Source organism: Carassius auratus, chromosome 8, assembly GCF_003368295.1.
Source record: "Carassius auratus strain Wakin chromosome 8, ASM336829v1, whole genome shotgun sequence".
NCBI lineage: Eukaryota > Metazoa > Chordata > Actinopteri > Cypriniformes > Cyprinidae > Carassius > Carassius auratus.
Window position 1 is genome coordinate 15,100,046 of NC_039250.1, and position 70,461 is coordinate 15,170,506.

The 70,461-nt window shown below is 37.6% G+C and overlaps 3 protein-coding genes across 7 annotated transcripts; 1 reads left to right on the forward strand and 2 right to left on the reverse strand.

The window, feature by feature from the left end:
* Positions 1-6,437: 6,437 nt before the first annotated feature.
* On the reverse strand, positions 6,438-30,347 carry LOC113107396 (multiple epidermal growth factor-like domains protein 9). The gene is made up of 6 exons (XM_026269883.1): positions 29,903-30,347; positions 24,085-24,283; positions 16,579-16,718; positions 13,050-13,199; positions 10,352-10,621; positions 6,438-7,492 (listed from the first exon to the last, which is right to left on the reverse strand). The coding sequence occupies exons 1-6, from the start codon at positions 30,345-30,347 to the stop codon at positions 7,005-7,007; spliced, it is 1,692 nt and encodes a 563-aa protein (XP_026125668.1). The 3' UTR covers positions 6,438-7,004.
* A 2,220-nt stretch (positions 30,348-32,567) lies between these two features.
* LOC113107397 (golgin subfamily A member 1-like) lies at positions 32,568-50,952 on the forward strand. 4 transcript variants are annotated; one of them, XR_003292650.1, is made up of 24 exons: positions 32,568-32,749; positions 33,294-33,555; positions 35,251-35,341; positions 35,999-36,073; positions 37,430-37,560; positions 37,670-37,798; positions 38,047-38,216; positions 38,465-38,576; positions 39,588-39,683; positions 40,179-40,304; positions 40,432-40,527; positions 40,754-40,849; positions 40,928-41,023; positions 41,278-41,430; positions 41,515-41,610; positions 41,857-41,946; positions 42,062-42,164; positions 43,569-43,729; positions 43,825-43,977; positions 46,866-46,925; positions 47,014-47,292; positions 48,623-48,709; positions 50,020-50,157; positions 50,274-50,952. XR_003292650.1 is itself a non-coding variant. In XM_026269885.1 (23 exons), exons 2-23 carry the CDS (start codon positions 33,430-33,432, stop codon positions 50,095-50,097), a joined length of 2,604 nt encoding a protein of 867 aa, XP_026125670.1. In that variant the 5' UTR covers positions 32,568-32,749; positions 33,294-33,429; the 3' UTR covers positions 50,098-50,952. The 4 variants fall into 4 exon arrangements, 2 of the variants coding, with proteins under 2 accessions (XP_026125670.1, XP_026125671.1); XR_003292651.1 differs by having other exon boundaries at positions 50,437-50,952; XM_026269885.1 differs by having other exon boundaries at positions 50,020-50,952.
* On the reverse strand, positions 50,395-57,672 carry LOC113107398 (actin-related protein 2/3 complex subunit 5-like protein). Of its 2 annotated transcripts, XR_003292652.1 has the most exons (6): positions 57,282-57,672; positions 56,220-56,292; positions 55,568-55,744; positions 55,265-55,487; positions 53,258-53,317; positions 50,395-50,522 (listed from the first exon to the last, which is right to left on the reverse strand). XR_003292652.1 is itself a non-coding variant. In XM_026269887.1 (4 exons), the coding sequence occupies exons 1-4, from the start codon at positions 57,419-57,421 to the stop codon at positions 55,425-55,427; spliced, it is 453 nt and encodes a 150-aa protein (XP_026125672.1). In that variant the 5' UTR covers positions 57,422-57,672; the 3' UTR covers positions 54,632-55,424. The 2 variants fall into 2 exon arrangements, 1 of the variants encoding a protein (XP_026125672.1); XM_026269887.1 differs by lacking the exons at positions 50,395-50,522; positions 53,258-53,317 and having other exon boundaries at positions 54,632-55,487.
* Between the last annotated feature and the right edge of the window lie 12,789 nt (positions 57,673-70,461).

The window sequence follows — 70,461 nt, forward strand, 5'->3', positions numbered from 1 at the left end:
ACCTTGCGAGTTTTCTATACAAAAAGCAGTTTTAGGTAAAATTATCTTGGCATGTAGGTCCAAAGGTCTTTCAGTTGCATCTCAAATAGGGAAATCCCCTTTCGTGTAGCTATTAACTGAAGTTAAGCATCCTTAAACTTAGTTGCACACAGTTCAGAAGCTCATTTAAGATGCAATCCATTCACATTTTATAATTTTTATGTCTAACGAGTAACATGTTAATGGCTTGTCTTGTATTTCCATGAGTCCTCTCTGAATTGTTACAGGAAATATTGTATGTGAAAACACTTTGCATTAGGACATCACATGAGAAGCAATTGGGAGCTAAATACTGTGTAGAATCAAATAAAGTTTTGGCTCCCAGGCTACCTTCTTTCAATACTCATCAAACTTAACTGGATAGTTCACCAGAAAATTTTAATTTAGTTCTTTACTCACCCTTACAGGGTTAGCTCACACAAAAATTTAAATTATGTCATTAATTACGCAACCTTGTGTCATTCCAAACCCAAAAGACTTTTGTTCATCTCCAGAAAACAAATTAAGATATTTTTGATGAAATCCGAGAGCTTTCTGACAGCAACACAACTACCACGTTCAGTGCCCAGAAAGATAGTAAGGACATCTTTAAAACAGTCCATATGACATCAGTGATTTAAAATTAATTTTATTAAGCTACAAGAATATTTTGGTGCGCAAAGAAAACAAAAATACAGACCTTTTTCAACCATCTCTTATTGATGCATATTCATGAGAGCCGGCGTTCTTAACGTAGAACCCAGATACACTGTGCCTTGTTTACAAGCAGAGGAAGATGCATGCTGTACATGACACACTCTTCGTAAACGGGATGACTTGCAATTTTTTGCCTAGCCTCACTTATTCGAACCAGAATACACAGGCTTAATTGCTCTGAGAGATGATCAGAATGCTGTGAACTCGCCTCAAAGACTGACACGAAAGAGAAGAAATTGATGAAGAAAGTCATTATTTTAGTTCCCTTTCGAAGGGAACATCGACAATACGTCAATGACGCTATGGGGAACGCCTCAGGTGTGACAGGTGTCTGAAATCAAATATCAACTCACAGCAATCATGCTGACCGGCGACAGCCGTGAATCATCAGCTTGAATCTGCTTACAGCGAAGAAATGAAACGCACATCTAAGGCAAGTCCTAAAAGTTTTGTGAAATGTGCTGACACGTGCCCAAGATATTTGTCACCGGGTGACACTCACGAGATGTGTGTGTACTGTTTGGGTGAAGAGCACGCACAGGATGCTCTTGAGGGAGCGTCCTGTGCAAATTGTGAGCGTTTTCCTATGAGAATGCTCCGGTCTCGTCGGGCTCTCTTCTCGAGGGAAGAGAGTTCAGCATCTGGTCCTCGCGGATCGGGTCCCGCTCGTGCCGAGGCAGAGCGGCGACGCGCTTCATGGGGCTCCCAGATGGAGCTCGCTGACAGTCTCGAGAGGGGCGTTAACCTCTCCGACGCGTCATCGGCTGACGAGAGGGAGCTGCAGGTGGATGACGGAGACTTTTCTCCTACTAATACTGCAGCGAGTGCTCTTCAGGCCGGGCAAGAGATGGCTGAGGAGGATGATTTAGATCCTCAACCTCGTCAGCCATCCTGCCCCGTGTACGCAGAGCTGGTGGAAGTTATGGAGCGCGCCACTGACAAACTTCAGTTGCCATGGCGGCGCGCTCAGGGAGAGATCGTTCGCGGTCGCTTGGATGATTGGTTTCTCCCTGAACATAGACCATCAGCTCAGCAGAGCCTTCCATTCCTTCCTGATCTCCATTCAGAGATTGAGAGGGCATGGTAGAAACCGTACTCTGCCCGTATTCATCGACATCAGCGGGGCAACTTCGCTGATGTTGAGGGGGATCGGTGAGTATGGTTATGTGTCGATGCCGCCCGTTGAAGAGACGTTTGCGAACTATCTCGTTTCTGGGCGGGTGTCGACACTAAAAGCTCCGACTCTGCCATCCAAGCCCCTTAAAGCCACGGCTCGCTTAAATGGCAGAGCGTACACGGCAGCAGGTCAGGCTGGTGCTGCCCTTCATACCATGGCAGTGCTCCAAGCCTACCAAGCTGACCTGCTGCAGGATCTTGACCAGGGGGCAGGGCTGTCCCCTGAGGCAGTCGCTGAGTTGCGCGGACCACAGATTTGTCCCTCCGGGCCACTAAACAGACGGCTGCCGCGATCGGCCGATCGATGGCGGCAATGGTGGCCACAGAGAGGCATCTGTGGCTCAACTAGGCTGATATCGGGGAGAGAGAAAAATCCCTTCTCCTTGATTCACCAGTTTCGCCTGCTAAACTTTTTGGCACCTCCGTTGAGGCGGTGGTTGGAAAGTTTAGGGAGGCGAAGGAGCGCTCAGCTGCATTTAAGACCTGTATACCTCTGAGATCCGGGCCCCAGCCCAGGCAGGCGGGAGGACCTGGTCCGTCTTGGTCTGAGCACCGTAGGCAGGACCAGAGGTCTAGTGTCGCCTCTCGTGCCCCCCCTCCATGGAGGAGTAGGACACAGAGGAGGCGGGCCTCCCGCAAAAAGACGGACTTAAGGGAGGTCATTCAGCACAAGCGCTGCAACGCTCAGCGGAAATAGGGTTTGATCTCCCTGGAGGGCCTTTTTCTACCAGCCCTCTCCCCAGGCGTTTACGTTACACCAGCCCTGGGGATGGGCCTTATGATGAGAACTATGTTCTGATGGCCCACCGTAGCACCTGGTTGATGTGAGCGCCTCTTTTAGGGATGTAAAAGTGGTGGACCCCAGATTCATTGAGAACTCTCTGGCGAGTCTTCACTCCGCACGCCGCAGGTGAACTTTTGGTTTGTAAAATTCTGTGTGTATAACTAACACTGATTGTATTTCTCTACAGACCCTGTTCCCTGTATAGACCTAGGGGGTCATTCTTAGAGGAGCAATTAAAGTATGGACTTTAGGGCCCTGAAGCCTCCCCCAGTTGGTGGCTAGAACGAATTAGGAAGAAGCTCAAAGAAGATTTGGCTTCTGTGCTGAGTATGTGATGGCCTTCCTGTCATAACATTTTATATGCGTGGTGGGCCACCGCTCATTTCTGTTTAGCCTCAGGGCTATAAGCCACCCAGAGGGTAGAGTAGTTGGTCTTCCTAAAAAAAAAAAAAAAAACTTTTTGCTTTAGGTTTAGACTGACGCTGGCGCTTCAGATAGATCTTCAGATAGATGTCCTGCCTATCGGTTTGTGACATTGGTATCCTGAGTACTCGCTCCCCTGAGCTCTGTTGGGTTTCAGTAGGTTGAGTGTTTTCACGGCCTCTCAATCAAGTAATCCGGGCCGCCTCTGTAGCTGGCCTAGGCTATGCTAGGGATGTTGGAGGCGTGTTGCTAAGTATAGCTGCCACATTCATTATGTGTTAGGCTTCCTCCCCTTGATTTCAGCCTCCTCCCTTAAATGGGAGTTGTTAGCCAAGGCCCGCCCCTTTCTCTGCATTCAGGGGTGATAGAGTAATGCAGGGTGGTACCTGAGGTAGGATCAGTCTGGCAGGGTTAGGCCATCTTTCGCTCTGCGAAGTGAGAGTTTGTCAGACCCTGCCGAACAGAGATGTTTTTGGGCCTCTAGAGCTGGCTCCACTCAGCCCGTTGAGCTAATCGCTCGACCGATGGGTTGAAGTGGGTTGGCTTGCAATTTAGCCCCCCCGCTCCCCTAGGCTGGGCGCAGGACAAATCCCTGTCACCCTTTGGAGCCACTTGCAGGCCTGCTCCCTGTCTAACATTGCAGGGGCATATGGTTGTTACTCCCCCGCTAACTCAGGGTAGTTTTGAGTAGTCCATTCTCAGCTCTGTATGTATCTACCTCAAACCACGATGGCTCCGGTTGAGCAGGGAGTTCTAAACTACATTCCATTCCGGTTTTTGGACTCCGCTCCCTTTGAAGCCAGAGCATTGCCATGGGCTGACGCCTATGCATTTAGTAGGTAGGCCCCTAATGGGGCCTCCACTAGGCAGAGTGGCGTATGTTGTACTCCCCTGCTATAGGGGTATTGCTATTTGCTGAGTACACTGCCTCTGGCAATGTGATTAGGTACCAGGATGCTGTAGCAAACAGATTTCTGCCGCGAAGGCTGCACAGTTGGGTAGTAGGCCCCAGCAGGCCTCCTTGACGGAATAGCCCCCAATAGGGCTCCTAGGCCAGCTCACCTTCGGTGGTTGGCCCTGGTAGTTCAGGCAGAAGGCTCACTGCTGATTAGTAGGCCTTAACAGGCCTCCTCTGAGGTGGGTCGCAACATTGTGGAACATACACTTGGACAAAACTATAGGAAAAGTTTTTAATAGTATGGTTCCAGCAGTGTTCGTTAAAGTAGCAGAATAGACTCGCTATCAGCTAGCAGGCTCGACCAGGCCTCCCTGTTAGGCAAGTCCCCAGCAGCAGTTACATCCAGCTGATTAGACTGTTTCAGGTAGTAGGCCTCTTCAGGCCTCCCTGAAGGTGGGCTCCCACATTTTGTGGTGGTCAGGTAGTAGGCTTTACTAGGCCTCCCTGAGGGGTTAATCCCACATACTGTGGTTACTAGGTGGCAGGCCCCACAGGCCTCCCTGGAGTTGAATTCCCGCTTCTTTGAACTGTCAGGTAGTAGGCCTCATAAGGCCTCCCTGAAGGCAAAGCCCCAAAGACAGTCAACTGGACTGCCAGTCTGGCTCACTATCAGCTATGGTTTTCAGGTAGTAGGCCTCTCCAGGCCTCTCTGAAAGTAAGCTTTCCTGCACTGTGTTTATCAGGTAGTAGGCCTCACTAGGCCTCCCTGAAGTTGAGCTCTCACATACTGTGGTTGTCAGGTAGTAGGCCTCACCAGGCCTCCCTGGAGTTGAGTTCCAAATGACTTTCAGTTTCCACTTAAGGTGGTTATCTGGTAACAGGTAGTAGGCCTCTCTAGGCCTCTCTGTAGGTGAACTCCCACATATTGTGGTTATCAGATAGTAGGCTTCACCAGGCCTCTCTGAAGGTGAGCTCCCACATACTGTGGTTGTCAGGTAGTAGGCCTCACCAGGCCTCCCTGGAGTTGAGTTCCAAATTTCTTTCAGTTTCCACTTAAGGTGGTTATCTGGTAACATGTAGTAGGCCTCTCTAGGCCTCTCTGTAGGTGAACTCCCACATATTGTGGTTATCAGGTAGTAGGCTTCACCAGGCCTCTCCGAAGGTGAGCTCCCACATACTGTGGTGGTCAGGTAGTAGGCCTCTCCAGGTCTCCCTGGGAGTAGTTTCACGGTGATGCTGGGTTTTGTAAGCTAGTGGCCACTTACTTTCAGTTTAGCAGTCCTTATCAGGCAGCTACCGGAGGTGAGTTTGCGCCCTGGCTCGGCTCAAGTTTTTATTCTCTGCTACGGGTTCCCTCCTGGAACCTTTTTATCCTGCTACAGCCTGGTTGCCTACCAGGTAGATCTTATGCTCCCCTAACTGAGGGTCAATGTGAGTATGTGGTCTCCTGAGTCTGGTCAGTCAGTCGTAGGCCTCTCATGAGGCCTCCCAGTTAGATCAGTCCTTAGGCCCTCACAGGCCTCCTCAGTGTTTTTTGAAACACAAACACTGGGTAGATCCGTGGATCGAGTAGAGAAACTCCCCTCGCTGGCAAGGGTTGTAAAGCACTATGCTGAGTCATACTCTCCAGGATATCCCGTCTCTGAGATCCGGGCCGAGTGGTTCACTGCCTGCTCCGCAGTTCCTCGGGCTGGATGTCTTCCTAAAGGCAAGTGTCCAGAGGCTCTGTCTTCGGACAGACAGGAAGTGGCCAGTCTGTAGTGTCTTATGTAGTGACACCAGGTCAGGCCTGCCTGGTGGCATTTCAGGTGGTACATTCCCCTTAATAGTGACTGGCTGGGGTTCCCTCGGGTTCCCTAGCCACATTCCCTAGAAGGGACACCTTCTAAGAAGTTGAAGTTGTGGTCCTAGGCCCTTGAGCAGGCCCAGGTAGACCTTTCACTAAACTATGTTTATGGAGGTTTTCTGTGGTATCATATAGCTTGGGCTATGACCGTAGGGGGTGCTGTCACTGACAGCCCTGGGTGACCTGAGGGTGAGTGGTTCTAGCGTTCATTGAATTGCTGGTTCTGACAGTTGTCACTGCCATTGGGCATGCACTCCCTTTAGCATGGCGGCGTGGGTATTTCGTTCCCCATAGCGTCATTGACGTATTGTCGAAGTTCCCTTCTAAAGGGAACGTCTCAGGTTACAAATGTAACCTTGGTTCCCTGAGAACAGGGAACGAGACAATACGTCTCCAAGCCATGCCTCAGGGTCTGCCTGCCAAACAGTCCCTTCAGACGAAAGGATATTGTCATGGTTTCAAGGCGCCCTTTTTATATCCAGGATGCACGCTCATCATTCAAGCTGATGATTCACGGCTGTCGCCGGTCAGCATGATTGCTGTGAGTTGATATTTGATTTCAGACACCTGTCACACCTGAGGCGTTCCCCATAGCGTCGTTGACGTATTGTCTCGTTCCCTGTTCTCAGGGAACCAAGGTTACATTTGTAACCTGAGACGTTTTCTTTCTGCACAAACAGTACTCTCTTAGCTTTATAAAATTACGGTTGAACCACTGTTGTCAGATGGACTATTTTAACAATGTCCTTCCTAAATTTCTAGGCCTTGAACGTGGTAGTTACATTGCTGTCTATGCAGGGTCAGAAAACTCTTGAATTTCACTAAAAATATCTTCATTTGTATTCCAAAGGTAAACAAAGGTCTTGTAAGTTTGGAACGACACGAGCGTGAGAAGTTAATATAAGAATTTTCATTTTTAGGTAAACTATCCCTTTAATATCTTCCCAAACGTCTATGACTTTGTTTCTTCAGTGGAATGCTAAAAACGTCAAATTTAGTTTCGGATTCTCAAAATATTTTCTTTTACATTCCAATGAAAAAAAGTCAGGTTTGGAACTACATGAGAATGAGAAAATGATAACAGAATGTCCATTTTTGGCTGGACTATCCCTTTAAGAAAAGATACAATCATACTGACGACATCACGCTTTGTACATGTTGGCGGCAGTGGCGAGTGCTAACTGCCCATTGGCTGCGACCACACAAGGCTCCTCCTCCAATAGTCCATTGGGGTCAGCGTGTGGGATGCTGTCGTGGTAACTGCTGAAGCTGATGTTGTCTTCCTTCAGCTCAATGGTCCAAAACGGGGCATTCAGTTTCCGATTGCGGTACTCACGATACGTAAACACACCTCCCACGAAGCCCATGAGAAGAACGACAACCACGATGATGACGGCCAAGATGATGATGTTAAACTGCGTCCAGGACACTACTGTCAGGGCAGAGGCCGTGCTGTTGTGTCCTGAGGAGTCTCCCATTCCTGACTGAAGGGTCGGTAGGCTTGGGTGGGTGGTAGGGGAAGAGGAGGAAGTGAGGAGGCGGGAAGCAGGTGTAGAAGCAATAGAACTTGTGGATTTGGGGATTTCTGCAGTGGAGGTCTTGATGTCTTGAGTCGGGAGGATTCTCACAGCTGAGGGAGAAAGATTGAATTAGTTACTGTGCCTAAACAGATGATAAAGGTTAGAAATGAAAAATGATTACTGTACTTTTCGGACTATAAGTCGCACCTAAGTATAAGTCGCAACAGTCCAAAATTACATCATGACGAGGAAAAGAACATTTATAAGTCGCACCGGACTATAAGTCGAATTTATTTAGAACCAAGAGAAAACATTACCATCTACAGCCTCGAGAGGGCGCTCTATGTCTTCAGTGTAGACTACAGGAGCACTGAGCAGCATAGAGCGCCCTCTGGCGGCTGTAGACGGTAATGTTTTCTATTGGTTTATTTCTCTCTGTTCATGTCAAATTAGTTTTGATAAATAAGTCACACCTGACTATAAGTCGCAGGACCAGCCAAACTATGAAAAAAAGTGTAACTTATAGTCCAGAAAATACGGTAACTAAGAACATAAGTAAGTAAGTATTCAAGATGAACTGCAAATCAGCCAATAAACCAAAACAAATTAGGATTAGGACTTCATCAAAAACATTAATCAATTATGAAACAAGTTAAATTCAGTGATAAGCAGCTTTACAGAATAGAATAATAGTGCTGGTATTGTTGAATGCTCCCATTAAAATCAACGTAAATGGGAAATGTATTCTCCAGAACACTGTCATGGCAGCTTGCTATAGTTTGTACAAAATGTCAAAATTTTATGGCATATATAATCTATAAAAAATGTTAATAATTAATGGCTAAATTTATTAGAACACTAGTATTTTCACCAGCTTGACAATGTTTTAAGTCAGCTGTTTCTGTCTTTTGCTGTAGTGTCAGTAGGAAATCTCAGTTTATATTTTCATACATTCATTTTGCCATTAATTGTAATAATCCAGTGAGATGTATTTTTTCCACAACAGCCAGTAATCCACATAGAGATCTGATCTCATCGTCATCCCGTCTGTCTATATGGATGTGTGATGAAGATATGTGAATAAGACAATGTTGACATGACATTTTTTTAATATGTAGATCCATTTTTTTCTTGTACATTTTCATCCTTTATACAGCAAAGAATGCAGGTGTTGACCATAAACAAAAACTCTCAGTAAACTGATAAAAAAAAAAAAAAACCAAGGGGAAACTGCCTTGTGGTATGTTTGTATGATGACAATCTGAAAAAAGTTAAAAATAGGATCTATTTCAAGAGTACTACATATTTTCATAAAAAATAGATTTCCTATTTTGTAATCAATTATTGCATCGTGTGACTCACAGAATCCATTTCAAAATAAGACAAATTTAAAGGGATTTTCTTTTAAAAAGCACCCCAAACAGGAAGCAGATAAGACACACCAAGCTTGTTAAGTTTATTAATCACATTTGTAAAATTTTATGTGGAGCTACTTTGAACATGACGTTCATTCATATTTTCAGTACTGTGGTCTGATGACTCCACATGGCGGAAAACATGAATGCATTAACAAACATTAAAGATGTTAAAACGTAACTGATTTGTGTGGATTCAGCATATGGGTGTCTGACTGTTAAAATCTGTAGTAGAAAAGTGTAAATATGTATTTATCTTCTAACCTTATCATCTGTGTGTCCATCTCTGTGTGTCAGCTACCCTAAAGTTAATCTAATATAGTCTAACTAGTGTTATAATTAGGGCCGGGACTTTAACGCGTTAATTGAGATTAATTAATTACACAAAAAATAACGCGTTAACTAAGATTAATTAATTACAGAAAAAAAAATTCCCGCATTTTTAACAACATATTTTTGCACCGCGGAACGTTTCTCACTGGATGAGTTTCGGCGGACCGATTATACTGGAGCACCAACTAGCATTCGCATATCACCGAAGCACATGATCGAACCTCAAGTATCACCTCAACGCAAAACATATAGCAGCTACCGTGGACTTTACACTTTTTTGAACTATGTATTATTTTGTTGGTGCAACTGGCACTTTATGTTGAACTCTTTATTGTTTTGGCCAAGGTTATTGAGAGTTGGACTTAGTATGTTATGGCCTCTGAAGCAACAGAGAGATGTTTTCTAATAGTCAGTGTTTCCAATGTTCTGAATGTAATTGACAGTATTGTGTTTTATTTAAAAAAAAAACACACTTTACAGAAGGTTCCAGCACCTATAAGCTTCCTGAATTTCTGAAATGTACTATTTCTAAATTGTTTCTAAATATGCTATTGCTACACTTCATGGCAAAAATTGCACTGGTCTGCTAGACTTGGTTGAACAAAAATAAACAATATTTTGTTGCTTAAGCTTATGTATTCAGTCATTATTCAATGGTATACTATAAATCCATGTGAAAAAAAAAATTACTTCTCACTGTTCTCAGGTCAAATATTTATCTGCGATTAAAATGTGATTAATTTCGATTAATTAATTACAAAGCCTTTTTTATCGAGTCCCGGCCCTAGTTATAATACTTTAAATAAGGCATTGTCAAAAGCATAGACTGCTCAGGAAGTCTACACTGAACATAAACAACCGCCTCAACCAGGATCCTTGTTAAGTTAAGGTAAAAGTGGGATAGGTGTAATAAAATCATAAAAAATGCTTGCATTCATTATTCATGAATCATGACTCATTTGATGGTATCCCAGCAACCATAAAGCTCATTCTGATTTCATATACAAATGCACCTGTATATATCTGACGTGACAACATTATGAGTTACTGATCAAAAATGCAGTGACACATGTCTTTTCATCAGTGGGATGACACAATTCCATTGAGTATCCAATGACCATCTGAGAAATATCGCACACAAAACAGCGAGCATTTGCTACAATCATCCATTCGGACGAATCACCACATTAGAAGGATTTCAAGGGATCATTTCCACAGTACCTCTCAGGGTGCAGTTGTGGTAGCGGGCGTCCCCCGTGTATCCACGAGTGCAGATCTCACAGTGTGCTCCCGCTGTGTGGTTGATGCAGCGGTGGCAATGGCCAGTCTCGGGGTGGCAGATTTGTGGCATGGAGCGAGGGTCGGCGTTCCCGTTACAGTCGCAGGGCACACACACGCCTGCGGATTTAAATAAACCGTCCGTGCACACGCTGCATGTCGGGCCGGAGAAGCCAGGCTTACATTGGTCACATACAGGCCGTCCACTGGAATCTATAAATGCAGTTGAACAGATCTGATCAAAAACTAGAGTTACATTATGACACAAATGTGCAGACAAGGGATTTGTAGTTTATTTATGAATCATTATACCGTAATATTTGCGTCTCCTCATGCACATCCTTCAGAGCCCTCTCTAATCTTGAATTCATGTTTATGTACAGTGAGCCAAAAAGTATTTGGATAGTTGTGCCATACTTGAAAATGTATAAATGCCATTAAATAATGCAACAAAATCTATTTTGTAAGACACCTGTGTGAAGTTGAAGGAGGCAAGAAGAAGATAAGAAGAGGCATGCTGGTATACTACATCCCCCGTAGTAAAGAATCAGTAAAAAAGTATCAGACACAAGCTTCTTTCTTGCTTAAAATGAAAAGCAAGTCTTATTTCTTAAATAAAATCCTAGCCTTTTCTTTAACTTTTGTCTCAGATAATTAATATGTGAATTAAAACAAAGTTTGTCATCAATTATGAAGCAATTAAGATGCTATTAGGTCCTAACTGGGACAACTTGTAGTTTCAACTCCAACAACTAGGTGGCGCCACAGCACCACATTTCAAGCCTGACAACATTTTCTACAGAAGTGCAGAATAAAATGACATGAAGTGGTATGTGTGTGGATATATATATATATATATATATATATATATATATATATATATATATATATATATATATATATATATATATATATATATATTCAAAGCCAAAATGGCACAGTGATGGTATTTGATGGAAATAGATGGAAACACTATGGTACCTCAATGTTTTTATGGTGTTTAGTAATTGCAATAGTCATGGTATTTACATGGTACTTAAAGATACTTAAAAATGCCAAGATATTACCATGGTGCCAATCCCAGAAACCATAGTATTGGCATGATGTGTGGAATAAGGAGTAAGTGTGTTTGACAGCCCTACTATACATCCAATACATCAATGAAATATTCATGATTGGAAAGAAAGCCAGTTAGCAGGATGTGTGAATGACTGTGCTGGATTAACATCTTGACCTGTCTGACTGATGCAGCACACACTGACAGAGCTACAACCGCCTGCAAGCAGAAACATCATGCAGGAATGCAAGCTTCTGCAGTTTCAATATTACTGACACAGCTGATCCGTTTTCTCAATGGCCGCTGTTGCCAGGGCAACCCCTCCCAGAAGCAGACTGACCCCCTCGCTGCCACGGCCTGTGACACGAGATGGAGTCACACAGCCGGCCAGTGACAGAAGGAAGCAACCAGAAGGTGGAGGAATTTCTTTTCAGCACTCCTCCCGTTCCTGCCATGAGATCTCGTGGACCGTGCTTCTGCCAGACTCATGCTCCAGCTACAGACAGTGTGAAGCCAACAGATGAGGCTTCACCACCTGCAGAGTTCAGAAGTGCACATATCTATCTATCTATCCATCCATCCATCCATCAAATTTACATAAGTACACTTAAAAGAGTAGCCTGGGTTCAGTCATCTAGCTCAAGAGCACAATGGTTGATCGGTGAATCTCGCAGGATTTAAATCTACAGCCTCTCAGTCATTAGCCCAAATCTTTAACTATTGCACCACTCCACAAAATCCCTCCATCATAAAATGAACCATCTTTCGCAGACAGGGAAAGACAGCAGTGGGTCTGTTGATATACTGATGACTTCTGTTCGCTTCAGCTCACTCATCTTCCACTCTCTAGCCTTTTCCATCTCTCTCATTTCTAAGACAATAAAATAATTTAAACTCAAATAAAAAACATTTCATGTCCACATACATATGTATTTGTTGGTTTGTTAAGTAGTAATATCTTGCATAGTGTACAGTCTGACGATCATTATCAGTACAGATATAATGATCAGTTGACTGTACATTATGCATCACATATTTGGCCTATAAATATATAAATAATACTGAGTACACTTATATAAGAGTTCTGAACTTTCAGTGCCCTTTCTCTCTCTCTCTTCCTCATGCTGGCTCATTGACTTTCCTCCTCAGGCTCCAGTGACCGTAAATGTAAAGTGACAACCCAAAGCCACATCACCATAGCTGTTGCTGTGCAACTGCATCCAATGGAAAGGCAGCTGAGATGGAAACAAAGCCTCTGATTGGATCTTTAGTACCATACAAAATTTTACCTGTGACAAAGATTCAGTACCAGGATTTGTATAAATGACAAAAACATCAAAAGATCCTAATAATTCCAGACTTTTGTCCGGAAACGTAAATGTCCTGGTCCTCTTGTACATGCTCCTGCAGTGCATGTTATACAAAAAGGAAAAGTGTTTATGACATCTCACATTAAAATCAAACTTCCTGTGCCTACTATTGTTCTGCCTTGCTGAATAATTCCCAGTCCCTTTCAGGACATCGTGTGCCGAGCGCAGAAGCTGCCCTGACCCCTGTCAGCGTGTCACAGAGACACAGACTCACCGAGATGGCAGCTGCCGCTGGAGCTCTCCGAGGAGCAGGGACAAGGCAGACAGGTGTCCGAGGACCCCTCACCATGACGCCGGTAGAAGTTGGGCAGACACTCCTCACAGTTGTGGCCCTGAGTGTTATCCTGACAGTCCAAACAAATACCTGACCAAGAGAAGGAGAATATTAGCAATAGTACAGACTGAACACCAGACTTCCTGAGAATCTTTGGGCTAGTTTAGCACAGTGAGCCTTGAAAAGCTCTTTCTAAAACAAAGAAATCTGCTTTTTCAGAGAAGAACCGGATTAAAGCTTATGTTTAAAGTGCTCTCGGTCTTAAATGGCACTAGGACATTTCTTGATGATTTAGGCCTTGAACTATGAAATGGTGTGCTGGAGATCTAGTTAACGTTCAAGATCAGGGTTTTCAAGTGGAGAGACATAAAACAAAGGTCTCTCTGTCAGTGCTGATAATGTCAACAAAAACTATTCATTTTATTTTATTTTTGTTAACTGAAATTAAGATGAAATAAAATAAAATGTAAACATGCATTCATATTCAGTCAAAGTACTAAAATGTAAAGTAAAAAAAAACAAAACAAATCTAAATAGAAATATTTAAAAAATAAATAAAACAAAGAATTAACTAAAATTAAATTGAAAACCTAAAATCTAAAAATAAATGCTAATTTAAAGTACCAATAAATATAGTGATAGTGGTATTTAATAAAACTAAAATAGCATTAGCTTATAAAGTTTTTCATTCATGACCCTTAACATAACTTAATCACAACTAGCACCACATACATTTAGATAAATCAGTTGCAACTAGTTAATTAGTCAGAATTGTTTAAAGCACTGTTAAATATTCCACTATTTCATTAGAATTTTTTTTCTTTCTATACACACACACTCACAAACACACACACACACGTGCAGCTAATCTGTTAGCAGGTAAGCAGTTTATTTTTTATATAAAAAATTATATTATATTATAGTATCATGTAATTTCAAGTATATTCATTGAAATTAACAGAAAATATTAAGTATTATGCACTTAATATTATAATAATGTTTATAAATGTTAATGAAAGCCTAAAATTATTACAGAAAAACGTGTTCATATTAGTACCTTAATGGTACTGTATATATTTGTACAGGTTTTTGTACGTGTATGATACATATTGTGGTTACTCAAAATATGCAATCTTGTGTTGGTATATCTTTGTTATGTTGGAGAGATTTTGCCAATGGTTTAATTATGTTCTTTCTTAATTTCTATTCATTTAGAAATTTCTATTTCTAATTTCTTAATTTCTAAATTCTAGAGTTTGTATTTTTCTTCTTCGTTCTTTGTTACAGTTACATGAAAGCACTGCATTTGGTTTGTGTTTTATCACACTCGAAGCAGTACGTTACAGTTTTCCAGTGGGAGTTTTGTGTGGACACTGACAACGCAATCTATCTGGCCAAAGACCAAAAGCCTTTGTGTACTTTGCACACTATTGTTTTGGCTCCGTGAGTTACTGCGTGTCTCTCTCGCGCGTGTGTGTGTGTGTGTGTGTGTGTGGTATTATGCTGCAGGGCAGCTGTGAGTCTATGAACTGTAAGCAGTCTCTGGAGATGCTGATTGGGTTTTATGACTGAGGAGGGCTGTAAATCTGACTGTGGTTCTCTGCATTGAGGAAAGGTTACCAGCTACCATCTGCACACACACATCGCAGAAAGAGAAAGACAGAGACAGATGGGTTCGTAGACACACACACGCACACATGCACTTGAACAAGCAGTTGACAAACACGTCTGTGACTTTAGTAGACTGAGGCCCGGGTGAAATGATTTAAGACAAACACGCCTGCACTTCTCAGATGTCAGCAGGTTTGCTTAACAAATTAACACACACACACACACACACAGACCAGCATGAGCATTCTGTTGATAGGGTTTTTTGGTCCTGATTCAAATTGAGCTTAATTAAGTCCAGGTTGCCTAGGATACAGGGAAGAAGAGAGAAAAGGAGAGGGAAGTGTGGAGGATGTTGTGATGAATCGCTCTAGGTGAGTCAATCTCAGATCTGGAGCTATCGTTTTAAAGGAACTGTTCACCCAAAAACATACATTTGGCATTTATTCATGTCATTCCAAAGCAAAAGTATCATAATATTATTGTATGAGTAAAAAATATATACAAACAAATAAATAAAATACGAATAAACATTTTAAATGAAAAATATATTTCTAAGATTCTAATATTTTTATATTATATTATATTATATTATATTATATTATATTATATTATATTATATTATATTATATTATATTATATTATATTATATTATATTATATTAAGTCAAATGCAATTGTACAAGTAAATGTAAATACATGTAAATGAACAGCATTAAATTTGATTTAAAATTGTAATGATACCTTCAAATTGAGAATATCCAGGAGAATGTTATGATTTGGGAGTTGGCCTTTCTTTCCTTTTCTTTCTTTCTTTCTTTCTTTCTTTCTTTCTTTCTTTCTTTCTTGTTTGTTCATATTATGCTTTATGGTGAGTCTGCTTGTATCTCTGCTATTCCCAGTCTTTTAAAGAGAAAGTATAATCTAGACCAGTGGTTCCCAACCTTTTTCAACTCGCGGCCCACACAAACAAACACATATGTTTGCGCGGCCCACTTCAAAAAAATTAACTGACCCCGCTATTGTTGGGTTAACAAATTCACTCTATGCTCATGTGTTAGACGAATTATTTTCGCACGTTTTTATTTCTAGCCTTTTACTGCAGTGAGAACGCTCTGATCCGTCAACATTGGCTCAGAAAAAAGGCGCATCAGAGACAGTGTGTGAACCTGGAGTTAGGCATATGCGCACGCTCAAATCGTGATTTTAGGATGTTTTCTTTTAATCGCACAGCCCTAGAATGGACTGGAAATGAACAGAAAATAATTGGCGGCCCACCTGCAATAGTGGGCCGCGGATCACAGGTAGAAAACCACTGATCTAGACCATCTTCACCTGCAGAGAATTGAACACAAGATCCAGATCAGTTCAATTCTTTGTCAAGGTGGATGATCTTATGGAAATAATTCATGCTTTTGAAGTTGTAGTTGAGACATTAAACTGCATTTTCCAAGATATTAACAGAGATTTTTTTATTTATCTATTTTTATTTTTGCACAGTGTTAGCAATCAATGTTAGATTAGCATCCATTCACTTTAATTGTAGGAGAAACTAGTTATTATGGAGTCACTGTGACAGATGCCTCAAACTGAGATCATGAACGATGTGTGAAAAATACATGGATCATCAGTAATAGTTTGTTTTCACTTTGTAAAAGTACTGAGTGTAAATTCATCATATATACCATGATCCATCCGGTCTTTAGAACTTCTTGAGTGTTTTTCTTTGGAACGACATGAGGGTGAGTAATTCATGACAACATTTTCTGTTTTTCAAGTTCTGAAACTTTCAGGATTTATCAAGCATACAAATTCCTCACGTCACGACCCTTTAAATGATGCTGAACGTGTGCGGGACTGACCTGACTGAGGGTGGCAGTAGGTAGAGTGGTTGTTGCATTGGCACGGTTGGCATCCTGTGCTGCTGAAGTGAAAGAATCCAGGGTGGCAGTCGTCACACTTGGGCCCGTATACACCCGTCTTACACTTACACAGCCCTGAGCTGCAAGAGAGAAACATGCATGAAAAACACTACATCACTGCTCGACAACATTTATGACACTGGCAGCCTGGACATTTTGTGTCCTCTCTGTGTATATCTAGTTCCTGTGGTATCTGATTACACACACATGGCTTTGCCCTAAACAGCTAACAATCCTGGTTTAAAATGCAGTCATGCACATTTAAAGCAGTCTAGACCTTTCATTTTTCATTCCACCGTCTCTACATGTGGGTACACATGAGGGACCTGTGGCCCGGACCACATTTGAAAACCATCTGCTGCTTCAGACCTGATTCCAGGAACCCCTCTGCATCTCTCTCTCTCTCTCTCTTTCTCTCTCTCAAACACACACACACACACACACACACAGTTTAATCTCAATGTGCCTGTGTTGTCAGCCCATAATAACAGCAGTTTGACTACTGAAACTACAGAAGCTGTTGGAAGTGTTACGTAGGATGATGGCTAGGTATGTTTTGGAGCATGGCAGCTGGTTGAGATGGACCTGAGCTGGTCCTAAGCAGGACCTAGTTGTCCAGGACCAGCCTTAACCATCTGCCATGCTTCAAAACATACCTAACCAGCATGCTGGTCTTGTCAACAGGGATCAGAATCCCATGATAAAAAAGACTGACACAAAATGATCCCCTTACAGTTCATCTATTTATGTAGAACCAAAAGCACACAACCACTAATTATACAGTGTTTTTACATTTTCTTAAGTGTCACGTGGCAATTGCGGCTCAAGTTATTGGCCAGAACTAAGCATCCATTAGCAAAAGATGGCAGATTTCAAACTGTTTTTCCAGCAGCTCCTCTGAACACAGAGAAACTACCATTGAGATCAAATCCCAAACACTATGTTTAAGCAATAGCAATAGTGATGCTTGCCTCTGCAGGTCCATTAATGACCCCTTTATGCTTATCACTCTTGATTTAGTGATTTTGCTGATTATGATGTCATTTAATGGATGCTTTAGTCCTCACTCTCGTAAAATAGTCATTAGTCTATTCCCCAAACACATAGACACGCCTCCATATCCCCCAATCACATACACACACCCCAGGGCTGTTGCGTCAGGTCTGGGGTGAAGGTTAAGGTGAGCTGGGGTTTCCAGGGGTTGTGTGATTGGTTCTGGTGTGTGTGTAGAGCGAGTGATAGATGAGAGAGGGGCGTATGATGACACCCGTGGGACTGGCTTAAAGCGCTCAGCCATGCTGACAGGAGCTCAACGCTGGGGACCCCAGAAAAACAACAACAGCAGTGATAAAAGAGCCCACGGATGGAGCACAAAAGAAAGAGGAGATCTGAGAGGAAGTAAGAAGATTTCCAAAGGGGGAGAAAGAAACAAAGCATCATGGGGGATGTTTGGTTTTTTTTTTCAATGGGAAGTTAGTTTGATGCCTCAAGAAATATAAAGAAAATACAAACAGACATTAATAATTCACATATTTAAGTTTTTTTTGATAATATTGTAATGAGCTTTAAAGGGAAGACGGCAAATGATAGCAATGAATGGCCCTTAAAATAGGGACATCTATGTTATCGTCATCATCATCCAACCACATTTACAGGCGACTTGTCGATGTAACATATGGAAATTGTGACACTTAAGTTTCACACAGATGCTTCCTGCAATGCATTGAAGAATCACACCTGCTCTGCACCTTCATACACTCACGCAGTCTGTGATCTGAATGAGTAAATACAGACACACATCTTAAATTATACATTACTAGCCTAGAGGAAGCAGGGGAGTGAAAGAGAGACAGAGAGAAGAAAGACAAAGAGTGCTACACCCTATTTTGACTAGATCTTAGTCAGAGAAGATACATATTTAATATGATGCAAGTGAAAATGAGCTATAAGCAGATGTACAGTGTGTGCAATATGTTGTAAGGCATCTTTCAATTTGTGTAAAAAATAGTCACAATGTAAAAAAATAGAAGTTTAAAATAATTATACTCTTTATATACACACTATATAAAAGATACAATAAAATAAATAAATATAAGGCATATACATATATTATATTATATTATATTATATTATATTATATTATATTATATTATATTATATTATATTATATTATATTATATTCATGACAATTTATCCTGATTCAGTAGCCTACTGTACATTATAAAAAAATATATTTGTAAAAGTTGTGCTTAAATATAATTGAAAATATATAGAATGGTGTAACACATCCTAATGTGCGCTGCCACCATGTATAATTTTTTTTAGGGATGCACGATAATATCGGCACAACATCGGTATCGGCCGATAAAAGCTTAAAATGACAATTATCGGTATCGGCCGATATTAATATTTCTGCCGATGAGCCAAACCGATATTCTCCAAGTGAAATAATTGACCTGTTTTTCAGATGTGGATGTCTGTCTACATTTGTAAAATAATAAATTGATGGTAGAATTAGTACAGAAGAGATACATGGATTTCTCTTCAGTAAAATTAAAGTTTAAATATATCAGTATATATTTGTATATATATCGATATCGGTATCGGCATCGGCCAAAATTATTTAGAAAATATCGGCATATCGAATATCGGCCAAAATCCAATATCGTGCATCCCTAATTTTTTTTTTCAATTTTTTTTTTGTTGTTGTTGTTGTTAATCGACATTGTAACCTAACACAAATTCTTTTAACATTAGTGGGGTGTTAGTAGACATATTTGCACTTGCTGTGGCAGAGCGGGTGTGTGGGAGCATGTATACTGTATGTGGATGTGCACGGGCCAATAGACAGGTTGCCATGGCGACGTTTCGGTTCCCAGAGCATTCTGAGGAATGAGAGTGAGGCGTGACATATAAAACCTATCAATCACAATCTCCAGAGAAAGAGAAAAAGAGATCAAGAAACAGAGAAAAAGGCAGCCTGTTATCACTTTAATGCAACCAGAAAAACAAGGTTTCTTGTGGCAGATGCAACCATCTGCCCTTCCTAAAAACACCATGGACTCAATAGATGAGTCAGTGAGAGCATATAAAGATGTCTGTTTCCCAAACACACCCACACACAATCAGTGTGATTATCGAGGTCAGATAATTATCAATCACACCCTGTCTGATGGCCTTCCCTTGCATTGACATTCATTAGCAGACAGAGCCGTCATCTGTGTGTCTGTAAAGCCAGCTGTTGAGCAGAACCATTCATTAGGGCGGCACGCTTAGCATTTGTGTAAACACCAAACAGGGCGCCGTTTTGTAGCTTTTAGCTTGAAGATGATTATCTAAATGCATCCACCCCCATTCCAGAGCAATAAATGTAGCCTTACTAAAAAAGCCAAGCGTGTGGATAGAAACACAGCACTCTGTATTAGGAAAAGCTGGTAAATGCGCCTTAAAACACATTTTTATGTGATTTTTTTAAAGCATGCTATAAATCCAGGCTGGCAAAAGATATAGGTTATTTGTTGTCATAATATAAGTCAAAATACCTGTAATACCAGAAATAAACCTCTCTAGTAATAATCACCATCTCAGCAGTGTGAGCATGGCGTGATGGGTATCGACTGATTTATGCATTTGGCAGACGATTTTATCCAAAGCAATTTACATTGCATTCAGGCAAACAATTTTCTCCTAGCATGTGTTCCCTGGGATTTGAACCCCAACCTTGCGCTTGCTAACGCAAAGATCTACCACTTGAGCTACAGAAACACTGCTCATTTGTGATATGATACTCTGTCACTTAAGACTCACGGCACATTTCACAATCAACATTTTCAAGCGTTGAAATTAAATTAAATTAAATTATAAATATTAACATATTAAAATATCAGCTATAATAAGAAGAATAAAAAGAAATTAAAATACTACTGCATGTGAAATAAACTGAGGTCCATGGTCAAATTATTAAAGCGCTATGAATTATGGGTATCCCAACAGCCTCAATTTTCAATTTTCAACTTTCTATTCATTAAACAATACTGAGGAGGAGAAATGTAGCAGATCTGTTTTCAACACTGATAACAGTAATAAATATTTATTGAGCAGCATATTAGAATCATTTCTGAAAGATCATGTGACACTGAAGACTGGAACAATGATTCTGAAAACTCAGCTTTGCATCACAGAAATAAATTAAATTATACAATATATTAATATAGAAAAGAGTCATTTTAAATTGTAATAATATTTCACAATATTAAATTCATTTCTGTATTTTTGATTAAATAAATGAACATTGGTAAGCATACTTTAAAGTTACTTCCTCCAAAAACATAAAAAAAAATGTACTGACCCCAAAAGCTTATGTTAAAACATTCATTTAATACTTATTTCATTATAATAAACGTGGAATTTAAAGTAATGTTTAATTACCATCACATTGTGAATTAATGAAAAATTGGAGATTGAGGAATTAATATAAAACTGAATTAATTAAACGTATTTAATTACTCATGAGTGACTGTGCTTGATTCATGTGTAACCCCTATGATCCACACACTAAAATGTCGTTTGATCAAATAAAAGCAAAAATGGACCAGCATCAGGCAGCACAGCCAGTTTTTAGCACTCCAACACTGCCGGATTGACACTTAATATATCCTAATACCATCACCAGGGGCTTCCTTAATCATTTGGATTGGTTGTGTATGTGTGTGTACGAGAGACGAGCTGTGTTGAGCAGGCAGCAGTAGCAGAAAGCTCATTAATGTTTCAGAAACCCTGGGGCAGATCAGCTGCATATTAACTAGGTCAGTGTTACACAACGACTGGATCCCCTTCCCTCGCTCTCTCTCTGCTGCCCTGGAGATGCCAGCATCATTCTCCTGCCTGCATCCTTCACATCCATGACAACCGTGGAACTGGGCAGCTCTAAACCTCGCCTGGTGCTTTCAAAGTGAAAGACTTAGATGTTTTCCTAAAGGGGGAAGAATGCATGAAAGATCCAGTTTCTTAGCAACTGATGCTGTGCAGATATTAAAACTTCCACTTGCATCACACTGACTTAAATCACAACTTAAACAACACTGTATATTTTTGGTATGCAATGAATGCTTATAGATGACTATAGATGTTTTTATAGAACAGTATTTTCCAGTCCTTTAATCTGATTGGCTGAGCAGCGCTACCGGAGTGAGACTTTGTACTGTTTGTGTAATTGTCCATTCCAGACTTTGCTTTTTGAAAGAATGTCAAATTAAAAGTTTTACTTAAAGCACATATGAAATCATAACGTTTAACAGTCTTTTGTTTTGTTTTCTTACTTAAACACGTAAACTTATGTTGACTATACTAAAGCACATGTAACGTGTTATTCAGTATTACATTTAAAGTGAATATTTTAAATGTAGTAAATTGCAAAATTCATCATTACAAAAGTGTAATTACATTTGAATAAATTAGATTTTAATACACATGACACAAGTTTCAATAATACTGACATTAATGTATATTTTAGTTTACCATAAAAGTTTGTCAGTACATTCAACAGTACACTTTAACCATACTTCAATAGAAGTAATTATGCAATTATATATTCAGTTGTACTTGGTTTAGAAAAATATTATTATTAAGGGTCTATTTTTTTTTATTATTTTACAAAGAACACTGAATAACATCAACTTCAAAAAATATGACTGTGTACTTAATTGTGTCAAAAAACACTGAAGTTCAGCTAACTGCATTTAATATAAGCTACATTTGAAAATAAATAACTAATAAATGTTATTGCTACATGAAGCATATAAAACATGTAATTAGTTTATATATTTTTTTATAATAATATTATTATTATATAATTTAGTTCACACTAAAATATATTATTTCCATAATTAATTTTATGTTATTATTTTTTTTAGGTCCGGTATGTAATAGTATGCTATAACTATCTATAAAACTGGGGTATCTATAAACAAGGAATATTATGGTAAAATGAAGTGCTAATAATGGAGATAAGATTTAGCTCCCATTCTCGTTAAATCAGATTAAAATAATATAATCCTCTCCAACCGAAATGTCCTTATAATTTTGTACATTACAAATCTGATTTTACTTGGGCACTATGGAAAGCTAATCTCTACTGAAGAACAAAAAAGCATGGAGTGCATAAGAATTCATAATTCACACTGGATTGGCTATTATAATTTCCCTGAGGAGCTCTAAGATACCGCCCTTCTCAGACCAGTGATTCCACACACAAAGCTCAAGCCAAGGACAGTAAAATGGAAATTATTATTAAGAAGCTTCATTTCAAAGATCACACAACTGCAAAGCTGTATTACTATTTAAAATATGGTCGTCCACCTGAATAGCTAGACATCAACTATTTCTCCAGTTTGACAATACATGAGAGCGAATGCTTGGGTGCTTTTTGAGAAGGCATAACACAGATCATAAAATATGTTCACATATTGCTTCATTTTCTCAGCTGTAGCGAACAAAACTGTACATTCTTCCTGAAAAAGATGTTCAAATTCAGGCTTAATCCTGATTTTGTTTATGGTTCTGTGCTCTTAAAACAAAGCCAGGATAACAACAGTCTGCTCCCTGCAGGGAATGCAATTTAATTAGGCTCAAACTGGCAATCCTCAGCATGCCCCACTGTAAACCTACTAAACAATTAAAGCACAGGAGAAATATGCCAACAGGAAACTGATACGTCCTCAAGGTTTTGAGAGAGAGAAACAATACAGGGTTGAGCTCTAATCTGCCTGAGTATTATATACATCAGAGATCAAATTAGTTAAAGTGACTAAAATCTTCCTCTGGGGAGAACATTCTCAAAGCTAAAAATGATTGATAAATAAAGCAAATGTTATGTTGAATCTAAAAATTTTTGAAAGATTGAGATACAGTTAAGTGTGCAATAATTTGATTTATTATGTTAAAGGTTTTTTGTCCATGTTTCTGTTTTAAAAAGACATAAATGAGTAATTGTTAAAGAAATCTGTTATAGTAAAAACTGATTCAGAATTTAAGGCTTAAAAAGTGTTATTTCAGAGCTGCTGGAAGAAATGAAAGTTGGATGTAATTTTTTAAAGAAAATACCAGCCCAAAACTGTAATTTCATACATATTTGTAAATGGCTGAGCAGACACCCAAGTAAATTTTTTGTAAAATATAAATTATACACAAGAAAGAAGTACATCCATTAAACAAGGATGCATTAAATTGATCAAAATGGACAGTAGATACATTTATAATATTACAGAAGATTTTTTTTTAATTCTGTACTTTCGATGTTTCAATTTTATGAAAAAAAAGATATATCCTAAAACTAACAATAAGACATGTTTCTGTAGTTTTTGTCTACTTTTGTAAATCTGCAAACTGTCCAAACAACTCCTATAGGAAAGACACATAAGAATGTCTTATTCCTGCAGTGCCTCTCACCTGTCACAGCTGGAGCCGTCGGCACCGAAGGAGTCGCATGCGCAGGGCAGGCAGCCGATGGAGCCGTTGGTGAAGTGATCTTCCTCACACTCTTCACACTGCAGCCCGGTGTAACCCGGCATACAGTCACACTGACCCGTGTCACGGTCACACTCGTCAGGGTCCGACACTCCTTCACCACTGCAGTTACACACCGGCTCTTCAGAGGAAACACACACAAAGGATTTCATAAGAATGTCTGACAAGTAAAGAGAGCCAATAAGACCATCAAATACTGATATAAAGCACCAACAAAGTCATCCTGTAGGCATCTGCTCTCCAAAATATCTTAACCTGTTAATTGTCACACCGTCCCGTATACGGGACACCTACGTTGACTATACTATATTACAATCAAATCTAATCTAATCTTGACAAACTATATATCGTTGGAAAGGTCTAAGACTCCCAAATATATATTTTACCTAGGAAAAGTAATAGATCAATTTATGACAAGAGTGCACCCTCAGAAATCTACATTACAAAAGGAGCTTTGACCTTTGTTTAAAAAAAAGACTTCCTCGTTGCCTTTTTCTCTATCACATTTTAGAAATCATGAGAAGTTATATATCACTTGAAAACATAAAATCTAAAAATTCATCCTTTAAAACCCATTTTAAAATCAGACATTGCATTTCCATGTAAATGGCACATCAAAATCATGTTACAAAATGTTTTCAGTCATGAATTATAAAAATGTAGGTTTGTATCATGCACATTCAAGTCTATCTTCAAAAATGTGAGTGGCAGTTAACAGGTTAATGTTTAAGACAGTGTTTCCTAGCCATTGTTGTTGGTATATTTATTTATTTATTTATTTGTCTTACAAAACCCCACAGGCTATTTAATACGACAAAATACAATAGAACCAATTATGCTGTCTACAGTGGATGCGGAGAGCACAGCAGACGAATCGGCGACAGTAAACCCATTTTTGTCTTTTTTCACTCATAGGCGATTCATATTCAAGTGCAAATGAGACCCATTTTGTGGGGGTGTTTGAGAAGAAAAAAAAAAAAAACGAAAGAAAAAATAAAGAATATTTGAATCTCGAAATTGAAAATCGAATGCCAACCCACCGAACTAATATTCGAATATTCTGGTCCAGCCCTTCTAAGAATAAGAGAATATGAATAAACATCAAATGCAGAGTGTCCACAGGGAATTCTGGGAATGTAAATTAACTTTTTTTCTGTATAATTGATAAACTGACATAATACTGTCATTTTTACTGTAAATATGAAGTGAACACCTTTAAACAATTATATTTTAGATATATATTTTTTTTTTCACCGCGTTTTACAGTCTTTACAGTTTTTTTTTTTTTTTTTATACAGTTGCTGATCATTTCTACAGTTTCTCTTTGGGTCAGATTGGTTTTATACAGTGGAAGAAAAAAATAACTTAATTTAAACCTAATTTAATTTCAAAAATAGTTTTAATTATCAGTGAACCAACCTAATTATATTATGTTACAACAACAAAACTAAATTTAAGAGTTTAAATAGTTCTGTATGGCAACAACTGGTACTTTTTTTTTTGTATGTGAGTTTAACAAAACAAAAACAGTTTTTTTAGTGGCCCTTTGGGATACATATACCGCATACTAATGGAGAAATCCATGAGAAACTGTCACCTGTGCATCGTCAAACATAAAGTCTTGTTAATGCAGCACTGCTGCTCTGTAGTAAATTTCTTCTTCAAGTTCAAGTCCGCTACACATCACACTGCTCCATCTTGCTGATCTCTGCCGGCGGTAATAAATGACTCCCTTCAGCCTGATTCTGATAGCTCATTAAGCGGATATTAGACTGCAGATCTATAGTATGCAGGAGAGGATGTAGTTCCATGGAGAAAAAACACAAACTCTAAAGGCAAATCAGGCAAATTCCTGCTGAAGCTTGTTTAATTCCAAATCTATATCAACTGACGTTAAATCAAAGACAATTTTCCAGTTGCTGCATTTAAAAAAAATCGATCTGAATTAATTTACCAGCAACATCTGGATATGGAAACCAGCTGCAATTAGATATAGAATGGAATATAGTTTGCTGTATGTTCTTTTCTTTTATCAATTTACATAAAACTGATAGAGACAGTCGAAAGAGCCAGATTTGAATCTGCCTTTTCCATGTGAACACCACAACATGTGTTAACTGCTAGGCCACAGCTCCTCTATGTTTGCTCATGATCAAATGTGTTTCATCTCAAAAAGCAAAGTGTATATATATAAAATATATATTTATAAAAATGTAAATCTGAAAGAGTGCATTTGAATCCATCTTTCATGTAATACATGTTATTATTCTTTGGCTTTTGTTCATGCACATGTCCCAGAAGCAACCTCTTATCCCTAAGAGAGGACGGCTTTTTCCCTTTGGTGGGTCATTTAGTTCAAGGGAGATAAATCAAAGTCATGCAAAGTGTTGAAGGAACAGTTAATCCAAAAATGTAAATTCACTCATCATTTATTCACCGTCGTGTTGTTCCAAAGCCTGGCTTCATTCAAAGCCGGAATTTTTGTCAATATTTTATATACAATTTATTCCAATGGATACAAAAGCTTCAAAAATTAAGAAATTACATTTTCCTCCCTGCAATATATTTACATTTATTCATTTAGCTGACGCTTTTATCCAAAGCAACTTACAATTGTTATATATATATATATATATCAGAGGTCACACGACTCCCGAGCAACTAGGGGTTAAGTGTCTTGCTCAGGGACACATTGGTGTCTCACAGTGGATTCAAACCCGGGTTTCTCACACCAAAGACACGTATGTTATCCACTGCGCCAACAGCACCCCATATATACTACTGTTCAGAGGTTTGGGTCCAGTATGTTTTTTTTTAGGATATTAATTATTCTGTCCTTTTCAATGTTCTAATCATCAAAGAATCCTAAAAACAAATATTTATCATGTTTTTTTTTATTTTTTTTGACTGAAGATTCAGATCAATAAACTCCATCATGAGCCAGACGTCTTACGTGTGAATCTCTCATGCCTTCATCCCCAAGAACCCATTTCATCAGATTTACTGCACTAGGTCACTAGAGGGGTACCTGCCGAAAGGGAAAAACATCATCTGTATGCCCGGGACAGAAACACCCTCCACCACACAGAGCTGTGGAGTGTGTTCGTAAACCCCTTCTGCTCCTGAGGGGGGCTGTGGAGGGCGCGGATAAGAAGCTTACACATCCCAGTCTGACAGATTATACATACATGCATGTAAATGAGGCTGGCTACCAGACTCATCGCTATAGGACAATATTATGAAAATATAAAGTATGACAGAGCAATTACAACTGAACCAGATGAGAGGATGAACCTTTGATTTGATGTGGTTTCATTGACCTCAGGCATGATGTGGTAATGAACTGTAAGGAAATAAACAGGAACTAAATGATTTGTTTATTTTGATGTAGGGTGCCACTGTATATTTAGGGGTTGTTCAGTTTCGGATGTGAAGCTAAAAGACAAGGCGGACACTGAGTGTCAGATGACAAAAGAAATAACTTAAAAAAGGTGTCTCGTGTGATAGAGTGAGAGACATTTTTCAGGCAAAAATATTCTTCTTTCCATTAGCTCCAGTGGAAACGGCACTCATCCCACTCCAACATACAGACTTGAGGTCAGGGGGTAAAGAGAGTTCACTGGGATGTCTAATGCACAGCTGTTATGATCTAGGTCAAAGTCGCTCAACTCATACAGGATTTATCTTTTTACATTACAATATTTGAGACGTGCAGTGAGATGCCCAGCTAGATAAAGTGTTATTCATAAGAGGAAAGCTCTGACTGCTGGAGATGCATCTGAATTAGTAAAAAAAAAAAAAACATGTAAACAGATGTCGTCTCTAGAGTTGTGCAACATTCAGAATTGCCTTTTTAAGAATGCCTTTTAAAATTCCACATTAATTCTTGAATTTGAACATGTATCAAACTGAATTGTAATTTTAAGAAAGTCAAATTCATATGGAATAAAATAAAATGTATAATTAAACAAATTAAGTAAATAAAATAAAGAATGAATAAGTATTTCATTTTTTTCTGCAAGAACTACCCATGTTATCATATACAAAGCATATATATTCTGACATTCAAAATTGCACAATTCTAACACCAACAAAATGTTCTAATTCAAATTCCAGTTCAACATTCACTTTGAAAAATGGATGTGGCCAATTCTTTTTAAAACTCTTTAAAAAACACTTTAAAAATATATGTAAAGAGAGGCAATTCTTAAATTCTGAATTTGCCCAACCCTGGTCTCTACATAATAAAAAATGCCTTCTGGATATAACAGACACTTTTTATAACAAGATACCTGTATTATACTGAAGAATATCAATCTAAATAGAAGCTTATTTCCATTTAGTTGATATTCTTGATTTCTAGCCCACTTTCTCTGGCCCCTAGGCTGTCATCTAAAGGGCCCCCTAACACTTCCTGTGTCCTAATAAAGACAGGCTTTGACACAGTCCATGATTTTCTGATCATTGTCTCCCGATTATAACCCCAGCATCAGGAACAATGGCTGTGGAATGTCCAATCACAATGGCAGGGCAGAGAGGGGGCTAAACATCTGTACAATGCTGCCTGTTTCTTTTTTTTACAAATATGTTTGGTGTTAGATTTTCTTTTTTTTTTTAAAGATAAACAAGTGCAAACATCTAAACCTATTAAGTGCAGAATCACTGGGGTTAGTGACCCCTATCAGTGCATTGGTGATAACTGTTTTGTTATCTTGGGGATTTAGCCTTATTATAGAAAAGTAGGCCAAGTCTATAGATACTTCCATATGAACAATTGGTGCACCCAAACAACCATTTCATGTAAATGCAAGATTTATGTCGACCTCAATCTCATTAACAGTGTGACCTGGTTCTTTGACTCGTACACACAAAGGATAATCTCTGGCCTTTATTTCCTACCAGCCACACATTAATGAAACAATTCTAACAGAAATGCAAAAAATCTCAGCTGGATATATCAGGAAAAAAAATGTCTGATGATGTCCTTTAACTGACACAGCCTACATGTGGTGAATCTGTTTGTAGTGATGGGGTAATGTCAGGAGTCAGGACAGACAGACAACTAGGACAAATACCCTGCAGATCAATCAATGAAGGACCTGTATGGGCACATTACAATACTTACCATATTATATCAATGAATAGGCACTTACCCAGCATTAGACATCAGCCTGTTGTATAACAGTTTTATGTAAATAAAATAAAGGTCAAGCTGTTTTAAATCAATGCGTGGGTGGATGGATGAAAGGATAGATTTGATAAGATTTAAGGCTTGTCCACACCAAGCACAATAACTATAAAGATAAAGATATAGTTCTAAACACAGACAGACAGACAGACAGACAGACAGACAGACAGATAGACAGATAGATAGATAGATAGATAGATAGATAGATAGATAGATAGATAGATAGATAGATAGATAGATAGATAGAGTGAGGGTATTTGTGGTATTGATCATACCTCATCAATATATCATGTTGATGGCTATGACTAATAATGAAGTGATTGTTGAGAGTCAGACGGTGGACTGCAGGAATGATGTTTTTGGTACAGTACGAGATTAAAATGACAAGATAACGAAGCAGAAGGCAGCAAAGGCCTGATAATTATACATAAGGCTAATTGATTCGATGTGCTCAACAGCAACAGCATTCAGATTTAAAATGGCATGTCTGTTGCCAGAAATGTGATTTCTAAATTTCAGTATTCCGCTATTTCGCATTTAACGTTAACTCACCTTGAGAACTGTCAGAGGTTGTGCTGAAGTCGGGCACGACGCCCGATCTGTCCGCTTCATTATCAGACATCTGCGCTTCTATCATCTGGGTTTCAACAGAGCTGAGCTTCCTCCGAGCAGATGCGGCCATGTAGCTGGGATTAGACAGAGATGGGGTGGTGGGCTCCGTTGTTGGGGGTATAATGGTGGCTGCTGGTGCTGCGACATTTATCGGTTTTCTAGCGGACGCGATCGAGGGCGCTGGTGTTAATGCGACAATACCGAGCCGGTCCCCTGGAAACCCGCTCGCGCTCGTATTTGGATGATCTCCAGCGATTGAACGAGATTTCCTTATTACTAAAGGCAGGGCATCGTAGGAATGAGCCGCCTCGGATAACCCCATGCACACAAAAAAGATGAATGGGAAAGCCGGAGATGTAAACATCATTAAGGCAAGCCACCACATAATGATAATATCAACGCTCCATGAAAACCTCCTCGAGACGGACTTCACAAGGCCCCCGTCCTCCAATTTCCATCGGGCTATTCCAAACCAGGTGGTTTCCAATCCGCCCCGATGTAGCCTACTCCACCATATCCGACAGAGATCCCCTTTTTCTCAATGGCTTTGAACAGACTGCAAGGTGTTTGATCCGCACCGACCTGTAGTAGTAGCGAAGCGCAATGGAGTGGCACACTCACTGGCCAATCAGAATGCAGGACGAGACAACCGCTGTGGTGGGATGTGTGTTTTTTCTCAACGCTTGACAGACGGTGAAGCGTCTGATTGGTTAAAATCAGGTGCATCGAAACCTCGCTGGCTGGTTCATGCAGTCAGGCGATCATTATAATATTTTCATTTTGTAGCCTATTGTTGAATCAACCGTGTATAAAAAAAAAGAAGAAGAAGAAAACACGTTTTAAAATATTTTAGGACTTTTAAAACAACAACATCATACAATGCTACTTCATTCTGCTTCTCCGTGAGCAATTATTCATGTTTTATTCCCATCATAGGCGAACTAAAGGTTGTCTAACGGGATTTTTATAAACCTCACATTGAACAATGACTAGTTTAATTATTTTATTTTATTCTTATTTTTATATAAATAATTTGAATCCATATTTTGGTGTTCATCCATATTTTTGGTGGTGCATCAATTGCTGAGCACTGTCAGTATAGGTTATTATCATCAGCAGCGCCATCTTCTGGTGGTGCAACAAAAAATGTGAACAAACGAGGAACAACTTTGCAGATTTCCTGTGGTGAGATTGTGATACTATCCTGAGCCATCAATATTAGCAAGACTGTAAAAATTGCTTTCATTAACAGAAACCAATTAAATTACAGTAATAATTGCAATTTAATAATTTATTATGCATGTTTTTTTTTCTTTTGCATATCTCAATTTGTGTATAAATCATGAAAATGTTTTGCGCATATATTTTCTAAATAATAAATAATACTTTCTTTTAAATGTTGTAACAAAGAGAAAAACAATACAGTACAATGTAAATATTTATAAAAAATGTGTTTTTGTAGGCTCATCTATTTACATTGATCCTTTTCTCCCTTTAAATTGTTGAACAGTGCATGTATGTTAAGCACTGACTATAAGGTATAGCCATTTTAATATATAGGTCTTTGAAATGATTCTCCAAACTAGTTATGATTGTGATTGTACTTTTGTCCTTTATCAAAATTATTTGAAATTGTTTTTAAATTATTTAGAGCTAAAAGATGCTTTCAGGTTATTATAATAAACCAATGAAAAGAGCCCCAAATGGCATTGTAAATTATGCACAATGTTAACAGAAACTGCAGAAGCACAGTGCTGTTTCTCAGAATACTGATGTGTAACAAGCCAGACTTGTCAACAAATGAAAATCTAAAATGAAATTTTTAAATAGAAAATTTTTAACTCCTCAAGTTGTTCCAAACCTGTATGCGGTTCTTTCTTCTGTTGAGCACAAAATAAGATGTTCTGAAGAATGTTGAATGTTGGTCACCAAACAGTTCATGGTAGCCACTGAATTTCATAGCAAATTTAAAAATTGTATGGAAATATCATCAACTGTTTTGAACAAGTGGATGGTTGCTAAAGTAAATGACAGAATTTAATTTAATTTATTATTATTATTATTATTTTTATTTTTTATGTTTTTCAATTTTTTTTTTTTTTTATGAAGAATTGTAGGTGAACCATCACTTAAACTGAGGGGGGGATCAGTCTGCTTTTTTTTGTGTAGAAGTAGAGATATTTCAACCTGAAAATCCAAATAGGCCTAGGTGCGTTAACTGGTTAATTTGTTTTTATATTAAAGGTGAGTTTGCATTAATTCTTTTACATACACAAAGTATGCTAGCCTATCTAGGTATCTAAATACATAGAGTAATTTTTGACGGGGAAAAAATCCTTCCAACATTAGAATACATGTGAAAGTAGTATCCAATCAATAATTATTATTTTAATATCATATAAATGTAAATCATTGACATGATAACATACGTTTTAGAATTATTATGGGTCTAATTTATCAGTGCGGTACAGGAGTCAGGAGGACTAATACTGCGACCCTTTGTTGGTATGACAGCTTTCAAGATTGACATGAGATCACACGAACGTTTAGCCACGCCTCTTGTTGTCGCCCAATCAGCGACGAGAACAATCGCCAAGCTGTTCCTGGAACGTCATCAGGAATCTGGTGACTGGAGATTACGTGTGAAGTTACTAGCCAGCTGCTAGCCGCAAAAAAAAAAAACAAACACAACAGACACAGATGTAACGCCTGGAGAAATATTAGCGTTCAACGTGATTTCCATTACAATGAACCTCAGCTCTGTCAGAGTCTATGGAGTTTTTTACGGTAAGTTTATTTAGTTGGTTTAGTAAAGGAGCTGGACGAGAGCTAACATTAGCTAGATGTGTTTACAGTTTTTCTGTTATTGCTCAGCTCTGGGCTTTCTATTGTGAGATTTGGGTGGATGTTGTCATACACTCTTAGCATGCGATGGATGAATGGTTCTGCCATCAAACTTACGTGTCATAATCAAATCTGACACTTGTTAGCTTACTACAATGTCGCATATCAAGACGTAAACATTGAGTCTCTTGGCACATTCAGTCTATTCTAAAAGCAAAAATTTTACTGTATTGTCAATGTATTGCTTAAAAACAAATCCCCTGCTTTAAATTATCCTGAACTTGAAGTATCAATAATGTAAGTGCAGTACTGTTTTGATATGTCACCTCCACTAACTAACGTTATATAAACGGGTGCAGATGCAGGCTGTCAGCACAGCAAACTCATTTCATTCTGAAAAGTATCTGATGTTTAAAAGCCTAGTTTGATTGGATTAGTTTGACCACTAGATGTTAATGTAGTCCTAATGTTGTGATTTTCTCCACAGAGTCATGGCAGCAGAGAGTAACACCAGAATGAGATCTGCTTACGCTGTGAATATAAGACGTTCTGCTTTCCAAGGACCCTAAAGTTCAAATCATTGCTTTACACACACATATATACGCTACATCTACACTACAGAGATGTTCGCGAAGCTGAAGAAGAAGCTGGCGGAGGAGGCTGGCACCGGTCCTCGATCAGGCCGAATCCCTCGCTCCATGAGCAAAGAGTCCATCACTTCTGTGGGCGCAGATTCTGGTGATGACTTTGTGAGTAGATCTCTCTCTGGTTTGTGTAATTCTCCAGTCTCCAACTTCTTGCCATATCATATCTCCATGCAATTCAGTTGTTGGGTCTGTTTTAACATTTCTAGCTGGTGATATTACCATGATATCTCGATCGTACCACGATGTTACTGATTTCTTCATATTTAATGTATAGTCTTCTTTTTCAAACGTTAATGTATTGAGTGCTTTTATTTGCTACACCATTATTAGTGCATTTCACTATCATTCGAAATTTGGGGGTTTGTAAGGTTTTTGGTAAGATCGATCATGCATTTATTTGTTTAAAATACATTTAATAAAAAAAATTTTCATTGAAATAAATATTCAGCATCTTTTGTACTGGTTATTCTTGGCTTATTTAGAGTTTGCATTATGGTGAAAAAGTAATAATTTAATGTTATATTTTACTCTCAGGCTTGCACTGAATGGTGGTTAATCTTAATATATATATATATATATATATATATATATATATATATATATATATATATATATATATATAATGAAAAATGTTACTAAAATGTTACTAAAATATTAACAGCATATTGTAATCATTCAAATTATCCTTTTATAACAAAATAACTTACACCTTCCAAGTGCCGGCTGACACATTTTGGTTATATGACATCATTTCCTGTTCTAAAAGCAGAATGGCCTTAATAAATCAGCATAGTAATTATTCCTGTTTCATGTGACTGGCATATTTACAGTATCCATTCTAGAGAAAGTTATATGAGTGTGTACCGACTGTGTTTGCACAGTGCTGCACCTGAACAAACTGCTAGTATGATAAGGTTTATTACTAGAGTGTTGTGCTATGCTTCTTTGGTAAACCAGTGAGTGTCAAATAATGTCACATGCTTCGACAAACCATCGTAACCTGACACTCTTGTCCTTTAGCAATTATTGGCGAACATTCTCAGGGTTAGGTTCAGGTTGGTTCAGGTCTTTTGCCCTAAATAATTAATGCTGTAGGCTTGTTAGAGGATGAGAGCAGTATCAGTAACAGGACTAAATCAAAGCCAGCCTTATATAGTAGATGTTTTGCTGAGAAAAACCAGTGGGTTTGGACCCCAACTACAACAATGTAAATGAATGTTAATAAAAACGTATAATTCAGCATTTGTGCTGATAAACTTTTAGGTATTCCTTTGTTTTTGTTTTTACCCCATACATAAACATCACCCTTTTGCTTTCTGTAGTTCTTATAAAGGATGTGCAATTATATTTCTCTGATATTAGTGTTTTGTGTTCTTCTAATTTATTGGCATTGGTCAAAAATGTATATTTAATTGTTCATACTCTTTTTCCACAGTTTTTATTTTATTTTATTTTATTTAGAGTGTATTTGCTGTCATTTAATGCTCAAAGTGAATATTTAACTCATTGTACAATAAAATCTTTAGACATTTTTCAAATTAATATTTTTTTTTTTACTATTTTACTTTATTTTGAAACTCTTAATTAGTTTTATTTATATTTCACTTGTTAATACTTATTTACATTTAAATAAATTATTGGCTATAACACTGGAATAACTAATACAAAAAAAAAAATAATATAAATAATATTTATTCAGTGTTAAATGATAAATAATACTAATCAATATATCAGCCAGATTTTTTCCCTGTGGTATATTTTAGATGAAATGTCTCCGTTTCTGTCATTCACTCTTAGGCTTCTGATGGCAGCAGCTCCAGAGATGATGTTTCTTCTCAGATTCAGCGCAGGAACGACCAGATACGAAAGCTGGAGGCCAAACTCTCAGGTATCACCGAAACAATACAGTTAAGCTCATGTAAACACAACAAGAGAAAAAGACTGAAAGGAGGGAAAAGATACTAAAGGCCAGTGTGAAGGCTTTACAGAACGTCAGTGGAAATCAATGAGAAAAGGAAAAACTAGAGACAGGCTGTTAAGTGTACATCCTTCTCATCTGCCACTTTTACATGCCAAGTCTATTTCAGTGTGTATTTGGACACCTCTAAACCCTTTGTTACCTTTTGCCACAGTGGACATGTATAAAGCACATGACATTTGATAGATTTGCCACAAAACAAGCCAGGAATGAATGCAAATGTCTCCACTGTGACATAAATAATAGATTCCTGGCTCTCACTATCAGCCTGCCGTGGTATGTGATTACATTAAAAAGTCCTTTAACCCTAAATGAGCAGTACTAGATAACATGATTGCATAATTGACCTGATCTATTAGTGTCAAGCTCAAAGGTCAAAAGGTCATTGTTCAGCCTCACAATCAGTCTGGTTTTCTCATCTCAGAAAATCATTCTGTTTTTCCCTCCATTTGTTTATCTTCTCAATCATATTTATCCCTTTGTTTTGTCCCTCCTCCCACCCTCCCCGTGCTCTGCCTCCCTCCGGGGTGTTTTTGTGTGTGTCGGTATCCCATTGCCCAACCCTAGACTACGCTGAGCAGCTTCGGCTAATGCAGAAGACCAAGGAGAAGCTTGAGATTGCATTAGAGAAGTATCAGGATTGTACGTACCGTTCTTTTCCTCCCGTTTTCGCCTCTTCCTTCTTTTGGCTTTCCCTCCTCTGCTCTGTTTTCCATTCGTTTATCCAGTGCTTCTACACAAACCTCACACAATTCAAGCATACATTTTTTATAGACAAATAAGGTTGGTTCTTGATCAGAAAGCAAAAAATTAAGATCGTTAATTCGCTTTTTTGGGACGATGCTTTAAACTATTTTTGCGAGGGTGACATTGTTTTTTTGTGCCTGTAGCAACATAATCACATTTCTAGACATACCCAAAGTAAAAGGAAAAATACACTGATTATAATCAACTAAAAATACTTGTATATACTAACAGTCTGTTTTACAGCTCTACTAACAAGGACACCTGGATATAAGTTAGATAAATGAAACTAACAAAGGTAACAAAATGAATATTTTATGTGTTGTTGTGTAAGGTACTTTATATACTGGATGTTGGGTCTAACATTACCATCTGCGGTAACGCCTAACCAGTCATTTCATGTTACATTTATTTTTTTTAAAGGAATAGTTCACCCAAAAATGACAATCTGCTGAAAATGTACTCGGGCCATCCTAGATGTAGAAAAAGGTAGTTTCTTCTTTGGAACAGATTTGGCAAAATTTAGCATTCCATCACTTGCTCATCAGTCCTCTTCAGTGAATGGGTGCCATTAGAATGAGAATCCAAACAGCTGGTAAAAACATCACAATAATCAACAAGTAATCCACAGAAGAAAATTTTTTTATGGACTGGCGTTTTAGCCTGAAGCAATGGTTTAAAGTTAAAAATGTCTTAAGGATGGATTTGTTTCTTACAAGCTTGCAGTTTTTTGCTTCACAGATTATTGTGATGTTTTTATAAGCTGTTTGCACTCTCATTCTGACGGCACCCATTCACACCACAAGTGATGTAATGCTCTCCAAATCTATTCTGATGAATTCTGATTTACATCTTGCACGGCCTAAAGGTGAGTACATTTTCAGTAAGTTTTCTTTTTTGGGTGAACTTTTCCTTAAGGAGTTATAGAAATAAACATGTTTACTGAATTAATATTTAATGTACTTTAATAAAAATATAAGCTGCACATTTCTGCTTTTAAACTCTCCAGATCTCTTTCCTATTAAACAGCCAAATAAAAGTATATTTAATTTAAACATGTTTGCTGCTAGTTTGCACATATTGAGGATGTATATATATATATATATATATACTTCTGATGAAAATATTTTAATGATCATCCGTGAAAACTAAGCCTGCAGCATAGATGCAGCCTATAGATATTATGCTGAAAATGATCTGGAATATGTCTTTAAGAAAGATTAAAGCAGAAGTCTTATTTCTGTGTTCAATCAGCATCCATGCGCAAACTTCAGGACCAGAACGAAGCTTTCCAGGCCAACAGAGCCAAGATGGCAGAAGGCATGGCCTTAGCATTAGAGAAGAAGGACCAGGAGTGGATGGAAAAGCTAACTACTCTGGAGCAGGTAAAGATCCTTTGCAACATTTTTAACTGAGACTTGTCACTCTCAGTTAAAAAGCATCAGTGTTTTATAGCATATTTTATAATTGTTTTGTCTTCTTTCTCTCGATCAGGAGAAGTTGTCACTGGCAGCTCGGCTAGATGAGATGACGGAGCAGAGTTTAAGTCTGTTCCAGAAGAGAGATGACCTGGATGAGCTGGAGGGCTTTCAGCAGCAGGAACTGGCCAAAGTCAAACACATGGTCGGCACTGTGTACTCTTTCATTAGTTCTTTATAGCAAGAGTAGCGTTAATACAGACTTGCACACATCACCTTCTTTCACATTCCTGCACTCAACACTATTTTTGTACATTGATGCATATCTAAGTTAAAGGGATATCAAATCTAACACCCAGAAAACACAGATTCATATACACTGCAGAATAGACAAGACGTTCCATCTTAATTCCCAAACTGTTTAAGAGGCCTGATCATACATTTGTCCTGCAGCTGCTGAGGCGAGAGGAACAGCTAAGTCAGCGGGAGAAAGAGCTCAAACTGAGAGGAGAAGAGCTGAACACAGCGAGACTGACCCTAAGCCAAACCCAAGACCAGCTGTATGAGCTGGGAGAGGAACACGAGGAGATGTGCAGGGTCAACTCACAGCTACAGGCCCAGAGGTGTGTGAAGAAATACAGAAGAACCTGACTTCCATAAAGGAGTAGTTCACAGCCTGATTCACTCCTACTGCAGAATATTTGGAATGGGATGGGAATGTTTCAAAGACTGTTGAGACATCCATTAAACATTTAAACACACAGGCTTTGAAGGAATTCTTCTTTCTGAAGAAGATTCTTTCAGAAAACATAATGATATCTAAAGGATGAGAATCAAATCTCCGGTTTGTCCACCTGTCTGTCTTTCTTAGGGATGAGTTGTTGAGTGAGAGAACGGAGGCTGAGAGGAGGGTTGTGGCTCTGGAGAGGAGAGAGCAGGAGTTACAGCAGGTGATCCAGCAGGTGTCAGAGGACTTCCAGAAGGTGAGCACTTGGCAACCTTCAGCTCAGAAGAACAGAGCCACACCTCCCTTCAAAGTGTTTTCAGCCCACCTTGCACTTATATATATATATATATATATATATATATATATATATATAAAATGTGTGTGTGTGTGTGTGTGTGTGTGTATGTGGGGTTGTGTGTGTGTGTGTATAGACCATAAAACCAGCCATAAGTGTCAATTTAAAAAAAAAAAAATAGAATAAAAAAGCTTGGTTTGTCAGGCTCAGACAATATCTGGCCGAGATACAACTGCAGGAAATTTACAAAAAATCTTCATGGAACATTATCTTTACTTAATATCCTAATGATTTTTGGCATAAAAGAAAAATCAATCATTTTGACCCGTACAATGTTTTTTTTTTTTTGTTAGTTTTTTTGGCTATTGCTTATATATATATATATATATATATATATATATATATATATATATATATATATATATATATATATATATATATATATATATATATATATATATATATATATATATATGTATGTATATGTATATGTGTGTGTGTGTATTTTATGTTTTAATATTAATGTTTTATATGTTCTATTTATACATTTATAACAGTGTTATAGCATTGCTCATGATTTCTTTATTGGAGAGTTCTTGGCTTGTTTTATTAAACCCAAGTAACATACTATTTCTAATATTTCCATGTTAATATTTTTCATTGTTTTGTCACAATATGTGTGTAATTACATGTTCGGTCTGTTGTAGTTTGCAATTGCAGTTGACTATGGAAAATTTGGTATTGTTAAATTCTAGACTCATTTCTGAGAAAAAATTCATAAAACCTTAGCATAATCTGTTATATTTAAACATTTAAACGCTTCCTTTCATAAATTGCCCCTGAAGCAACCATACAATCCTGAGGAAAACTAGATCTGTTTAAACAATATGGAATATGTTTTCTGTTTCGCTTGATTGGTATTATAAAAATCATTTCAACATTGTTCTGTATTGTTTCTTCTTTGTTTTCCAGGCACAAGACAATGCACAGGCGCTAGAGAAATCAATGGAGCAGCTCCAGTCTGAACACAATAAGCTGAAGCTACAGCACGAGCAGCACAAGAACAAGGTCTGATTGACTCAACAAAGAATCCATTGATACGAAAGCCTTCTCTCATTTGCAAGTGAAAATGACTGTCTGCCAATGTGCTAAATTATGCAGGCACACACGTGAGTGGCATCTAATCGAAACCTGTAGGCTATAGAATTACATCACATTAAACGCTTCCTAATTATTAGGACCGACAAAATCAAACTATATATACAAATGACATTTGTTTTTAATTCTATATTCAAGTGGTTTTTAAGACGGCGTATAAAGATAAAATAAATTTGACAATGCATTTTGAGATACTGTCACTGCACTGCATCTAGATGTTCTTATTAATGAATTTTAAATCTCAAGATTCTGATGTTCATGAAGTGATTAGTCAGGGCAACTGTTAATTCGGTGTGACGTGTATATGAGAAATGCATATATCTTATTGTGCCCGAACACTGTAAATGCAACATCATTTCATTATCACATTGTTATAACTCTTCATACTGGACTGTGATTGGTCAGGTTGCAGTGACAGAGGAGGAGAGAGAGCGTCTATTGGCTGATCTGCAGGAGAAGGCTGCTTCCTTAGAGAGGAGACTAGACGCAAACCTCTCTCAGGATGAGCACTTACAGGAACTGTTCAAGGAGGTCAGAGGACACTATATACAGTACACACATATCATCTTACAGCAGTCTCAGTCATCTAATATCTGAATGCCGTGTGTGTTTGTGTTTGTGTTTGTGTGTGTGTGTGTGTGTGTGTGTGTGTGTGTAGAAGTCTTCATTAAAGCAGAGGTTAGACGAGGCCAGAGGAGAGTTACTGGAGGAGAGAACAAATCACTCCACTGCAGTCAGTTCACTGGAGGCCCAGGTAAACCCCAGCATCTAAACTCATGATGCTCTACTTAATGTTTTTAATATTGTGATTTCCAGGAAAAGTCATGAAAATAAATTAAATGTAAAAAATATATATATATTTTTTATAGGAAAATAATAGAGTATCCACACCCCTAATACTGCTATCTTGTTCTTTACACCTTCTGTACTGTAATAACTTTAATTCAATGACAACATTTCAGTTTCTTTTTTGTTTCCAGATCTCTCGGCAGAACGCCAGCATCACAGATCTGCAGACTCTGGTCAAGCACAAAGATGATTCATCCAAAGCTTACAGAGAGCGGACAGACGTACAGGTGAGTTAAGCCACAGCTAACCCACAGGTCACATGACCTTGGCTGAATGATCTAAATGATGTGTGTGTGTCGTTTCAGATATCAGATCTGGAGCAGAGGCTGGCTGACTGCACTGAGACGATGAAGAGTCTGCAACAGCAACTTGAAGACAGTGAAATGCATGCAGAAAAGCTGGTGCGTGATGTTGGTCAATGGACATAGTCTCACTAAACGTCCCAATATTTGGCTCAGTTTGGGTCTCAGTTTGTCACAGACAGTTTCTGCTGAAATGTCGCCCCCTTCTGTCAGATATCAGTCATAACTACTGGGACGCTAGCATTAGACTTTGAACTTAAGGGGTTTCGAGTTATTAAACAGTTGGTTTTTAGGAAACTCAGCGCCTGGTTAAATCATTTTAGAGTGTTGACCTCTAACCTTTGGTCCCACAGCAGGCAGAGTGGGCCGAGGAGAGAGAGAGACTACAGCAGCAGGTCTCGACACAGAGACAGAGAGGCTTGGAGAAAACAGCCGGGCTGGAGGAGGAACTTCTTGCACTACAGAGAGAGAGAGAAACAGAGGCGAGCAAGCATCAGGACAACCTGGTGTGTGAAAAAACACTGGACTTTCTTTCATTTTCATTCAGTCAACATAGGAAGGTAATCTGATGCTTGTCTCTTTTTCTCCAGAGGTTACTGGAGGAGGAAAAAGCCTCACTGTTGAAGAGCAAAGCTGAGGTTGACAGCACTGTTGAGAGACTGACAGCTGAACTAGAGCAGTCCAGAGTGAGAATCATCTTCCGCTACAGATTCACTGTGACATTCAAAAGATTGGAATAGAGCGATAAGATTTATGTACACCAAAATGATTCTTACTGACAAATTCTAACTGACCCCGAACATATGAAAGGTGTAGAGTAAATTAAAATCAAAAGAAAGTAAAAGTAATATTATAAAACAGTCACACAATATCCGAGCTTGAGTTATGTCTCGACCATTATGACATTTATGTGACACGTGTCGATGTTGCAGGCGGAGCTGATCAGCAGACAGATGGTAAGCGTGGAAATAGCCAAAGCTCTGGAGGAAACCAGAAAACAGAGAGAAGAACTCCAACAACAGGTTCATTCACTGGCTTATTGGCTTATCAAACATGCATCCATTCTTCACATGCGCTTTTCACTCATGAAGCCATTTACCTGTGTTAGGAAATTGATGTTTTGCTTGACTTTGATAGGTCAGCAAAATGACAGAGTCTCTTGAAAAGTTGGAAAATGAAGTGAGTCGTCTTTCTCAGAATTTAGGAGCAAAGGAGGAGGAACTAAAGATCCTGAAGGAAGGTGAGGGACCAGTTGTGTTTTGATAGCCTCTGTCCACCTCTTAAGAACTGCTTCAAACCAGGGCTGTTATAGTTCAAGTTTACAGGGTTAAGCCCTGTTCACACCAAGAATGATAACTATAAAGATTAAGATATTAGCATCCACACCAGCGGACAACATCATCTGTTTATACTTATTTATTTTTATTTTATTTATTTATTTAAAGAAACAGGGACAGCGTACAATAAACATTAACCTCAAAGGGAGAGATGCATAGTACCAGGTTTTATCTCAAGAGCTAATTTTCACCCGTAGTCCCTGGGCAGGCTGATGTTAAGCTACAATATATAAACATACATGAGTAATAAGATTTACACTTGCCAAAAACTTAGCACAAGCTTGCCTGTCGCTTTAAATTCACAAGCCTGTTGTAGAATGATGGATTCTGATTGGGTGTCCATGTTTTTATCATTCAGCAAACTGGAAAAATAATTCAGAAAGTGATTCCAAAGATGTTGTTTCTCTGTGCCTTTATTGTTGTAGTTGTGGACTCTGCAATTCTGCTATTCAGAACGGTTTTTAGAACTATATCTTTATTGTTTAGATTTCTAGTTATCGTCCTTGGTGTGAACGGGCCTTTATACTATTTCATCTATGTTGCTAAGGCATCATGACTTATTTTTTATTTAATTTAACTCAATGTACTACAATAATTAAAACTATAAAACTGAATATCTAAAAATAAAAACCTTTTAAAATGACAAAAACATGTAACACAATTGCTAAAACTTTTAAGTTATAATGAAAATGGAAAATATAAAAATAAAAACTGATTCAATATGTACAAAAATAATAATAATACATAATTGTATCTCCATGTCAACGCCCTAGTAACCTTTATTTAAAAAATAAGTAAAAATACTGTTTTGGTTATACGTTTATTTTTTGATATATATTTACTTTAATGGGCTTTTTTATCATTTAATCATTGACTTTCATTGTGAAAAATATCTTAACATTGTTTTAAATTACCGACCAAATCATATTTTTTTAAATAACATTTCTGAGAACGATACAAAGATCCTCAAACGGTCCATTTCATTTTTATTTGGACATGTCCAAAAGTAATGTTTTTCAGTGAGCAGGTTGGATTTTGTAACTGTTTGGACTCATTCATTTGATTCAGTGAAAGATTTGTTCAAATGATTTAATTTAATGAGCTGTGAGTCTTGAGCAATGTATTTAAAATGAACTTAGGAATTTCACTTCTTGATAAATGGACTACAGTCATGATTTTTTTGACTGAAGATAACACAACAGACAGATGTGTTAGTCACTGTAAATTAAATCCACTTAACGGTAAAAACCTTTTCTATTCTTCATAATGGTCACATTAAAAAGCTTCTGTTTCTTGTTGTGTGTCAGAGCTGCAGGCGGCCCGTAGCAGTCTGTCTTCTCTGCAGGCTGAGTGCGAGTCTCGTCGTTTGGAAGCTGAGGAGCGAGAGCGAGAACACAACTCTCAGCTGACATCACTACAGCAGGAAATCCTCACAAAAACACAACAACTCTCTACTTACCAGTCACGGGTCAGTGTGCGCTTCATCTCCGCAGCCTGTTGCTGTCAGATACACTGTCTTACCTATTTGATGTTTTTGTATTTCTATGTTTAATTCTGATACAGGTGTCTGATCTCGAGGGAGAGGTGTTGAGTTTAACTGCACAGTCACATGATGAGTGTGATGGTGAGCAGAACGGGACGGTTACTGTAAGTGATCTTGACCAGTTACAAAAGGTCAATAAAGACCTGGAGCAACAGCTGGCCGAAAAGAACAAGGTGAGAGAAAAAAAAAACAACTGAAATGAAAGAACATAAGCTGAACTCTTTCCCTGCCAAACATGAAATTTTCTGTTATTCATGTGACAGTGTCTCCCTGCCAAACACAAAATGTTGTGGGTTTCTGTGTTTTCACTGTTAGACACTCGGGGGCGCTATTATGCATCTCCCTAATGAGTCTAGAATGTGCTGATCAAAAACACAGGCCAGGAAGAAGAAGAAACGAGCATATGCATATGAAAAATAATGTGATCATCAACAGTAATTGCATATAAATGAAAACTGCCTAATGTTGCAGAGTGAAATGTCAATCCAGAAAGTGGTAAAGGCTTGTGCAAGATTTGGGAATACTAATGCAACTCTGCTTTGATAATATTACTGAATATGATCCAGATGTAGTATTCATTAAAAATTGTATTTTTCTCAGCTTTTTGCGCAAAAGGTTTTTTATAGGAAACCTACCTACGTTCAAGTGTTGATAAAAAAAAAAAAAAAACTAAAAAAAAAACGCAATGCTTGAAGCTAGAATAAAACAGTTTTTTTTTTTTTTAAGTAGAGGGTCTGATCTTTATTTTGATGTATTGCATGTTCAGATATTAATACAACAGAATATTCTGGGGGCCATGAAATTGTAGTGAAAATCTACTTTTTACAAAAACATTGGCGGGGAAAGAGTTAAAAAAATAATAATTATGAACTATAAACTTGAAATTAAATGTAAGAACATAATTAAATGAAGAACATACTTTTATATATACTCTTATAACTTCAGTTTTTGCTTATTTTACTCGTATAATTATAGGGAACATATTTTATAAGAAAAAATAATTTCAAATAGTTACATCAATCATTTTTTTATGGAGAAGGTTTTTATGGGCTTTAAAAACCAACAAGAATGTAACAAAAATAAATATCTTAATACAAACCCGATTCCAAAAAAGTTGGGACATTGTACAAATTGTGAATAAAAACTGAATGCAATGATGTGGAAGTTTCAAATTTCAATATTTTATTCAGAATACAACATAGATGACATATCAAATGTTTAAACTGAGAAAGTGTATCATTTTAAGGGAAAAAGAAGTTAAATTTCATGGCATCAACAAATCTCAAAAAGTTCTGACAAGGCCATGTTTACCACTGTGGGCCATCCCTTCTTCTTTTTATAACAGTCTGCAAACATCTGGGGACTGAGGAGACAAGTTGCTCAAGTTTAGGAATAGGAACGTTGTCCCATTCTTGTCTAATACAGGCTTCTAGTTGTTCAACTGTCTTAGGTCTTCTTTGTCACATCTTCCTCTTTTTGAAGTGACAAATGATTTCTATGGGTGAAGGATCTGGACTGCAGGCTGGCCATTTCAGTACCTGGATCCTTCTTCAACCGAGCCATGATGTTGTAATTGATGCAGTATGTGGTCTGGCATTGTCATGTTGGAAAATGCGAGGTCTTCCCTGAAAGAAACGACACCTGGATGGGAACATATGTTGTTCTAGAACTTAGCTGTACCTTTCAGCATTGATGGTGCCTTTCCAGATGTGTAAGCTGTCCATGCCACACGCACTCATGCAACCCCATACCATCAGAGATGCAGGCTTCTGAACTGAGTGCTGATAAAAACTTAGGTTGTCCTTGTCCTCTTTAGTCCTGGTGACATGGCGTCCCATTTTTCCAAAAAGAAAATTAAAATTTTGATTTGTCTGACCACAGAACAGTTTTCCACTTTGCCACAGTCCATTTTAAATGAGCCTTGGCCCAGAGAAAACGCCTGAGCTTCTCGATTTTATTTAGATATGGCTTATTTTTTGACCTATAGAGTTTTAGCCGGCAACAGCGAATGGCACGGAGGATTGTGTTCACGACAATGTTTTCTGGAAGTATTCCTGAGCCCATGTTGTGATTTCCATCACGGTATCATTCCTGTATGTGATGCAGTGCCGTCTAAGGGCCCGAAGATCACGGGCATCCAGTATGTTTTTCGGCCTTGACCCTTACACACAGAGATTGCTCCAGATTCTCTGAATCTTTGGATGATATCATGCACTGTAGATGATGATAACTTCAAACTCTTTGCAATGTTTCTTTGAGAAACTCCTTTCTGATATTGCTCCACTATTTTTCGCCGCAGCATTGGGGGAATTGGTGATCCTCTGCCCATCTTGACTTCTGAGAGACACTGCCACTCTGAGAGGCTCTTTTTATACCCAATCATGTTGCCAATTGACCTAATAAGTTGCAAATTGGTCCTCCAGCTGTTCCTTATTTGTACATTTAACTTTTCCGGCCTCTTATTGCTACCTGTCCCAACTTTTTTGGCATGTCTAGCTCTCATGAAATCCAAAATGAGCCAATATTTGGCATGACATTTCAAAATGTCTCACTTTCAACATTTGATATGTTATCTATATTCTATTGTGAATGAAAAATAAGTTTATGAGATTTTAAATTATTCCATCCCTTTTTTTACTCACAATTTGTACAGTGTCTTTTTTGCAATCGGGTTTGTAAATGTGTCTATTTTCATCGTGCACTTTCCATTTGTACATATTATTGTACATTTCAAATACATTTCACAAATAAAATTATACAAAACTTTTATCAAAAACTTTCATTACAAATGTAACCGTATTTTCTGCAAAAAAATAAAAATAGCTAACATAACCAATCCTGCACTGGATGCAAAAATTAAAATAAATAAATCATAATAATAATATTTACAAAATAATTTCAAGTCACCCAACATTATTTGCACCTGACATTATGGAAGTGAATGTAGAACATTTAGTATCAGAATAGACTGCTTTGAATATTAAAATGTAGATTTTTTTTAAATACAAATATATATTATATTATATTTATTAGTATTATTATTTATATAATTTTTTGTCAGACAATAAAGCAGCTACAGCAGAGACTAGCAGAACTGAAGAGGACATTACAGAAAGAGCTGGTGAGTGAGTAGAGTATGTCAGAGCATTATGTCAGTGTATGCAACACAGTCCACGTCAGCTGTCAGTAATAATTTCCTTATGTAACAGAAACTGAAGCCAGATCCTGACTCTGAGACAAAGGAGAGACTCCAGGAAAGCCGGCAGGAGAAATCAAGCGATAAGACGATCTCGGAGACATCGATGCCCGCCACAGCTCCAGCCCCAGCCCCAGCCCCAGCCCCAGGACTCCCTCAAACTCCAGGCCTGCCTCCCATCACCTCCAACACCACAGTCACCAACAGTTCAGACCTCACCGACACAAGAGAGATCAACTTTGAGTACCTCAAACATGTGGTGCTGAAGTTCATGTCATCCAGAGAGGCAGAGGTGAGGGCTCGATCGCTATCTAAAATGTTTGCTAGCAGACTGATGTGATTGTAGTGTTTCTTGCTAACTTGTGACACTTTTACTGCTGTTCATTCTTGGACTTTAGTTTGTAACCTGTACATATACATGTACTACAGTTCAAAAGCTTGGGGACAGGTTTTTTTTTTTTCCTTTTTTTCTCAAAGAAATAAAAAAAATAATAGTTCTCCCAGAGATTATAATTGACTTATTCTTGGGCCATCCAAGATATAGATGATTTTTTTTTTTCAGCTTCAGTGAATGGGTGCCGTCAGAATGAGAGTCCAAACAGCTGATAAATCATCATAATCCTTAAGTAATTATGATTTATCGACTGATATTTTGTTGATTTAGGCGATGGTTTAAAGTTAAAAAGCCTTAATGATGGCTTACAAACCAGCAGTTTTTCCAGGGCTCTATGCTTACTTTTCATTTTAGAAGCACTTGTGGTCCTTATAAAAAAAAAAAAAAAAATTAAATATATAATATTTTACGTCAAATAATAAAAATATATATATTTATAAGCTTTTTTTTCACATTTCTAATTAGAACAATAGAATAAGAACATGCAGAATAAGAAGACTTAGCATCGGCTTAGCTTTGACTTTGAAACAATTTTAATTGATGAAATAGAGTCTGTGATACACTACTCAACTTCACAAAAACACATTGGAAGTAGACACCTTTGAAGCTCCCCTGAGTGTAAACACTGATCTCATCAGTCGCACTGGTGCTCCTTTATATTTTTTCATAGTGGCACGTTTTAAAGCACTATTTCCACTTTACAAGATGATAAGTGATGGACTAGAGTCGGGTGGATTATTGTGAAGCTTTTATCGGCTGTTTGGACTCTCATTCTGAGGCACCCATTCACTGGAGCGGATCGATTGATGAGCAAGTGATGCAATGTTAAATTTATCCAATTCTGTGCTAATGAAAAATGTTTTTTTTGGGGGGGGTGAATTCTGTTGATACGTCGATTCAGCATTCAATATAAACATTGTTGCTTTGAACTTCTGTTGATTCAAGAATACATTTGCAAAAAAAATATTACATCAAAATCAAAAAATTACAACTTTTGTTGTAGTTGCATTTGGTATATAATGCAGATTATTGATGCAACGGTGTCCTATAAAAGATTTTCTGGTTCATCACTGACCCTAATTCTCCTTTCAGCACAATCCAATTGGTGTGTGCATCGCTGATTTTCAAGCATTAGAGAGTCCTCTGCTAACACTATAGCAGCATAAGTGAGGCTGGTATGAATTCTCTCTCTCTCTCTCTCTCTCTCTCTCTCTCTCTCTCTCTCCAGGCTTTCCAGCTCATCAGAGCCATTTCAGTACTTCTGCATTTCACAAAAGAAGAGGAGGACATGCTCAAGCAGACACTGGAGTACAAGGTGTGTGAGAAAAACAAACCTGTATGTATAAATCTGGAGGACGACATGTGGAAAGGTCAGCGTGTGTTCCTCTCAAGCCTCATCACACCTTCACACCCGGGAGCTTGCTAGGTCTCTCTGCTAAGGCAGCTAACAATGTGGGTCAGGATATCTGGCTCGCCGCTCTGAATCCAACCATTAGCACTCAGTGACACGGTCAGGAATATCAGCTGCCAGGTATTTATAGCTCACCCAAGCAACTGCGCTGGAAATCACTGCACATCACTGTGCTACATTACGCTCACCGCTTCACTCCCTGCCGCCCCATTTCAGAGGTGCCCTGGGGTCTATGTGGGGCTTTTGTAGAAAAAAGTTGATTGTTTTGTTACAGAAGTTTAACCTTATTTGAAATGGGGTTGAATGTCACTAGGGATATACATATTAGTTTTTTTGAAAGGTCATTATTATTTTTCACTTCTGTCTCTTTCTTTGTGACATCCCGAAAGAGAAATTGCAATTCATCTGTTCGACTGTAGACTTATGATTTGACATTTCAATTAATTTCAAGCATCTAAAAATGTAGATTGAAGCTGTTTTGTTAGTACTGAGCATCACATTATAAAAAAATCAGTTTGTCATATTAGTTACAGGCCCAAACATGAAAATGATCAACTAAATAATCTGCTGTTGGCATGAAAAAGGGAATAATTAATGACAAACGTGTTAATAATTGTTGTTAATAAACATGAATAAAGTCATAATAAAGTGTAGTCTTAATTATAATAATAAAAATTAATAATAATTAGTTAATTGTAAAAAAAAAAAAAAAATTTAAATTATTTTGTTTCTTAATAACAGCAAGAATACATTTATTATTAATAATGTAATTTTTTTGAGCATATTGACAGTTAATTACTCAGAAGAATGTTTTCAGTAATTACATACCTTTACATAGAAAATCTCATTAAGAATTTAAACATTGTGAAATACATTTAGGATTCTTTGAATGGAAAGTGCAAGATACCCGCATATATGGTACTATAAATGAAAGTTTTTTTGTTTTTTTATATATATATATCAAATAAAGAGTTTCATTTTATGATAAATTGTAATGTTATAAATTATATTTTATATTATTTAGTTAAAATACTATGAACTGCAACTGTTTTATTATATAAAGAAAAAATCTAATACAATTTGCAAAAAAGTATGAACCATTTATGAAGTTCCTGAACATGTCTATAGCAGTGCATTCCCATCAGGTGCAATGACAGAATGATGTTTGGATGATGGAAACACTGTTTGAGTCTCATGTGTTGTGTGTGTTTCAGATGTCGTGGTTCGGTTCCAAGCCCACACCCAAAGGTATCATACGTCCTTCCATCTCAGGAACCTCAGGTTGGAGCTGAAAGACAAAGTGAAAGAGGGAACAGTGAATAATCTCAGTAGAAAACTACTGGCGTCTGAAGGTAGCATTGGTCAACTCAACAGTTTCAGTCTCTGCCTCAACAGTTCCTATGTAGCTCGTGCCCTTTAAACAACAGGACGCTAACAACTGTCCATTTTTTTCACTAATATATTGCAGGGACTGGAAACAAATGCTTTATAAACATCATCTTCTTGTGATCTTTTAAGAAATGGTCATCTATCTCACTCATGTACTCTGTAGTCTGCTAACTGGAAAACGCTTCGTACTTTCATTTTACCTTTTTCTTTTTTAACTCCAATCTTTGCTCTTTGAAATCAAGGTTGGGCAAATCATATCGATCAGTCCGTTTCACCGTTACTTGATGAAGGCCATAAACAACTCTCCTTTTCCTCCAGGACTGGACTTCTGTGAAAATCAGGAAAGGGATGTCACATTATACTGTCGTGATTTTGAACATGTGGAAGCATCTTACTTTAATCTGCCTTGTTTGTGTGTAAATTACAATTACCTACAAGTATTTATATATGAATACCTGTATATAAGTGATAAGAGGATTTATAAATCAGTGGATACATAACTTATGTTGCTTTTTTGTCATCATACCGATGCATTAGTCTCAAATGTGTGTTCATATGAGTGTGTATGTATATGTGTGTGAGATTCTTCACTGTGGGCTTGAAACTGTAATACCAGGCATATATGCACAGACTGAGAAAACCAGCATGCATGCCTTATACCCAATGCTTTGATTGTACATTGGTTTTGAGTGTATACTGAAGCATTTGAGGACGCTTGAAGCCTTAACATTCAAGGCTAACTGCATTTGTATTTCTCTGAGAACGTCAATAGAAACATCTTTCCTTTGTATATGTGAAAACAAAGTGGTTTTCGATGAAAGCCAGTGTTTTGCTGTCAGAACGATGTAATTTTGTGTGTTTTAACACTAAGGCCACGTCAGCAGCACTAAGGTTAACACTGAATGACAGACTTTTCTGGTAGAAACCGCTGACTAGAGACTTGAACATCTTTGCAGGATGCTTAACATTTTTCCTGTTTTTAGAAAAAGAAACCCAAAGATTTCTGTTTTATGTTTAAAGACCGATTGAAATTCATTTCTGAAGCTTGAATCAGTGGATTCAGAGAATTTGCTGTGCTGTAAATGAAGGTTAATGGCCTGTGTATGAACCGCTTGGGAAGGAGATTTCTATTGAAAGATCCATAATGCACTTTTCTACAACTGTGTTCATGTTTTGTTTGATGTTATGATACTGTAGCCGTCACAGTAGCCATTGCCTCTGCTTTCAGCAAAACACCATTTCATCCTTACTTTGATTTCTCTTCATGGTATGTAAGGGATATCAAAACTTAATCAAAACTCAAATCTTTTTCAGTGACTTTGTCTGAAGAAGCGATTGTAATTCTGTGTTGTTACCAGCGCTGACTTCAGTGCATCTAACAGTGCATCTGAAAGTGATGAGACAAAGCATTTCTGACCTTTGTAAGATCAAGGGAAAAAAATATTAAAATATGTCAATGGCATTTTCTAAACTTAAATGTCTTGGGAGCGCTTAATGAATTGTATTAACAAATCTGCAAACACTAGAATATGGAAATAATTTTTGATCAAATTAAGTGAGTTCATGATTATAACAAGAACAAATACCTACCAATGAGCTCAAAAAAAGTAGTTTGTATACCCCATTGACAGATATTTGTTCTTGTTTCAAGCATATACTCAATTAATTGAGACCTTCATTTGTGAAAGGTTGAACTATAAGACGTAAAGACCCGGAGAAACACTTAATGTAGTGGTAACTAGTATGTTTTAACTCAATCCACACCATAAATAGGGTAACGTTACCTGAATGATGCCCCAAGCTAAGATTTCTGAGGAGTGTATAATATTACTATTCCAGAAAACTGGACACCGCAAAATAGGTTAAAATGATCCCATTGATGTTTGACTTGAGCCCAGGGACCACTCAAAGAGACTTTATCAGATAAACCAGGAAGACTATAAAAATACAACTGAAATGCTACTTATTTTAAAGTGCCCCTATTGTGGGTAATGAAAGCTTTATAATTAAATTTTCGGAGACCCCCAACAACAGGTCGCCATGCAGGCAAGCTCAAAAAACACTTTCATTGTCTTATATTTACCTTATTTGCTCAACGATTCATTTTTCCAAACCCCTCCTTTGCGTGACGCTGATCTGCGGTGATTGGTCCGATTGGTCTCATTATCATAATAAAAGCTACATTTGTGAGCGCAGTGCTAATATTTGTACAAGCGTTACTCAGAAAACATCTGTTTTTACCGCTTGAGAGGCGACGCTTTCAGATTTAAAACTTTGCAGGGTGTTTTCATTTACTTAGAGCGGTGTCGTACATTGCATGAAAATAATTTTCAGAAATTCATAATTGGCACTTTAAAATTCCAACATAAAGAACCAGGCTTAAATATGCAGATACAGTCTAGGATATTAGGAGATAATTTCAAATTTTATTTTTTATTTTAATTTTAATAAAGCCTAGAGTCTAAAAATTTACATAAGAAGTTACTGAAATTACCAGTTTTTATTTTTAGATTTTCTATTTTCTTTTCAAGTTGTAGTTATTTTTTGTTGTTTTAGTACATTGAGTTAGAGGAAATTATAATCAATTATATTTGATTATAATTGATTATAGTTGTCATTTATAATTGATAATTGATTATAAAAAAAATATTGATTATAAAAAAAAAAGCTATAGTCAGTTAAAGAAAATAAATACACTCTAAATGTTCTTTATTACACCAGGCACTTAACAATAAATTAATTTGAACCATAAATGCACCACCTAAATACTATATATTAAACATCATCCTCTTTCTGTACAATAAAAAAAAAACTAGAACCAGAACTAAAGAAATGAGAACTTCACATTCGAGAGTGCCAACCAAGTAAAACAATCATATACAACTTTAATATTCGTCACAGTATTTCATTCCCTGAAACTGCAGCAAAGTCTGGTCACGAGTCTCCTCACAACCAGGGGCGGATTTAGACATTTTGGGGCCCAAGGCAAACACAGACATGGGGCCCTCTACATCTCTTGTTTCCCTCCTTTTGTCAATCCTTATTTAAAAAAAAAAGCCCTACTTGTTACTTCTCTTCAGCAGTCTTCACACAGCAATGATGTATAGACATCTGGAGTTGTATCTGTAAGAAAAAAAGAAGAAAAATAAAAAGGATAAATTCTATCCTTGCTCTGAACAGGGCCTCTCTGCACTATTAAGCAGCGTTCTTTGTCAGTGAGATGTTTTGGCCAGAGTGCTTGGTCATCTTCAAGTTCAAGTGTAACAAATTGGTCAGAATAGCCGTGTTTCCACTATCGAGCTAAGACCGGCGTGCTAGTGCGTGCCAGGGCCAGTCGCGTTTCCACTGTCACTTCCGGGGCTTGATCGTGCCTCGCCGGGGCTTCCTCGGGGCCAACGGCCAGGGTTTTTTGGCCCGACGAAAACCTTGGGCCAAAGCGGGCCAGCTGGGGCTAGAGGAGGGGTTATGAACAAAGGCGGAGTTTCTCCGTGTCTGGAGAGCGTCAGCGCGGATCATTTCAGAAAGATAACAGCTTTAACAGCAGCATTAAAGACGTTTTAAAATAAGTTGAGCTCAAAACTCACCCTTAGTTAGCAGCAAGTGTTTGAAATAACTTGATCCGATGTGGATTATAATCACTAAACAAGGCAGAAATATTTATAAGCGATGTAAAAGACTATGCACGCTAAACATTAACGTTACACAGTAAACATGTTAAATATGACCGCTTGGAGAAATCAGACGTCAGCTTCTTATTCTCTATCACAATTGTGTATTTATTAAGTAACATTTTATCTGTCGTCTCTTTTCAAGAGTTTAGCTCCACGTTGCATATCATCAAAATATAATAATGATTTTTGTTCGGGAGCTTTTATAAAAATAGCGAGTCTGCGCCGAGGATCATTTCAGAAAGATAACAGCTTTAACACCAGCATTAAACACTTTTTTTAAAAATAAGTTGAGCTCAAAACTCTCTTTCAGTCAGCAGCGAGTGTTTGAAATAACTTGGTCCAATGTGGATAATCACCATACAAGGCAGAAATATGTATAAGCGATGAAAAAGATATGCACGCTAAACATGTTACCATAGTAAACATGGTAAAATAAGACCGCTTGAAGAAATCAGACGTCAGCTTCTTATTCTCTATCACAATAGTGTATTAAGTAACTTATATTATCTTTCACAAGCCTCGTCTCGAGAGTTTATCTCACGTTGCCTATCATAAAAGAATATAGCCTAATAATGTTTTTTGTTCGGGAGCTTTTATAACAATAGAGATATTATCATTCATTCTAAATGTGACGGCTATACTGTGGCTAATAAACAGAAACAGACTCGACTGAATAAGTAGGCTATTTTCATAAGCGTTAAAAATAAATAAATAAAATAGAAATAAGTGTATTTATGTGTGATTAATTTTGAGTCCTGATAAATTAAATCAATTCTATAGTTAAAACATCGATGATTTTGAATTTGAATATATAACAAAGCATGCAAACAAACGGCCTCTTTTAAGCCCTGGCTCGCACTGGGCCGACAGTGGAAATGCGGCTAGTGACTGCTAGTACTCATTACTCATCAATTTTCCTAAAAACTTTTTGCTTTCCTCCTGTTTCTTCCTTTTTTCAGCACCGCTTGGGTAGCTTCGCTTCATTTTTACTGTCAACACTCTCTCTCTGTACACAATGTCTATCACTGTCAATCACTTCTTCTTCGTCAGTTTTTTGGCGCATTACAGCCTTGTCACTTTCGCAGATGCGCAGTAAGTGAAATAATGGAATAGTCCAATGTAGTGAGGTGGGGGGGGGGCCCTCCTGTCTGCGACACTAATGATTTGATGCCATTTTTCAAATGGAGTTTTAGAAATATATATTTTGCACGAAGTAAAAAAAAATAAAAATCTTTAAGCAAGTTAATGGGGCATTTTGGGGGCCCCTAGGTAGCTCGGGGCCCAAGGCAATTGCCGACCTTTGCCTAATGGTAAAGTCCGCCCCTGCTCACAACCGTTCACCTTCATTAGTCCAGAATCATGTCTTCAGTAACAACATATTGATGAATCAATAACTTACATTATATATCATACAATATTTGTGTTTTTGAGTGGAATAATCAATTGAGCATGAGTGGTTTTTCTTCGGATAAGGTTGAGCTGTGAGATAGGAAGCGGTCCTCGTCTAAGAAAGAGAAACAAATCCCGTGGCTGGTTATCTTTCAGTTTCTTGCGGCTCTTCAGACAGATTTTCTCGCAGTCAGCACTCGTACGATGGACCCCAGACCCCCCACAGCAAAAGCCTGAGTGACAAGACAATAACAGACGTGTGAGATGAATAACAGATGCCAAAGACATCAAGTCGCTTTGTTCCGAGAGCCACCTTTTCGTGCCACTGGAGCAGGATGGCGCTGCTGTTGTCCGAGGGCTTCTCGAAGCCTCTGTAGATGTACTTCATCAGCAGGTCCACTCCGTTCCTGTCCAGAGACTTCACGGCCGGCTCGATATCGCTGCTCTTGAATGCAGTCAGCACTCGTAACACCACCGCCTGTGCCCGCTCCTGAGAGAGGAGGTGGAGCGAGCACAACAAACAAGTGTAGGAGGCGTAAAAGACCAACATAATTCAAAAAGACAAAGTCTATACCTACTCCAAGGACTGTTTAAACTAGAGATGCACCAACATATATAAATTATGTTAATGTAATCATATATTTATATAATAATACTTCGAATGAAATCATGTTTAGAAATTGGCCCTATTCACTTCCACTGACAACATAGCCCTTTTTTTTCTTTTTTCAAGCAGAAGTTATTTTTGTGGTAACCTACATTTTGCAGTGAACCCGTAATATTCTCGTAAACCATTCAGAGCGCTGAATTTCACACCCTCAAGGCAAATCAACACCACATTCCAGACCCACGATGAAGAGATTCCTGTGACAACCTGTTATGTACTAATAGGGCCCCTAATAACAGTGTTGTTGAACATCTGAGAGCAATAATCAAGCTGTCTGAGCAACAGAATTAGCTCTTACTTTCACTGCCGGGTTCTTGGAGTTGATTGGTGGATTCCTCAAGGCGACGTGAAATGCTGTCATCGTGTCCCCTGTGCATCACAGTTAGTTAAGGAAAGCTGAGCAACCAGCCAGTCGCTCCTAAAAATCCTGAAGAGCATTCTTTAGATGTATGGTTCACAGTATTAGAGAAGTTTACAGAGAAGCTGGTGTCAAGTAAATGATCATCATTGAATTCATTACACACTCAACTACTCAACTTAAAGATTTTAGAGATTCAAGTCTTACTATGCACAAACTCATCCTCCTTTAAAGAAACCAATAGTGACCAAAACTGTCTCATTCCAGTCACAACCACTGATGGCCTGATTACATAAATAACATCACACACAGCGGGGGGATGGGGGGGATTGGAACCTTCACTTACCCTTTTCTAGATAGCAATAATTTAAATAATTACTTATTCTCTGTCTGTGTGTTCACGTAACAGCCCTTTAAGGATAATAAATGGATAAAATAAATAAAATAACTTATAATTAATCTATAACCGCTAAAAACTGAAACTAACTAAACTGAAGCCAGAAAAAAAGAGAGAGAAAATTATGAGAGTGACAACTAAAATCTACTGTAGAAAAAAAACTAAACAGAAATAAAATAGAAAATAAAAAATAAAACCTAACCTATAAAATATTAAGACATAATATTAAATTATTAAAACATAAAGGAATCAGCACCAACAATAACTCCACTAAATATTTGGCTACTTCAAATACAAAAACAAAACATGAACAATTTGGAATGAAGCTAAAGCTGCCCCACATCACACCCACTGTGGAAGTATTTGACAGATTCATATTCACTCTGTTCCTGTGAACTGTCTCTGTGTCTGGACTCTGGACATCAGAGAGGCGCTGATGGGTTTGAGACACAACCTGTGCCTAAATAATGTATAAGGTACATCTGAACTAGGACAAGGTTGTTTTTGGAGTTACCTTAAGACAGAAGAACTTACTCCTGGCATGTTTAAGAGATATGCACTTACTCCTGGCATGTTTAAGAGAGAGAATCTGATCTGAAGGATATTGTCTGATGAGATCGTCCACCTCGCGCGCGTCCGGTCCCTGCTGCTCGGACGCCTCGTCCTGCTCCTCCACGAATTTATTCTCGTCGTATTCGTCGATGTCGACTCCCCGGAATCGTGAGGACTGGGTGTTTTTCGCCATGAGAAGGGGCAGCGTCAGTCAATCACGCGAGTCCGGGAATGTGCGGGAACGGGACCGATGCGCGAACCGCGCGGATGCGAGTGTGTCAGTGCCGAGAGCCGAGGGCACGGAGCACCGTTCCTTCGTTCATCTGTCAGCTGGATGCTGCGGCTGTTCCCTCTGCCCCAGCGACAGCATCTCCACACATTTCTGCAGAGACCACACGGTTCCCGACTGGAGCGGAAACGGAATCACACACCATGGACCATGGTTACGCTGTCACACGGTGTTTCCGTTTCCTGGGATGCAACCATAGAACCTGCATCTTATATATTAAGCTATGGATAAAAATAATTAACAACAACAACAAGTGTTAGCTACATTTGTAAAATTGAATGAAAATCTGAATTAATTTGATTTACTACTTATTTTAATTCTTTTTTTTTATATTATTTTACTGTATTTTCATATTTATTTAGAAAGAAAAGTATGAAAATTATGGACTAAAACAAATAATACCAATATAAATATGTAGGTTATTCGTAATATAAAATTCATTATGTTTTAATTCATTATTTTATATATTTATTTAAAATTATATTATAATTATAGTAATCATAATAATACATGCTCTGATATCCTTTTATAATTATATGTAAATAAAACTTATCTGATAATATAAGTAACTATATGCATTTTTATACACTTTTTACATTTATTTATTTTATCATATTCAAAATGCATAATTTATTTTTTGTTTTAATTATATATATATTTACATTTTCTCTAATAATATTAATGTACAATGTTTTTGTTCTATCCAGTAGTCACTGAAATATATTATTACATTTTAATATATTCATTTTTATCAATAATTCTAATCTTCATAAAAAATGCTCTAAATTCTTTTTGTTTTCGTTTTATATATACATAATTCTAATAATCTTAATAACTGTGCAATATGCTCTTTTATTTACTTGACATTGAAATATATATGCTATCTTCCAGTTGCAAACTATGTTTGACAAACAAACAAATATTGCTACTTACTATGCAATCACATAAGAATTGCTGTTAATTGTGTTCATCGTCTGGTTAACTAAGTCTTGTATTAATATTGTAGAAGCTTAATTTTCTGTAAAGTTGCTTTGCAATGATTTGTATCGTAAAAAGCGCTATACAAATAAACTTGAATTGAATTGAATGTTATTTTTTTTATTATTATTATTATTAACATTCTATTTGACGAGCTTAATTGTTGTTTTCCAGGCTGTTTGGAAATATAAACTGTTATATAACGACCAATTATGGAGAATTTGTAACAAATACCATTAAAAAAAAGAAGTAATATTTAACATGGAATATCGTAAAGCTGACAGTTGGAGAAACTGGACTAAACATTGCTTTGAATTGAAGCATCTCTAGGGAGCTTTTCTTGCATGCCGGGCTTTTCTTATATAACCACTAGAGGACAGCGGATGTTTTCATATTAATGTTTTACATTTCTTCCTGGTACATTTAATGTGTATTACATGATCATAAATCAAAGCAGTACACCATCTTGAACAAATTTGTTTGCAAAATATTCAAATCCTTTTCTTCTTTTTATGCTGTTTGACATTGTAAGACATGCAGCTTGATGACGCCATTCATTGCCTCATAATAAATAAATGGATTGATTAAAACACAAACTTAAAACAAGCAAATAAAGTAATTTGTCAAACAAATAGATTCTAAAAAAGATGCTTTGCTGACATTTTACTTTCATGCAATATCATGCAGATCACTGGGAGCGTCTGACCCGGTCTGTTCCCATACCATCCATTCATTTTCATGACATTAGTGAATGTTTTTTTTTAATTCTACATGTATGTTTTGCTTCTGTTTTTTTTTTTTTTTTATCGTTTCTCATGCCTTGCAGCTAAGTAATGTGTATGCACAGGCTTTATCAATACCCAGCTAACATCCTCTCTCTTATTTTCTGAGGGCAATGTAAATATTTACTCAGTCTGAACTGGAAGGGAATGCTGGGAGACAGAGACCTCTGGGTATTTCCACACAACCCTGCTGCTTTATAGTGTTCATTTAATCAGATCATCTACGGCATCGATAAGTTACACTCTTTGAACATGTTCAGAATCTGAATAATTCATTCAGCATATAACAGTATAGCGATTGGATGCAATGAAAGAATGACCGTGATTTAGAGAAGAAATGCTGTTCTTTTGAACATTCTGTTCATCCAAAAATCCTGAAAAAAGTATCAGTTTCCACCAAAATATTTTAAGCAACACAACTGTTTTTAAAATCGATAAAAATAAGATGTTTTATGATAAAAGTGTTTCTTAAGCAGTAAATCAGCATACAAAAATGATTTCTGAAGGATCATGTGACACTGAAGACCATTTAACGCATTACAAGCAATGCTAGTTACATAACATTTTTCAAGTAACTAGTAAAGTAATGCATTACTTTTTAATTTACAAGAAAATATCTGAGTTACTTTTTCAAAAAATAATGCTAGTTACTTTGATTTCCCATTTATTGATTGACAAGTCTTCTGTCCCCATATTGCTGAGCATATTGATAGATTATAAGGATATGTTCACAAAACAACTCATGAAACTAATATCACACTATCTACTGACCTTTTAGTGTGCACCATACATCACTTAAATGTACCATTTTTGTTTCAAAATCAACAGCTGTAGAGGTATTTTTCTTTTCAGCCTTCAAAAGTCTTATGTAACGTCATTACCCAGTGCTGAAAGACAGTCACCAGACATTATTTTTGGATGGATGTACATATTTTAAATGATGTATTAGTTTTATATCAAGTCAGAGATGGAGAGAGAAAGAAAACACCAAAACCTGCAAATATTTAATTTTGAGGAATCATAATAATGTGTGTCAATACAGCTTAAGACTCTTACAGATGAAGACCATATGGGTGTCAGAAAGAAAACCTAAAAAGTCTATCACTCTTCCTTGCTGGACTTAACTCAACATCACAGCCATTCTGCTCTAAGCCATAGGACGTTTAAGTTGTTAGACCCAAATTGGTCTAGCATGCCAGTCTGCTCTGTTTTGATTCAATCAAACTTCATTTTGCAAAGCAGATTTTCTGTATTGGAAAGGAATAAAAGGCCACACTCACAATTGTGCCGTCAAATTGTTCTCAGACCTAATCCAGGCTTGTCCACCTGTTCACAGGACTATGTGGCTCACCCACTATCTTAGTTTCTAGAGGCCCCCCTGGTCCCCACAAAAACGTCTTGGTGGTTTTGATTTTACGTGGCTGGGACCCCCTCTCAGAGCTCATTATTTTGGGATGGGGGCTGACTGGCATTCCAGCTCTTGTTTTCAATAAGCAGGGATTTCCTTTTATTTGTATGGTATGTCGCATGTCATTCATGGGCTCTGTAGATCTGTTGTCATCACAGGCTTTTCTGGCCCTTTGTTTCGATCGGCAAGGGCTCAATTGTGGTTCTGATGCTATAGCCAAACGAAGTTCCATAAAACGATGGCAGTACGCTGAGAGTAGGAGAGGGATTTCCGTCCATCAGGGTAGAGGGGAACGTTAGCGCTATGGCCGGGTAACATGTTTTAATTCTGTGTTTGGTTCTCGTATATTCACCTTGAATCTTCTTTGTAATGTCATATTCTTGCTTGTCTACTACGATATTAAACAATCTGTCAATGTCGCATAGATTTTCTCTGATTTTGTGTCGCCTGTTGTCGCCTGTTGTCCCCTGTGACGTCTTGTGGACATTTTTCATCAATCAGGCAATTCTCAAAAGTTTCCTCAGGAGTGTCATTCCCCCAGTTATCTGTACTATCATATCGCATACCATCTGTGAAATCATCTTGTCCTTCATCTGCTGTTTTATTGACAGTGATGTCTTGTTTTTGGCTCTCCATGGTGATGTCATGCTCTCGGAGTTCCTCTGCTCGCCTCTCATGTTCCTCTGAGCTGCTTTTAAGGAAAACAAATGATCAACACTTGAAGGAAAAAGGTGTTCACACCACATCTTGTTTAACCTAATAGAAAATTACTGGCAAGTAACACGCAATGCATGTGGACTATATTTGTTCAAAGATTAAAAGACTGTTTGTCTGCAGGGCAAAATAATTTTTACAGCATATTACTTTTAAAACTATGAGGTTTCAGATGTCCAAACGTCATAAAGAATGATTACATCCTAAGGCTAAGTAAGCCAGAAATCTCTTCTTGATTGCTGCACCCTGGAGACCTATGTTCAGAGAAATTAGTTTTGCTAGCCTGGAACATGAACGAAACCTGCAAATACCAAATGTGAAATTATATTTGCAGCCTGACCCACAGCTGCTATGATACTGAGATACAGAAAAACTGAAAACATGCAGTGCACAGGGTAGCCATGGGAAACTGAAAACATGAGAATATGTACAACTGTCCATTGTAATTTGAGTAGACTGGAGGACTTATACACTATGAAACTGCTTTGAGTGTATCCTGGCCAAGTGGGACCCCCTCACCGAAGGGACTGAGACAATATTCCTATCATAATATTCCTTTGTAATGTCTGTTGGGAGCAGTTGTTGAGTTGAATTGACTTCATCTGTGAGCATCAGGTTAATGCCATTTTTAGCACGAGTTACTCTAGTCTGGCCTCCTCTATTGTGAGTTTCCATGGAAGTGAGAACATCACACTGTCTCCAGCTGAATGCCAGACACTAACCACACAGCTCACAATGGCACTTAACACGGCCTCAGTGGCACAGACGACTCATCATATCACTCATGAATCCTCATTTACCGCTCAAAGGGATGAATGAACGATTCCATTATTGTTGGAATCTGAATATGCTAGCCATCTATTTCGTTTCATGTAGTTTTTACAGTACAAGGCTCTAGCCTCAGCATGTTCTCACTCCCCAGGCATCTAATACTGCTGCATGTTTAAGAGACATGCTGTCAATGAGAAACGTTTGCCGTTGATAGAGAGCTGCGCAGCCTTCAGGGATGGTTTTATGACAGTAAAAGTGTAATAACCATACTTTTTTGGCATGTTGATTACCAGTTGTATAACAACCACAGTTTTACTACAGATACCATGGTTAAACTATGATAAGTGTAGCAAAACCATGGCCAATTGGTGGTTACAATAGTTTTTTTTTTTTGGGTAGTACAACCGTGGTTAATTTTTGTGAGGGGTATTTTTTGTAAGCTAACCCAGAAATTAGCATCACTCTGGTTCCCTCCACAAAATGCTTTTTGCATAGCAGAAAATAACCTCAGTGACCAACAAACATCCATGATTCTTACAAAGAATGTAATGTTCATTGTCTCCGACAACATTTAGCTGCTACTTTTTAGCAATCACGTTTTCAATAAAAGTATCTAATCTAAAATAAATAGGCTAACGAAAGAGTGTACCCTATTAACCACAGACCTAAGCTCAGTTATATCACACAGTTTAGTCCCATTTTCAGTGCATTTGGTTTCCCATATGCATGGCTGAACACTGGTTCTCTTGCTCTCAGAGTTGCTTCTACTGGATGTTTATTGCTGTAGGCAACTCATAGACTGTATAAACTCTCTTTTGGAGATGGAGCGGGAATAAGCAGCTCATTTGCATTTAAAGGGTTACACACCAAAACAGATCTTTTATTTTTAGACACTCCGAATATGCATTTTGTCCAGAAGTCATAATAAATTATATGTGGGGTATTTGGGGCTGGACATTCACAGGCATTCTGGGGACATCCGAGACCAAGAACTTGAGCGCACAAAAGAGCGTTCTGTAAGTGATGTCACTTGTCCATTTCCTTATGTGCTTGATCAGACTCTCTTTTTGAAGTTGTCGGTCTAGCTCTGTTTTAAAAAATTGTGTTTTTCTAAGGATGATGATCTACCAGGTAAGTATTAGTTTGACCTATTTTCCTGTCCTGGCGCTGTATCTTCTCTCTGCTCCTGCGGCTGATATGTAGGAAGGCAGGTACAGATGTAGCAAGTAATGGGGTGAGACTGACATTCTCATTTTCAGTAAAGTGTTGAGGTCTATGTTGAAGGACATTTTGGGCATCTTTTCTTCTCCACAGAATCTTACACATGGGAGTTTCTCCATAAAGAAAGAGATAATTGAGAATTAGTTTGTGAGAATTTGACTGTGAAAATGTCTTTAAATTGGCTGCTCATGTTTTGTTTCTTGTTAGCATTTGACACTATTTACTCTGAGAAGGAGAACAAAGCAACAGTGTTCTTCCGCTAGTTTATAACTTTGATCATAAGACCTTTGAAGAGATATAAACAGTCTCAGATGCTATACAAATCTTTCAGTGTGCCTTTGCTTACAGAACAACTGTTGAATCTCGGGAAAAATACATTTCTGTAGGAGTCAGATTTGTATTTTCAGTATTTAATTGCGTTTACTGTAGGAAGATGATTTAATTTATTAATAAAGTTTGCAGTAGACTTGGTCTCCTGAACCAAGAGGTCAAATCAATATATAATTTTTTTTTTATATATATCCAAACAAATCAATTTATGTCTAACGTCAAATGTAAAACAAGATGTTATGCAGAATAAAATGAGTTTGTTTCTTCATCCAAACAGATTTGGTGAAATTTAGCATTACATGACTTGCTCACCAATGGAGGGCAGCATCTCGATAAACCACAATTAATGCCTTGTGAAGCAAAAATATGCATGTTTGTAATAAATCCATCAATATTTTTTTATTATTATTATTGAAATGGTTGCTCAGTTCCTGGTAAAATGTCATCTTTCCATAATATTGCTTTCTCCAATGAAAAAAGTTGTCATGTCTGAATCAGGAGAGAAATAAGCACATATCAAGTACCTTTTAAACAGTCTAAAACAGTTCTAAACAAATATGTTGGTGGATTTTGATGTGAAAAGACAACAGGGGACTGACTTTTTAACTGGGGAAAGCATTACAGTGATTTATGGACTAGTATTTTGGCCAGAAGTGATGGTTTAAAGATAAAATGCTTTAATGATGGTTTTGTGTCTTACAAATACACAGCTTTTCCCTTCACAAGAAATTAATTGATGGACTTTTACCGGCTGTTTGGACTATCATTTTGACGGCACCCATTCACTGTGGAGGATCTGGGGAGTAGGTGATGTAATGCTACATTTCTTCCAACCTGTTGCAATGAAGAAACAAACCCATCTGAAGGATTATTCCTTTAAACAAAAATAATTCACTTCAGTTTTTGCTCTTAATGGTTCAATATATGATATAGGTCTCACCTGGTGTACTTAGTGTTGATACTGATTACTGATTCTCCAGTGGGAAAGTGGAAGGCCGGTGACTTGAATCCAGTGGGACTCTCTGTCTGTGTATACTGCTCCTCGCTCTTTCTCTCTCCCCTGTTCTTTTATTCACAGTGTATGCATCCCATACTTACAGTTCAATCTTTGTTTCAACACAGTCTCTACTGCATTTCTGTTCTTTTGCAGAGATGGAATGAGCTCTGTCGTTCTCATCTTTATGGGGTGGTGATGTGGAGCAGTTGGAGGGTTGTGGTGACAGGACTCATGAGCACTCCACATGCTGTGAGAATATAAACAGAGATCTTGATTAATAGGGTTAAAATGGCTTTAACTGCACCCGCTTCCACCAACAACTCAATCCCAGTAAAGCACTAGGCAACTTTGTTGATTGCTAAGCAGCTGGATAATAAGCAGGATAATGTGCAGTTCTATGGTTATTATTATTGCAAAATAAACCTCTTTAATATGATCACCCTTATTTTGCAGTAATCACAAGGCATAATAAGTAAGGAATAAGTGGCTGTTGAACTATTGAAAATGATGATAAAAAAAAAGCAGTATAAGTGAAGTCCAGATAATAAATGTATCATTATCTATTACTATCCTATTATTAGTCATGTCGGTTTGCTTGGTCTGTTTCTTTGTGAGTTTTAGTTGTGTGCAAGACATAATGTTTTTGCTCATGGTTTATATATATATATATATATATATATATATATATATATATATATATATATATATATATAAATATATAAAATGGATAATGGATAATAACAATAATAATAATTATAATAATAATTTCACAGTGTCTTGTCTGTGTATCCCTGGGTGTCCACTAGTGGTCTCACTTCCCCATATAGTCACCCCACTGCAGGTACTACATTTCCCACAAACCTTTGCCTGATTTGTCACTGTTAACTGCACACCTGTTAATTGCCCTCAGCTGTTCCCATCGTTTTCACCTGTCCATATATACCCTGTTTGTTTCTATCAGTTTCATGGAAACCTTGGTTTATGTCACCTACTTTTCGCGTTCCTCAGTGTTTGTCATGGTTCTTGTTTTGGACTGCTTTTGTGGATATTGACCTCTTGCCTGTCTGGATTACGATTATTGGATTCTCCAAATAAAACACTGCAAATTGGATCTTTGTTTTGAACACCTTCTGAAGAGATACTTCTGGCAAGATTTTTATAAGATATTATAAAAGAATATAATACACAGTATCTGTTTAATTGGTGTGTACAAAACCTGTGCAATGTAGTGTGGGAATATATCGTTTGCTTAACATGTTGCGCACATTTTAGAGAAGCAACGACAAATTACCTTTTGAGCAGAACTTATTTGGCTGTGAATGATTTCCTGCCGTTTTTTTCAGAGAGGTTTCTTGAGGCTCCCCGGACCTCCCCTGAAGCATGCTGTTGCTATAGGCACCAGTGTTTGGAGAAGATGATCCATGTTGATGTACTGGAAATGTTTTAAGAGGTGGGACCCCTCTCTGGTTTGTGACTTGGAGCTGTAGTGTTTGTTTCACCATCCCATTGAGCCTGCTGTTCTGATGGATCCTGTGTGCTCTCTGAAACTTCTCACGGGACAGAGATGCATCGCAAGGCTCTTCCCATTTTTGTTCACGGGTCAACATGGGGCCACTTTGCTGAATCTAATGTGACTGCTTACAAGTTACACCTAGAGAATGTACTTGACCGAGAAAACATACAGTAAATTATAAATTCTGATTTCCAAAAATATGTTCTGGTCAAACTCCGCTTTAATAATGATGACTTGAATGATGCAAACTTACAAGATGAAAATAAAGAGATGAATGTACCTATTTACATTTTTTAACTGCCTTTGAAATGTTATCATTATCATACCAATTTTTATAATATTTGAAACAGGAAAGGGGGAAAAAACTTTCCATTACACCGAAAAAATTTTTGTTCTCTTTTAAAACTTTTGTATGCAAATGCAAAATGGTAATGGAAACATTGTAAAATAGTAGGACAAATTGTTTAGTATTTTTTGTGTTTTGTTTGCAAAACTTTTGGATTCCACTACAAAAGATTTGTTTTCACACTTTTGCTTTTTAATGCAAAACGAAAAATTATATTTCAATGCTTTTGTGTTTGTTTGCAACTTTGCATGTTCACTTCCCAAATATTTATTTTTGCAAGTGAATGCTTTTGCAAGAAAATGCAAATGAAGATCGAAGGAAAAACTATATTTCAATATATTTGTGAGTGAGCACAAGTTTCTAGTGTTAACGCAGAGCGTTGAAATACCATATAAAAAAAAAAAATTTCAAACAATTCAATTACAGAAAGGACAAATATGGAGAATTATCTGAAATTTCATTTATATATATATATATATATATATATATATATATATAATGTTAGAGAATAGTTTAGCATTCAGGGACATGACAAAAATGACATTTGATAAAACATAACTGTTCTATATAATACTTACTAAAATGGTCTCCATGTTAAAAAACATTTTGGGTTTACTATTTTATCTTACATTAAGACATAAAACAGGGTTATGAAAATGTACTAGAATGAGGAATGGCCCTTCTTAGATGGGATAATTTATCAGTGTGTGCCAGCATGACTCTCTAAAGGAATGTAGATCCCAGCTGCATCTGCTGTACGTAACCCGTGTGTTCTCTGCGTCCAACCCAAGCTCAACGTTTTGATGTTTTATGATTTTGGACAGTCAGTTAGGCTATAATCCCATGATGAAAAGGCTTCTGGATGGCATATGGAATGTGAGGTCAACAGTACACCAATAAGGGCATCATCATTAGTCTATAATTAGCTCATCGTGTGAAGTTGTGTGGTTTTAATTTTCTCTCTGTGCCCCATGTTGCAGCAAGACCTTCAGACAAGCTTTAGGCACTTAACTATAGTTCTATTCCTTAAATGCTTAACATGATAAACAGCAGTTATACTGTATATTACACAATTGCTTTCCTTATTGAAACTATCTCTTGACTTATATTGTTTGCACAAGCAACTAGAAGCTAGATTTGACAATGTATGTCGTTTGTGATGTTCAAAATGGGAGGAAATACATAGAGAAGGGCACTCATTAAACACAAAATATACAAATACACAACATCTGTAAATCCTTAAGTGATCCACCAACAAGAGAGATACATACATTCTCTCTCATGTGGCCCAACCCTAAAAAGGGATTGTTCATAAAAAACAGCAAAAAAAAAAGAAAACAACCTCTGGTTCCTTTGAGAAATGGAGAAACGTGTAGGAAGATTTCCTCATGGACATCGATCTGTTGTTTGAGAAGGTTGCTCTCTTATCTGCCTGTAAAGTCCAGGTCCAGGTTGATTCTTCTGCTTTTACACAGTGTAAATGTCTCTTTGTTGAAGGTTTGACCACCTTTGGAGTTTCCTAGGGAACTTGCAACTTTGATTTGTGGTTTGTTTAGAGGCAAAGGTGAATGAGCAAGACAAGACCTATTATGTAGTCAATGGATACAACAACAAAACCTTGCATGAGCTCTATGTAAATATGTGTTTCAGTGTTAAACCAAGGCACCGTTTCAAGTAAGACTGCTCAGCGTTTCCATGATTTCTTTTCTGATTTTTTTCCAGACAAATGTGTTCACATGTGCAGCGTGATTGTTCCACGCATCTGTAATCCACATTCTGCTTATTGTGTCATTCAAAAGCTGTAGTGAGTTGCAAAAACTCCATCTAAAGATTGTGAAACACATCACAGATGGATTAACATTCTCGTTCTCGTTCCCGTTCTCCTCCCCAGCCTCACGCCCATTGTTAAACTGTCAGGGCATGATGATGGCTGCTAGCTAAAGAAAAGCATGTTTTAGATTTATAAGCACGTGTAATCATTCCAACAGCATGTACCTTGTTTCAAATAACAATAGTGCTTTGTCCATCTATTACAATTATGAATAAGTGCCCCGATAGTATAGGTCTTGATTTGAATGTTATCATAAGTCTTAATTTTGGGACTCAAATCTAGAGTCTTATTTACTTGCCAAATTTGCCCTGTTTTCTGTCAAAAAACATGATCCTTTGGTGCCGCTGACTTGTGTCAGTTCTACAAACGTGCATTACCTTGCAGTACAGGTGATGTAATGTCCATTGAGAGTACACTTGCTAAACAAGTTTAAATAGTTGAACTGGAATATGATTTAAAATTTTGGCTTTTCAACTAGCAAGCATAATAAAATCACTCTGTCTGATGGGTTTTACAATGAGCCAAATGTATTTTAATCATTTTACACTCTTCAGAAATGGCTCAGAATTTTTAGATATCTGGGCTGGAAACAAGACACAAAAAAGTAAGGAAAGCATTTTTTTTGCAGTGTAGCAAACATGTTACTAAACAACTAGCCTCAAACAATGAGCAAAATTTGACGATAGCATATTTGCCAACTTTGCATTAGTCAGTAAGAATGAAATTAGAAACTTAGCTTCGTTTTCGTGACATTCAGCGATGAATAAAGGGTGAAATGGCCAGTTGCTATGTGAATGCTTTAACCCTTCTTGATATCTTGCTTGTTTCAGCGGGGAAAGCAGATCTCGTGCGAAAGTGTTGTTGATGCGGCCACATTAGCACAACTTTAGCAATGAATTATGGGCAAAGAGTCTATGTCAGTCGCGAGAAGCAGTGCTCGCTCAGGTCACTTGCAAGTCTATTGGCTAATATCAATCAACACAGCGAACTTGCTTTCAAGTTCACAAACTGGTGAATACAAACAAACCCCTGTCAAAAAATTCCTGATTGAATGCTTCCCTTAGAGATGGAATTCGCCGATAGCTGCTGAATAATGACTGATATATGTAAATACAACCTAAATGAAAGAGAAATATTGTACATTTTTCTCTCAAAAGTCTGTCTCATTGTGCTCTTTGTATAATGCGAACATTCCCAACATTAGCCAACTATAACATTAACATTATAAACTGAATGTCTCTGCATATTATGGATTTACACTTTATCCTTCGACAGGTGGGGGTCCCGTTTTTGCTTCACATCCAAAAGCTTTTTCTTTTCTCCATTCTTCTGTTGATTTTCACATGTGGAGCCAAGCTTGCTGCTATATAAACGTGCTATCATGTGTATTAGCAGAAAGGATTCTCCATGGGAAGTCTCAGGGTAAGGAATGCAATGAATACTCACTTTATTGACTTCAATATCATCTAAAAAAAATGGTTTGGTGCTGTAGAAATTCAAGCAGCACTTATTACAGCCTGAGGGTTAAGATATATATGGCTTATGAATGTCCATTTCATTTTTCAACACTCAGTAATGTGTTTTAGACTCAGAGTTCTAAAACACATTAGCTATATTTACTGACCTCCTTGAATATATTTAATATCCAATATCTTCAGGCTCAGAAAGGAGCTCATTAGCAATATAACAGTGTTTCTAAATTGAACACTCAACTAAAAACTTTAAAACATACTTGTTAGTGGAGTAAAGAGATTTGAATGGGTCATACCAGGCCAACAACAATTTTAAATTCATGCAGTCTAATCAATTTACAGCTGTAATTGAATGATAAAATCACTGAAATTAGTAGGATAGTTATTCAGAATATTTTTGCAAATTATATCATAAGTGAATATTTGTTGTATGCCATTGAAAAAAATAATAATAATAAAACAAAATGTGAAAATTGAATTCATATTTCCCAATTGTACATCCATGGTCTTTATAATCTTTGTAAGTCTTTGTCAGTTTCTTATATAATGTCATAACTTTATTTTTAGGGGACGTCACAATT

Coding starts and splice junctions, on each gene's coding strand:
- LOC113107396 (XM_026269883.1), bottom strand. CDS start 30,347: ATGTGGTGGCTTGCCTTAATGATGTTTACATCTCCGGCTTTCCCATTC. Junction 24,284..29,902: donor AACCTCTGACAGTTCTCAAG/GTGAGTTAACGT, acceptor TTTCCTCTGAAG/AGCCGGTGTGTAACTGCAGT. Junction 16,719..24,084: donor GACGGCTCCAGCTGTGACAG/GTGAGAGGCACT, acceptor TCTCTCTTGCAG/CTCAGGGCTGTGTAAGTGTA.
- LOC113107397 (XM_026269885.1), top strand. CDS start 33,430: ATGTTCGCGAAGCTGAAGAAGAAGCTGGCGGAGGAGGCTGGCACCGGT. Junction 39,684..40,178: donor ACGAGCAGCACAAGAACAAG/GTCTGATTGACT, acceptor GTGATTGGTCAG/GTTGCAGTGACAGAGGAGGA. Junction 40,528..40,753: donor TCAGTTCACTGGAGGCCCAG/GTAAACCCCAGC, acceptor TTTTGTTTCCAG/ATCTCTCGGCAGAACGCCAG.
- LOC113107398 (XM_026269887.1), bottom strand. CDS start 57,421: ATGGCGAAAAACACCCAGTCCTCACGATTCCGGGGAGTCGACATCGAC. Junction 55,745..56,219: donor CCAAGAACCCGGCAGTGAAA/GTAAGAGCTAAT, acceptor CTCCTCTCTCAG/GAGCGGGCACAGGCGGTGGT. Junction 55,488..55,567: donor TGCTCCAGTGGCACGAAAAG/GTGGCTCTCGGA, acceptor CTTGTCACTCAG/GCTTTTGCTGTGGGGGGTCT.